This window comes from Euphorbia lathyris, chromosome 6 (genome assembly GCF_963576675.1).
Source record: "Euphorbia lathyris chromosome 6, ddEupLath1.1, whole genome shotgun sequence".
NCBI lineage: Eukaryota > Viridiplantae > Streptophyta > Magnoliopsida > Malpighiales > Euphorbiaceae > Euphorbia > Euphorbia lathyris.
The window spans coordinates 90,371,268-90,443,356 of NC_088915.1; the positions used below are offsets into that span (position 1 = coordinate 90,371,268).

At 35.6% G+C, this 72,089-nt stretch overlaps 2 protein-coding genes and 1 non-coding gene across 3 annotated transcripts in view; 1 reads left to right on the forward strand and 2 right to left on the reverse strand.

Annotated features, from left to right (window-relative positions):
* Positions 1–769, forward strand: part of LOC136233459 (probable LRR receptor-like serine/threonine-protein kinase At5g48740) — a 991-nt gene extending 222 nt beyond the window's left edge. Inside the window, exon 2 of the mRNA XM_066023127.1 lies at positions 39–769. Within this exon, the coding sequence (XP_065879199.1) occupies positions 39–496 (458 nt within the window). The 3' untranslated portion in view covers positions 497–769. The remainder of the gene's footprint in view (positions 1–38) is intronic.
* Positions 770–17,441: 16,672 nt separating this feature from the next.
* LOC136234505 (small nucleolar RNA snoR109) lies at positions 17,442–17,546 on the reverse strand. Its single transcript, XR_010691385.1, has one exon. It is a non-coding gene; the product is annotated as a small nucleolar RNA snoR109 (small nucleolar RNA).
* Positions 17,547–21,220: 3,674 nt separating this feature from the next.
* On the reverse strand, positions 21,221–30,202 carry LOC136233517 (terpene synthase 6, chloroplastic-like). The gene is made up of 10 exons (XM_066023193.1): positions 29,291–30,202; positions 27,534–27,654; positions 26,198–26,295; positions 25,070–25,275; positions 24,813–24,922; positions 24,163–24,261; positions 23,845–24,060; positions 23,292–23,433; positions 22,974–23,219; positions 21,221–21,879 (listed from the first exon to the last, which is right to left on the reverse strand). Exons 1-10 carry the CDS (start codon positions 30,114–30,116, stop codon positions 21,571–21,573), a joined length of 2,373 nt encoding a protein of 790 aa, XP_065879265.1. The 5' UTR covers positions 30,117–30,202; the 3' UTR covers positions 21,221–21,570.
* Positions 30,203–72,089: the final 41,887 nt, after the last annotated feature.

Consider the following 72,089-nt stretch of genomic DNA (forward strand, 5'->3'; position numbering starts at 1 on the left):
GCCAGATCTCAGCGCCAAATTATGTCATTTTGGCACAGCACAATTATGTGGGGAAGCTCCTGAGAATGAGGTCGGAGAGAAGAAGAAGAAGAAGAAGAAGAGCGTGTTGAATGAAATCAGAGAAATAAGCGAGGAAGACGGAGACGAATTACAAGGTAAAGAAGATAGATCGAAAGAATTGAAGAGATCTAATAGCGGAAGTATGCAATTCGAAGGCGTGAGAGGCTATATGTCGCCGGAATTTCAAGCCAGTGGAATCCCTACGCAGAAATCAGACGTGTATGCTTTCGGTGTGGTTATATTAGAATTATTGTCTGGTGAGGAGCCATTCAAATACAAATACAGTAAAAGCAGAGAAGATTTCACACGAACTTCATTAATAGCGACAGCAAAAGCGGTGATAGACGGTGGCGTTGTTGAGGATGGGGAAGGAAGAGAAGGACGAGATGGAAGGCTGAGGAGGTGGATAGATAGGAGCATGGTCGGAAAAGAGTAGGATCTCTGACCAGATTTCAGTCTCCTTAGCACCGAGATGATGAGTTGGAAAAAGTATTTGAAATGACAAAATTATCTTTCAGACTTTTTGACTTTGACTGCCACCTCAGTATTTTTAATACCGTTAAATAAAAATGTCTATGTTTGCTAACGGAATGAAATACATGGTATCACTTTGCAAACTTTTAAACCACATGGGTGGAGTTCGAAAATAGGCAAAACCACAAGGTTTATTTTTGTACTTTTCCCTAGTTTAAATTTAACCATAATACCAGAAAATGTAAAGTTGAGTGACATTTATATTACGTTTTAAAATTTAGTGGTAATACGAGAGTGAAACTGAGGAGGTGTCTACACCGCATAATCTTGTTTTACATTTGATTTTCTAAAGGGTTTTATTAATGTTTGATGTCTCTAGAGCCACTGAACACATGCATGATTAAATCTCGGATCCATGCTCACCTCGCCAATGATAATTTGTATGATTTTAAACACTCATGACTTCTCTAATCATAAGAAGACTCTCAGTAACAAATCACAAACATATGGCGGAATGTGAAATATATATATATATATATATATATATATATATAGTCTTGATCACATGCATCTTAATGAGCATGTAGAATCACCGTTAGATCTAGGCTTATAAGAATCCTAAGGTGGAGATTTAAATATTAATCTCAAATTCTATTATTGAATTACAAAAAACATGAAACCCTTTTTTTTGAACGAGTTGATATGTAATTGGTGTAAAATAAGGAATAAAAATATATGTGTTTTATAATAGTGTCTGAAATTTACCCAAATTATGAACGTTAGATGTAAAATTGCTTTTTGCTACAAATATTAGAAGTAAAATTGCATCATTTTAGACCTTAGATGTAAAATTACTCCTGACCCAAAACGCTATGGGTATTTTTACACCTTAACCCTATTAAATATAAATAAATATATAACTACATATATATTATTTTCATTCTCTTTCCTCTTCTCTTGTTCAAACACTTTTTATATATTGCGGGTTTGTCAATTCTTGGGCTATGGGTGCTCACCTCGCCCAAGTTCTGTCTCGTCCCAATTTCTATAAAAAAAAAAATACATATACTATTTTCATACATTTATTGATAATCGAAATAAAAAAGAAATATTTATGATTTTCAGTTTAAAAATATGAAAATATATACTAATTTTCTAGGATATTAATGGTTCAAAATTTTGTCCGAACTTCGTCAATAAATCTATCAAAATTTTGTCAACTACGTCAATAAATCCATTCTTTCTTCATCTCTTTTGTCGGAATCTAACATTGAAGAATCACAAAATTAGTGCTCTGATTCTGAAAACAACAACAATTTGCAGAACCTGCTTAGAAATGAAGACGAAGATGATGAACTCAGGAGGATAATTCAAGTTGCTTGTGAGATGATAGATGAAAAATCCTTAGAACAAGGCTTTAATAAACGCACATTGATGTCTCATTTACGCCACCACGGCTTTGATGTTGGTTAGTTTCTTTCTTCCTCATAATTCTAAGAATTCCATATACCTTGGTATTTGACACCGGAGTAGTCTCAAATGTATCAATTTGTGAGGGTGAATTTGTATGCATACATTATTATGTTTGAGGCTCATATTATACATATTCATGTTACACATCTTTGGAAATCGTGGTTGGCAAAATTCGGGAAGAATCCGCCAGGAGAATACGAATATATAGATGTGAATATTAATGAGAATTGCTTTATTATTGAAATTAATTTAGCAACTCAATTCGAAATAGCTCGTCCTACAACAGCTTACATAACATTACTCAATCATTTTCCTAAAATATTTGTTGGAAAGCCTGAAAAGTTGAAGCAAATAGTCAGATTAATGTGTAGTGAAGTAAGATTGTCGATGAAACAAATGAAATTGCATGTGCCGTCGTGGATGAAAAACGGATACATGGAGGCCAAGTGGTTTGTTCCTTATAAACGCACAATCAATGAAATATCAGTTAAAGTTAAAGCATTTTTTGATGCTGGAAAACGTTGGATTGGGATAGAGGCTTTCCATGTTAAGGGTTATAATTGTCGACGTGACTATTTGGTTGCTAAAGTTGGTTATTTGACAGCTGAACTTAATGGCGACGAAACGGATCTTAAATTATAGATAAATATTTATTAAATTGGTAGATATTTCCTTTGGATTTTGGATTTTGGATCCTTGGCTATTTTTTTTTTTTTAATACTTGTCAGTTTTAGTTTTATGTGTATTTTGATATTCGATTCGGTTTTACCAAGAAAATATACACAAACTGAACCGCACCGAATTAAAAATATTCTACATTTTATATATATATATATATGAGCATCAGTTTTAGCAGCGGCAGGTGGACTACTACACATATCTACTAAACAAAACCGCCGAGCAACTTCGTTAAATGTAACATCGAGGGAGCACTATTCCCGGTAGAGGCGTCGAGTGGTATAAGTGATGTACTTAGGAGCTCGGATGGTGCCGGAGACCTGTAAAATAACATTTTCTATTAACGAGCAAGGAATACAAATGGTATGGTTGGCTTGATAAAATTTTAAAATTGCTTTTCACTATAGAAGGGTGGAAAACACAAAGTTCGCCACCCAATTAGAAATCTAGCTACAATAAAACCTCTATATAGGAATACTCAATATAGGAATAACCTCTATTTTGTTATAAAAAAACTCAGTCCCAACTTGGTAATAACCTCTATTACCAACCTCTATTTTGTTATAAAAAAACTCAGTCCGAACTTGGTAATAACCTCTATTACCAAACTCTATTTAGTAATAACCTCCCAATTGTTATACAAATAGTCCGTCCCAAATGTATTCCTTTATAGAGCTTTTACTGTAACAGACTTTGATTCCTAATCATAATCTCACATTTTTTCAGCAACCGATCAACGATTAAAAAAAGCTAGAAACTAAACACGAGGTATAAGGTGCAATTTTACTTCTAATGTTCGCAGCTAAGAGCAATTTTACTAATAATGTTGATAAGTTGGGTCGATTTCAGACATTATTATAAAATACATATATTTCGTTTTTTACTCTCCACCAATCTATAGATTCCCTGAGGTAAATGTACTTAACCTCCCTTTCCGTCATTATGACCATTGTCCTATCCTGGTAAAGTCGGTTAAAGGCATTAGGCTTAAAGGAAACAGACCTTTCAGGTATCTTGTTGCTTGGGATTCTCATCCTGAGTTTAAGAACTTTGTCAAAGATAATTAGCTTCCTCACTCTGATGTTCTCCGTGCTGCTGAGGGGTTCAGGAGGAATGTGGAAGGGTGGAATAAAAACATCTTTGGCCACATTATCAGAAGGAAGAACAATCTGTTGAGAAGGATGGAAGGCACTCAACGTTGTTTGGAGATCCGTCCACAATCTTAACTGTCATCTCAGATCCCTTCAAAACGAGTTGGAGGCTGTTCTTAGACAGGAAGAGCTTCTTTGGTTCCAGAAATCTTGGAAGGCTTGGATTAAGGATGGGGATCGGAATACCAGGTTCTTCCACCTTTCTACGATTATCAGGAGACAGAGAAACATGATCGATGCAATTAAAGATTCCAATGGTGTTTGGATTTTTGAGGAAGAAGATATCCGGCGGGCTACCCTCGAGTTCTACAAAGACCTCTTTAAAGAGGATGTAGTGGACTTAATGGGTGCCCACTCTGGGATTTCCTTTCCTAGATTAGGGGAGGAAGTTATTAAGGAAGCTTTCCAGCCTGTTGACCTGAAAGAAATCGATCGGGCTTTCTCTAGTATCGGCTCCACTAAGGCTCCGGGGATCGATGGTATTCCTGCTAGTTTCTATCAGAAACACTGGGACGTTGTGAAAGAGGGTATTTACAACTTTGTGTTAGGTGTTTTTGGTGGTTCCACTAATATTAGGCTGGTTAATAAGACCCTCCTAGTTCTGATCCCGAAAGTTGATAAGCCTTCCTCATTTCTTCAGATGAGGCCTATCAGTCTTTACAATGTGCTTTATAAAGCTATCACTAAGATTGTGGCTAATAGAATCTGGCGTATCCTCCCGGATATTATTAGCCAGAATCAAGGGAGTTTTGTTCCAGGCAGGCAAATGATGGATAATGTCGTTATTGCCCAGGAGATGGTCCATTCCATGAAGATAAAGAAAGGTAGGAAATGGATTGTGGCTCTCAAGCTGGACTTAGAGAAAGCCTATGATCGATTGAACTTGAGCTTTCTTCTGGATAGTCTGCTCAAAGCTGGTATCCCTGAAAACTGGAGGAAGTTAATTGAGAACTGCATTTCTTCTCCTACTTTCCAGGTTATGATTAATGGAGATATGTCAGATGAGTTTTCCCCCTCCAGGGGAATTCGCCAAGGTGATCCGATGAGTCCCTTCCTGTTTGTTATTGCTATGGAAAGATTGTCTCACCTGATCCAGGAGGCGGTTAGCAAGGGTCTACTCCACCCCGTTTCCATCAATAAACATTGCCCTCCTATCACCCACTTATTCTTTGCTGATGATGTGATGCTTTTCGCTGAAGGATCAGAGGATCAAATTAGTATGGTGATGGATATCCTTAATTGCTTCTGTATCGCGTCTGGCCAGAAGATTAATATCCAGAAGTCTCGGATGCTTTGCTCTAAAAACATGAATATTAGCTTGAGCATAAGACTTAGCAATCTCTCCGTATTCCCCTTACTCAGTCCTTGGGTAAGTATCTTGGGGTTCCTCTTCTTAGTGACAGAGTCTCTAAAGCTTCTTTTAAAGATACTCTGCATAAAGCCAACGGTTTGTGTGCTAGTTGGAAAGCCAATTCCCTTTCGCTTGCCGATCGACTTACCTTAATCCAGTCTGTCAATTATGCGGCTCCAAACCATATTACGCAAGTCTGTAGGCTCCCTGAGCCGGTTCTCAAAGATCTTGATAAAATCAACCGGCGTTTCCTTTGGGGAGATTCTGGGAGTGGGAGGAAGGTTCACCTGGTTCCTTGGAAGGAGGTCTGCCAACCGAAGAGCAAGGGGGGCCTTGGCATCAGGCAAGCAAGAGATAACAACAAGGTCCTCTTGATGAAGCTTCTCTGGAGAATGTGGCAATGTCATTCCTCTCTTTGGGTTCGTCTTCTCTGTGGTAAGTATCGGAAAGATAAAGTTTTTGGTGGCCCTAAGGAGAAAGTTGTCAATTGTTCGGGTAAATTACATCAATAGTACCTGAAATTTGTCATAGTTCACACTTTGGTACATGAATTACATTTTATTTCAAAAATATACCTCAAGTAAGGGTGATTGGACAATTTAATACTTTTAACCGATCATTGACTAGTCAACGCGAATTTGACCATTTTCAATTAATGCGCTGGACCCACCATACATCTAAATAACCTAAAAAGACTAACTTACCCTTTAATAATTCCAAACTATTATGCATCTCTCTTTCTATCCATCTGATTTCTCTCTCTCTAATTTTATTTCTCTTTCTTCTCTATTCTAATCGAACTGAAAAAAGGACATCATCTTCGTGACCCTTCCGCTCCCCTTTCATCTTCTTCCTCACCGGTCTTCCACAAGGAAGAACCCTAACCATGGTGTTGCCGCAATCGGTGCATTCAGACCTCTCTCATGTCTCTGTTTCGAGTGATAATCTCTAGTTTGTTATTTGGGCAAGTCCGAAACCTTTAAGGGGTAAATGTTCACCATTGGCTTTCTCAAGGCCACCAAAGGACCGATCTATACATGCATGGCGTTTTGCCAAGATAAATCATCTTCCTTCGTTTTTTTCTTTTTTATCTTCTTTTTCCTGGGATTTGTCCTTACATGATATCAACTGGAAGGAGATGTTGTACTGTACACATACAAACAATTGTCTCATATTATTGAGATTAAATAAAACAAAAGGGTTTTTTTTTATATTTAATTATTTGATTCCTATATCTGATTCCTGTAAGACAAAATTTTCAAGCTTAAATTGTGTGATGGACATCTTTTCTATATTCGATTTAGTTTTTTTTTTAACTAATATTCGATTTAGTTAGGATTTATTTTTTTGTTTAAAAGAATTGAATTAAATTGAAATTGAGTTTTGTTTTAAATATAAGAAAATAAAAATATTGGAGTCTTTGCTTAGAGGGAAGTTGAACTGAATATGTATATCCAAAGACAAAAATTATAGTAGAGAAAAAAATTACAGGGAGAAGCAGAAGAGAGAGAAATCAGAGACAGAGACAAAAAAAAAAATTAGAGAGAGAAATAGAAGAGAGAGAAACAGAAGATAGAGAATGGACGAAATTATTCTAGAAAGAATAATAGAAATGGAAACTTAGGGATGGGAGAATGGACGAAATTATTCTAGAAAGAATAATAGAAATGGAAACTTAGGGATGGAAGGAGGGTAAAATTGTACTTACAATTGATATAAGTCCACATTTAAATTAAAAATTTGGTCAAACCATGACACATCATTTATCATCAGTTTTAATGGTTAACCTACTGTAGCAGGTCATAAATATTATATTGTCCAGTCATATAAAGTTTGAGTATATTTTTGAGACAAAATGTAATTTAGTTACCAAAGTGTGAATTAGGGTATAATTCAGGTACTATTGATGTAATTTACTCTCAATTGTTCCTTCCTCTGGAAAGGGCTCAACGCTGTGTTTGCGGAGTTCTGTATTGGAGTTGGCTTGGAGGTTGGAAATGGTCAGTCCATCAGTTTCTGGTATGATACTTGGATTGGTGACAAGTTGCTTATAGAAGTGTGTATTCCCCCCCCCCCCCCCCCCCCCCCCCTCCTAGTTACACCCGTTGCTGGAAAATTGCCGATGTGGTAAACTCTGAAGGTGACTGGATCTGGTCTAAATTTGATTCTTTCTTTACCCTGGATACTCTCCTGAAAATAAGAGGAATCAAAATTAGTAATCAAGAGGAAGATAAGGACAAGCACTGCTGGGCCATGACCGACAATGGCGCTTATTCTTGTAAATCGGCCTATGAAGCCTTTTTTTCCTAACAGGGATGAGCCTTCCTTAGAAATCTGAAAGTCTATCTGGGCCCTTAAAATCCCTTACCGTATTAGGAGTTTCCTGTGGCTTGGAGTCAAGAACAGGTTGCTCACTAACGCGGATAAACACAGAAGGCACTTGGCGGAATCAGGAGTTTGCAGTAGATGCAGTGGCCATGTTGAAACCTTGTGTCATGCTGTTAGGGACTGCCCCAAGAGTAGAGAGGTTTGGAGTAAGGTTCTTCCTACCCACCTTCTCCCTTCCTTTATGATTCATTCTGAGGTTGACTGATTCTTGGAGGGAGCTAGTGGGAAGTTATTAGCCGATATGGATCACGGTGACATTTTTTTCGCTATTATTTGTCACCAAATTTGGAAATGGAGGAATGAAGAGTTATTTGCTGAGAAGACTATCCTTATCCCCGACTTACTTGATTACTTCTCGAAAAAGCTCTCTGTTACTTTAACAAGCTTTGAAGGGGAGCCCCTTGTTAGCCCTTCCCGGGATAAAGTGGTCCATTTAGTTGGTTGGAGTAAACCTAAAGAAGGGGTTGTGAAGCTTAATACGGATGGCTCCTGCCTTAGCAATGGCAGAATTGCTGCTGGAGGAGTTCTTCGGGATGCTGGTGGCGCTTGGCTGGCTGGGTTTACCCACAACTTGGGGATGGGCTCCTCCTTTTCTGCGGAGCTCTGGGGTATTCTGTCAGGCATTAAACTAGCCATTCGCATGGATATTAAGAGGCTTTCGGTGGAGTCTGACAATTTGGTGGCAATAAACAGGATTTCTGACTGCCAGGCTTTTTGTCTTAGTAGCCAAAATCTTACCAAGGCTATTTTGAGGCTTCATCCTGCCTTTGAGGCTTTTAGTTTCTCCCATATTTACAGGGAGCAAAACCGCATGACGGACCGCTTGGCAGCTGCTGGGCATGGGGGGATGTTAGGTGTTTCTACCCTTTCTGTTCCTCGTTCTTTTCTTTTGTCCACTCTTCTTGAGGATAGGGTTGGGGTCAGCCTTCCTAGACTGATCCCGGGTTAGGTTTTTGTTTGTTTGTTTCTTTTCCTTTCCTACCAAAAAAAAATTGATTTTAAAAAAATATTTCATATATCTTTTATGATTTAATAATAAAATTAGAGACTAATATTTATACATTTATCGAAATATTTGAATTTTTTTTATCCAATTCTTAGAAAAGACTATATTTTTTAAAATTTTTAAAATACAAACACTGACAAGACAGTTTGATTAATAATTTCTTAAATTCACCCAACTTATGAATGTTATATGTAAAAAACGTCAAAGGCATTTTTACAACTTATCCATAAGTACTAATTTGACTATCTTGGGAGCTGCTCGGGACGGCATCACTATCATCATCAATCATACTTCCACCGTCCAAGATTTTTACTCGCATTACTTGTCATATTTTTCTCACTCTAAGACATTGATGCAATTTGAATACCATAAGGATTATAGCTAATCCATTATTCTTCTTACTTATTTGTAGATTGGATGACGAGTATCATGTCTTAGATTGAGAAAAATATAGCTAATACACTTTTCTTCTCTTTAATTAATATAAATAGTTCGTAAAAACTCATCAAATTTCGTAGCAAGCTCTTTGATTAGCTTAATTAATTCTGATTAATTTGGTAGTATTAACATAGTCAAAGAAGAATATCGGGGAATCAATTATCACCATTAACGTGGTTTTAAGGCTTTGTGGCATTGGAACTGATCAAACAATATTTATGCAAGAATTGTATCATTAAGAATTAAGAACTAGAAATAAATTAGTGGAAGAACGAATTCCTTACTTAGCTTTAGCGAGAGACACAAACATAAGTGGAACGGTGACTAGTGATCAACGTCGGAGACTCGAATAGATGGACGGATTGGAGAAGGATGACCAACCATTTTAGGGATTTGAGATGTGGGAGAAATTCAGATTTAGTTTCGGTTCAAAGAACATTTGAGAAATTCAGATTTAGTTTCGGTTCAAAGTATCGTCCTCTATTCGTCTACTCAACCCTACTAAGTGATATAACCGAACACTTAGATTTTCTCTACCACTGAGCACTAAAACTGAGTACTCAGCTTCACTCTCTCAACCTTTACAATTGATACAAGATTGCTCTTTCTAAACGAAGAACACTTTAGATGAATACAAATTCACTCTAGACTTTTACACAAAGATTGGATTTGGGTGTAAGAACTTGCTTTTTCTACTTAGACAGTTTCTCTTTTGGATTTTCACTCTTATGAAGATTTTCTATTCTGTTTGTACTTGCTTTTTCTTTTGTAATTCAGCCTAGGATCCAAGTGATGGACTTGTCCTTTTATAGCAGTTCTGAAGCTCCAAATGATTTGAATTCGGACATATCCGTTGAATTCAAACGGTCTTATTGCATCATTCAATTGGTCAGCATTCAGAACAGCATGCCAATCCTGTCGTCTGAATTTAGCAGGCGTCAGGCTTGCCAGTTTCGTCTTCTTGCACCATGTTTGTCTTCAAGCGCCAGGTTTGTCTTCTTGCTAAATGCCAGGTGATCCATGCGTCTCGAAAAGGTCCTTGGTCACATTTTCGAGGCTTCTGAATTGGTGCAGACCTTTGTCGGATTTTGTCTTTTAGTTAACGGATCATTGGTGATGTCCTGACGAACTACTCAGCATGACTTAATTGACATTGTCTTCGATCTTTATCACAGGCAGAGTAACATTCTACTCAGCTTCTTCGGTCAGCTTCATCTTTAAGCATTTGTTCTGAAGAAGACTTTTCTTCTATGATGCTTAGTTGTGTTCTACTCAGCTTCTGTGGCTCATGCTGACTTCGTTATGTCTTACTTTTTATTCCTGTTTTTACTTATTAATATAGTCAACATTGAACAATCAAATTAGTACAATTAAACCAAAGCACTTAAATTTAATTATCTTAATCATAGGATTAACTTAAATAATTTTGTCAAATCAAAATCATTTGGAAAAGTGTTTCAACACATGTTGTAGGGAGATTGAGCAAATTATGATGCATAGTTCAAAATGGAAAGTACTACACAAAAAAGATCAGATACAACAAATTAAGTCAAAATAATAGAATTCAGCAATTGGAGTAATAAAAAATGAACACGGAAATTCATTTTTGCAGATATAAATAGTCAACCTCATGACCAATGACCCCCAAAATTGCAGCATAATCTGCATTAGAAGCGGTTTCTGGAGATGCCAGAACGAGCTTAGAATTGAAAATCTGTTCACAAGCAATCCCAATACAAATTCAATAAAACAAAAGTTGATAATTCAATATTAATGAGGATAAACCAAGTGCAAGTGCTTGAACAACTAAGTAAAAAACCAATTAAAACCTTGCAAGTGCTTGAACATTTAAGTGTCAGTGCGATTTTTCATACAATTCTGAAGATACTATGTACCACTTTAATCGCATATAAACTGAACATGATTTAATCTCGTAAAGCCAAATCTAGGCCACCTACTCAACCATTCAAAACTCATGTGAAAAATGTTTCGAAGGCTAAAGAGCTGGGTACAGTAATTATTCCCTTTGTGAATAAACCATGAATGTTAAACATGTGAATTCAATTCCAATTTCTTAATTTTCATTTCGGAGTAAATTAAAACTAAAGTGAAGTGTCAGACCTAAGATTAAAGTGAAGTAAATAAGATGAGTTGATAACCTTAACTTCTGGACTCAAGTCCAGATCTGAACTAAGAAAACTCTTCTCAACGGATTCTCCCTCTTCACAATCTTGTCCCTCACTTCACCACCTCTAAGTTTTGATTTGTTAATTGGATTTGATTTCTCAGATGAAAGTAATCGAGATGGCTATTTCATGATATTGAAAAAGAAATCGACTTGATTAGGTTACTGAAGAACAAGAGAAATTGAAGAATAACATTTCCCAAAATCGATGATTGATCGAGATGGTCGGGAATCCATGCTCCATATGGATGAGAAGAAGAGTATGGAGGTACTTGTGAGAAGAGTTTTAGGTATCGATGGCTGGAATCGATTTTTTTTTAATTTAAGATAATTTTTTCTAAATTCAGGCCATGAATCAAAATTATACATTATGGGCTTTTCAGTTGTCAGCCTATGAAACACTTTATAAAATTGTCACTACAAAAGTGTTGGTCCCATTTTTTTTGTAGTGTGTCTACTATTCACAATAAATTTTACCGTACTCCCAAAGTAATATACTCCATTAATGAAAATATCACTACATAAGAAATGATTGATGCATTGAAAAAAGTGTATGCATATGGCATTAATTGATTCGTCGTATGTATTACATCCGAATATATTTCGCAGTCAATTTAGTGATATAGGCATTAGTTTTACTGAATATATACTTATTAAGTTATTGCATAGAATTATTATTCTATGCTATATAGTTTTTTTTTTTTAGAAATTCTTAGCTATATAGTTTTAATGGTTTAGAATTGGAACTCAATAGATAAGATGAGACTTTTATATAAAATGGATAAGTCCAATTTAATCTTAATATTTTTGGTGAAGTATAAATATAGTATAATTTAATTCTAATATTTTGGTGAAATATAAATATAATATAATATTAGTAAAATGTATAAAACGTGAACCTAAAACTGTCGCCAAAGCACTTGGTAATTTTATTGCGTCCTATGTGTCTGCTGACCCGAAAAACACCTAGTCAAATGTGCAAAGCTTCCTGAGAATTAAAGTTTGCATTGATATCAGAAAACCAATACAGAAAGAAAAGAAGGTAAGGAAGGCTGGGGGAGAATGGATGCTCTGTACTTTCAGGTACGAAAAAATCCCAACATTTTGCTTAATTTGTGGTCTGATTGGTCACCTGGACAGGCACTGCGATATGGTAATCAGATTATGGGCAGGCATTCCTAAGAGCACCGGTTCGAAAACAGAATCTGTTAGGAGGTGAAAAGTGGCTCAGAGAAGAAACAGTAGTAGGCAGCTCATCGAATACAAATGCTCAAGGGGACAGAACCATGGCATTGTCAGAAATCAGGCCTACGGTCCCTCATAGGCAAAATCTGCATCACTTTGCCAAAAACTTCGGAACTAGTATCTTCGATTCAGGTACGACTGGTACAGAGGCGAAGGAAAATATCCCACCTGACCAAGGATTGGAGTTTACTGATGACATGAAAAGGAGAAGGGGGGGAAGCGATGGTGAATTGTGTCAAGTAGACCGGAAAAGCACCTCAGAACATGCAAGTGGACAGTGTGACGCCTACAGCTGAGGGAATTAACTTGAATTCAACCTCTTCTTCAACTCAGGCAAAGGGGCAGCTTTACAAACATGCACGACTGAAACAACAATTAAGGCGAACCAAGAGGTTCTCCCACCATCATGATCATCCTCAACTGGAACTGCCAAGGGCTGGGCAACACCAAGGCATTTCCTATTCCCCGTCCCTATCAGTTCGGATACCCGTGGTTTTCAGATAATCGTCTTCCTGTTGCCACCCTATATAGACAATTGTACCTAATTAAATATAGTTTAGTTCTGCATCCAATCAACCGAGTTTTGACAAGCAAAATTAACTTTAGGCCCAATTCTGTCATGCTAAAAAGCTCATCTATATCTAGGATTAGAGATGATAATTATTTGGTTCGTATTGTGTCAATTTCGGAGTAATGTTAAAATAAGCCAATCCTAACCCAATTTAAAAAATTTAGAATCAAAATCGTGGTAATCTAATCACGATTAATATCGATTTCATATCGTGCTTTAACTATAACAAATTAATTTTTTAAAGATCAATTTGGGAGAAAAATTTGAGTTTTGATTGTAGGAGTTGATTGGGAGTTGATTATAGCTAAAATCTTCAACCTTCATGCAAATATGACTAAATTAAATATGATTAAGCTTACCATAAAAATTGTATGGTTATATTAAATATATTTGGCCTAACATAAAGAATGAGTTGAAAATGACATATTGGGAGGGTAATATTCAAAATAAATTAATAATTACTAATATTCAAAATTAACAACTTTCTATCTCTATATAAGGACTAGAGCTTTCTTGTTAGATTTTATATATTCTCCGTCTGCATTTGATAGACATCTCTTTTTTGCAATTCATTCAAGAAAACTATATAGTAGCTCAATGGATACTGAAATGATTGATACATATATGATTGATGTGGATATGGTTGAAGCTGACATGGATGACACTGTTATGATTGACATCGCCATGGATGACACTGTCATGATTGATATCGCCATGGATGACACTTTTATGATTGATATCGCCATCCATAACAGTGTCATCCATGGCGATATCAATCATAATAGTGTCATCTATAACAGTGTCATCCATGGCGATATCAATCATAACAGTGTCATCCATGGCGATGTCAATCATAACAGTGTCATCCATGCCAGCTTCAACCATATCCACATCAATCATATATGTATCAATCATTTCAGTATCCATGGAGCTACTATATAGTTTTCTTGAATGAATTGCAAAAAAGAGATGTCTATGAAATGCAGACGGGGAATATATAAAATCTAACAAGAAAGCTCTAGTCCTTATATAGAGATAGAAAGTTGTTAATTTTGAATATTAGTAATTATTAATTTATTTTGAATATTACCCTCCCAATATGTCATTTTCAACTCATTCTTTATGTTAGGCCAAATATATTTAATATAGCCATACAATTTTTATGGTAAGCTTAATCATATTTAATTTAGTCATATTTGCATGAAGGTCGAAGATTTTAGCTATAATTGGGACCTCAAATCTCCATTCCAAATGTCAATCAACTCCCAATCAACCCCAATCAACTCCTACAACCAAAACTCAATTTTTTTCTCCCAAATTGATCTTTAAAAAATTCATTTCTTATAATTAAAGCATGATATGAAATCTATATTAATCGTGATTAGATTACCACGATTTTGATTCTAAAATTTTTAAATTGGGTTAGGATTGGCTTATTTTAACATTACTCTGAAATTGACACAATACGAACCAAATAATTATCATCTCTAATCCTAGATATAGATGAGCTTTTTAGCATGACAGAATTGGGCCTAAAGTTAATTTTGCTTGTCAAAACCTGGTTGATTGGATGCAGAACTAAACTATATTTAATTAGGTAAAATTGTCTATGTAGGGTGGCAACAGGAAGACGATTATCTGAAAACCACGGGTATCCGAACGGATGGGGACGGGAAATATCTAAAATAAGTGGGAATGGGAACGTGATATATTTTTTCCCAGAATCCTAAATGAAGATGGGGATGAAAATTATTATTTTTTATTTTTGTTAATTTTTATGTTGTAAATTTTATTTGTTTAATTATAGTTAATTTTAGTTAAATTTTTATTTTGTTTAATTTATTTTAATTAAATTTTTATTTTGTTAATTTTAGCTAGGATTGAGCAGGCTCCACCAGTTAGGACTGATCTGGAGCAGATTATGGAGGAATGGAACCAGACAAATTGATTTGTTGTAATTTTTTAATATTTAGAATTCTTTAATTTGCTATATCTAATATTCTATTTAATTTGGTTTTCCTAATTAGAACATGAATTAAAAACTTCGTCTTAAATGAATCCTACTAAAAACATGATTATAATTTTAAACGTATAAATAATGGTTGTTTGCTTATTTATTTTGCATTGAGAGTTTTGGAACTTGCACTCTTGCGATATACATACGTTTGAGAGAAAATAAAATATTATTATCAAATTTAACATTTATATTAAATTTAATGCACTCTTGTGATAATAATATACATACCTTAACAATCTCGATATACATACCTTAACATTTTTTGAAAAATTTAACGCATTCCTTCCGAGTTCGTTTCATTCAATTAGCCTCCTAAATTTGCGCAAAATATAATCAATTGATCCATCGGTTGCAAAAAAAGATAAATTAAATACGGAAAATGTATTGCACATGTCTTAAAAAAAGAAAAACGACCAAGATCAGGAGTGTACGACTTTAATATTAGCAAAGATAAGTTTTATAGTTGAACAAGTAATAACTTCATTTTTACTCTATTTTTGAATTATGTAATAACATTCTAAGATGCATGCAATACATCTTCCGCATTTAACTTATAGTTTTTTACAAACAAATGATCAATTGATTATATTTTACGCAAGTTCAGTGTACTAACTAAACATTTTATGCAAGTTCAGGGGGCTATCAATACACTTTGAAAGTTCAGAGGGCAAATGATGTATTAAGCCATTAATACGTGAACATGATTTTGACTAAATTGATGCTTATGGTAATAAATAACCAGTTTTAAGACAAGGTGTCTTAAAATTAGTTATTTATTACCTTATCTTGGTTTAATTAGTTTATTAAATATTTTATTTGTGATGCTGACTTTGAAGCAGTAAGAAATATATATATATTTGTCATTAGGAAGTTATAAAATATTTACTAAACTCGTTAAATCAAGATAGGCTTTTTGTAGGAGGTTCTAGTGTCCTGGATACTCAAGGTAATAGACAATGAGTTTTAAGATATTGTATAAAACATCATACCTTAAAACTCGTTGTATATTACCTTGAGCATCCAAAACAGTGAAACCTTCCACAAAAAGATTATCTTAGTTTAATGAGCTTGATAAATATTCTATAAATTCCTTACTGCCAAATGTATATCTTTCTTTTGGATTCAAATTCTGAACATCACAAGCATTCCTATTAAATATTTTAGGCGTCTTTACATTAAATTTATAGGATATTAAAATTCTCAACAATTCCCTTAACTTGTTTAAAATATCTTAATAACCCTAAATTTATTTAAAATGTGATCAATTAATTATTTCTTGTCAAAGAAGTAAACTTCATTCAAAAAGTACGTTCGCATAATAGATTAAAACATTTTTAAAAGAAAATTCTTAGTTTCAAGTGTAAAAATTGACATCCCTAGAAATAGAATCACATACATCAATCATTACCATTTAACTGTTTCAAAGCACGTAAAACATACATTCCGTATATAATAGAATAATCTTAAGTTAAGGAGCCAATACATTTTAAACTAATCAAATGAGTTGATGAACAAATTCAAAGACACATAATGACTCAATTGTAAATCTAATTTGATCTTTAATCTTTTTTTTTTTTTTTTTGGGTTATAAAAGGTTAGACAATGTTACATCTATACACTTCCAAATTTTAACACAAGCCACAAATCTTAATTAAGATTTCAACGATTAGATAATAAAAGCTTAAATCACGCAAGTAAAAATTTAACTCTTTACCACTCAGACTAAAATTTAACGAAATAGATAATAAAAACTCAAACTGCACAAGTAAAAATTATCCTCTTTACCACTCGGACTAAATTTTAACAGAATAGATAATAAAAATTCTAGAACAATTAATCTTTTGAATTCTGAAAAATCGCAAAACTAAATCTTGACCGTTGTTTCACTCAAATGTTTTCCGCTTTGATCATCATAGTCACATATTAGACTCCTACCGGAAAAAATAGCAGGACACAAAGATGACAGTAAAAAGAGTTAATTTAGGAGAAAGGATTCTATAAAATGGCTAAATAAATCTTCTCGCCGTTCTCATCATCGTTATCATAAATAATAATTTGAAAGATTTCCGGCGGTTGGAAATTTAAAAATTCAGACTCAATATGTGTCTTTTACTCTAGGATTTACACATTGGCTGCTCTAAAATCAGAAATGATTTGAAATATGTTATAATTTTTGTAAATCGTTTAGTTACCTAATCTGAAATCTGACTCTGGAATAAAAGTTAAAAATTCAAAAAACAGCAGAATGAATTATAGTCACCAACAAGACACAGAGTAGGGAAAAAAGAAGGCAGAATGCCTAGAAGATGACCGTCGAAACACGTAACTGAAAGAATCTGATAAAATGGCTAAATAAATCTTTATTCTATTTCTATCTTCTCAGCAACAAAATCAAAAAATAAAAGAATATAAGAAGATCGGTAAGCAGATAAGTCGACGGCAGATCCAAAATAGATCTGAAACAACAACCGGCCAGTAAAATTCTCTGAAATCTATATATCTAGAGCCGCTTTGGCAACAAGATGAAGGCAACTAAGTTTAATGACTCCTCTTGGTACATATAGCTATCAAATCGAAACCATGAATATGATGCCTAAGACTGAATATAGAAATTGAACCACCTTAGGCGGCGGCAAAGACCTCTATATCAACGACAGATCCAAAATGGATCCGAAACACAACCAACTAGTAAACTTATCTTCGTATATCTAGCTGTAGAATCAACACCATAAATATGATCCCTAAGACAGAAAATAGAAATTGAATCACTATATGCTGCCGTGTAGGCCTCTATATCGACGACAGATCCAAAATGGATCTGAAATACAACCAAATAGTAAACTTATCTTGGTACATGTAGTTGTAGAATCAACACCATAAATATGATCCCTAAGACAGAAAATAGAAATTGAACCACCGTATGCGGCCGTAAACCTCTATATCAGAGGCAGATCCAAAATGCATCTGAAACACAACCGACTAGTAAACTTATCTTGGTACATGTAGCTGCAGAATCAAGACCATATATATGAGCCCTAAGACGGAAAATAGAAATTGAACCACCATATGCGGCGGCATAGACCTCTATACTGACGACAGATCCAAAATTGATCTGAAACACAACCAAATTGTAAAATTATCTTGGTACATGTAGCTAAAGATTCAACACCATAAATATGATCCCTAAGACTGAAAATAGAAATTGAACAACCGTATGCAACGAGCAAAGATCTCTATATCGAGGTCTGAAACACAACCAACACCATAAATATGATCACTGCTACTGAAAATAGAAATTGAACAACCGTATGCGGCCGCGTAAACCTCTATATCTACTACAGATCAAAATGGATCTGAAACACAACCAAACTTATCTGAATGGATGTAGCTATAGCTGCTTTGGCAATAAGATGAAGGCAACCAAGTTTAATGCCTTCTCTCTGTAAATGTAGCTATGGAATCAACACTATAAATATGATCCTTAAGACAGAAAATAAAAAGATTCAACCACCATATACGGCGGCGGAGACCACTAAATCACATGACCTAGAAAATGAGGATCGACTCTCTGTTTTCAGCCTAATAATAGCTGGCTTTTATAGCATTGTAATCTTAGTCCATATTAAAGTTGGGCTTTGTTTGGAAATCTCAGCCCATTTCTTTTTTCTTATACGCATGGATGTGTTTCCTTTTTAACAAATGGTTAATGAACTATGGCAAAAAGCATTCTCAGTCCCTAATGTTACTTTTGATTTATTAAACTCTTGATCATTATTAATCATTTATTTTTGGCTTAATACATTTTTGGGATAATGTACAAAAATATCAGTAACATTTATATGCAGGAGCAGTTTTATCTTTAACGTCTAAAATTGTGCAATTTTATCCTAACGTTGATAGCTAAGAGCAATTTTACTCCTTAAAATTGAGACATTATTATAACACACATATATTTTGTTATTCTGCACCAATTGTATACAGTTCGTTGAAAAAAAGATTTGATCTTTTCTATGATTTAATAATAGAATTGAAGATTAAAATTTATAAATTCGGTGAAATATTTTGAATTTTTTATCCAACTCGTACAATAGCAGTATATTTTTTAATTTATTTTTTAAAAAATTAACGTTTAATCATATGTTTATGATCTGTTACTAACGAATGATAAAATGACTCACATGTGAAGTTTAGATGACAAGATTAATGACCGAAAAGGCATTTTGATGAATTATTTCTCAAATTGACTCAACTTGATAATGTTGGGGGTAAAATTGTTGTTGACTGCAAAAGTTAAAGGTAAATTTGCACCATTTTAAACGATAAGGGTATTTTTGCACATTATCCCTACATTTTTAATCATGTATACTTCGGGAAAAAAAAGTGACATTCTGAAATGTACTTATTAGACCTCTAAACTTTCTTAAACTTATATATTATTTGTTTAAAGCATGGTTCTCAAAATCAGACATGTCAAAGAACCGGAAAAGACAATGGGTCAATGGTTAGAGGTTTAACCGGAGTCTAACCGGAGTTCAACTGGTGTTTAAGGACAAGGCGAAGACATAAGGGGCCAGGCCTCTTCGGCCGCTAGAACCACTCCTATTATGGATGGTTTCATCCTTCGGTCATTTGAACTGTCTCTATTATGGATGGTTTTGACTCCTTGTTTTTTTATAAATTGAGGTTCGGAGTGGTTAATTAACTCATTGAGCTTATATTTAATTACAAAATCTAATTTGATTAATATATGATAGGCAATAAATTTTCCTGAGTATATATATATATATGAACTAGAGAAAGCTTTAACGGAAAAATAATAATAATGTCTAAGAATTAGAGCATCCACAATGGTTGGGTAATAACCACTGTGACTTAAGAAGAATAAGTAACAAGGTTTAGTAACAGTCCATCAGAAGAAAAGAGTTTTTTAAAATTTTGTGGAATAAAAATAAAATTATTAATTATAAATAGATGTCAAAACTGTAATTTGCTGCGTATTGAATAACATATTTACCAACTCTAGCAACATAAAAAAAGCAACCACAAATGGCTCTATAAGCGCCAGATATGGAGCGTGTAATCCACGCGCCAAATCTAGCGCCTATAGAGCCATGTGTGGCTGCCACACCTTGTGTTTTTGGATTTTTGGGATATTATATTTCTTTGTTACTACAATCTGTAACGAAAAAAATATAATTATAATTGTTGTACTGGTTTGTTATAACAAAAAAAAAAATCCTCTCATTAGAGTTGGTCTTATACATCTATCGTCTTAGCAAAGCTCAATTCAACTGCCAATGTGATTATGCTTACATTTTAAGTGCGATTTAGTTCATAAAATAGATTAGGAATAGAGCAGATATTCCTTGAAAATTCTCATGAGAAATAATTATTCTGTAAAATAGAAAAGAAATTCTAAAATAAATAGAGAAATAGAAATTATTAATTATCATTTGATTCATTATTTTTTAATGAAATATATATTTCACAATTGAAGGAATATAGATTTATAATTTAAGTAGAATTATCTATTATCTATTCCATGTCTAATGTTGTTTTTACGAACTTAGCCTTTCATTTTCCATATGCGTTGTTTGAGTTAAAAAGACTAAATACATTTTTACTATTTTTCTATTTTCCACGTATTGATTTCATTTTTCGCATTTTTACTGTATTTTTTTTTTTGTATTTTTCATGTTATTTGCATTTTGACCGTTTTTCACATTTTTCCCTTTTCGCTTTTTTTACCGTTTTTCATATTCTCTATTTTCCGCACTTTTAGTGTTTTGAATATTTTTTATGTTTTTCATGTTTTTCCGTTTTTTATTTTTCACATTTTTTTATTGATTTTTTTTTTATCATTTTTCATGTTTTTATTGTTGTTACCTTTTTCATGTGTTTTTTTTCTTTTTCTCGCTTTTACCCTTTCTGTTTTGCAATTTTCATGGGTTTTTTTGTGAGTTTATTGCATTTTCTTAAATAATATATATTAAATATTAGAATAAGTAATATTAATAATTAAAATTTTAAAATCAATACAAAATTATATTCGAGGGTTGTCTTTTAAACTACAAAACTAATTATTTTATATTGCAGGAGAATCCACCCTTTTGTGCTTGTTTCTCTCTACCTTTAGTGAAGTTGAAAAGTAATTTCCATATATATATATTTGCGACTTTGTAATAGTTAAACTGCAATTCTTTTTATTGTTTAAAACTTCAAATAAATTGATCATTGATCAATCTTTACATATCAGTATCATAAAGGGTTTTCAAGTAATTAAACATCAAAATAAGAAAGACAAATGAAAAAAATTGGTTATGTGTATTTTGATAACAAGATAGTAAGTAGCTGAGTACGTTTGAGTTGAATTAATAAATGAGATCAATGATCAATAAGTTGGGAAGATGATCAGTTGATCGATAATGGCGTCAACTGCACTAACCATCTTACTCGGAGAAGAGTAGACATCTTTAGTCATGAAGAAAATATGAGAGTCTTTGCAACTTCTTGGTATCAAATGAGATCACTGATCAATAAGTCGGGAAAATAATTGGTTGATCGATAATGGCGTCAACTGCACTGACCATCTTGCTCGGAGAAGAGTAGGCATCATCAGTCATGTAGAAAAGATGCAATACTTTGCTCATTGTCCAAAACAAGTCTTTACAACTTCTTGGTATCAAACTATCCTTTTTATCTATTACCATTCTCAGCAACTCTCTTCTATGACTCTCTATAAGTCTCGATACATGTACTTGTGCCTCTTCTTCAGTCGTCGATCCTCGACTAAGTGCTACTTGTAATGACACACTGTTTAGTTTTCCTTGTGCGCCTTCTCTCTGCACATCCACAATAAACACATTGTTAGATTTTTATTGGTTAAGTCTTGTGAACTGAGATTATAATAGAATTTCTTTGTTTTACGTATTTTAATGGATACTTGATCATTTGTGAGTATCTCAATCATATAAGAATATAATTGTAATATAATGTAAATACAAAGGGTATTTTAGTCTTTATTTTGTTAAGAATTTGTTGTACATATGTTAGGTAGTTAGACAATTTTAGGTTGGGATACCATTGACCGATCCAAAAGATTTTTGTCATGCTTATTTACTTGACTAATGGCAGACTGGATATCACGTATTCAGTGAATGCTTTGAGTTAATTTTTGGCAAAACCTACTAACGTTCACTTATAAGCAGCCATAAGGGTTTTATTGTATATCAAATGACATCCAGGTAAAGGATTATTATACTATTCCAAATCTGAATTGGCTTTAAAAGCTTTCTCAGATGCTGATTGGGCAACATATGTTGATAGTATAAGGTTTATTACTAGTTTTTGTGTCTTTTTAGGATAATAACTAGTGTCATGGAAAATCAAGAAACAAGAGCAACACTTTCAAGATCTTCCATGGAAGTTGAGTACATGTCTATGGCTTCTTAAATTCAATGGCTCTTATACATCTGACAATCATTATCGATCAATCATAGGCAACATATTCCTTTGTTATATGACAACAAATCGACCATTTATCTTACCAACAACTCTACATGTCATGAAAGGAGCAAACACATAAAGTTAGATTGTCATTTTATTAGAGAAAATTTCAAAGCATGACTAATTCATTCGCTAGAAGTCTCAATAACAAATCAGTTAGCTGATATTCTTACTAAAACTCTTCCAACAAAAACTTTTCAATAATTTATTAGCAATTTTGGAGTTTTAACTATATGTAGCCTGAAGGGAGGTAATAAGAATATAATCGTGACATAGTTTAAATGCAAAGGGTATTCTAATCTTTAGGCTATTATGGATCCATTGTATATATGTTAGGTATCTAGAAAATTTTAGATAACTTTTTCATCTTCTCTTTCTACATAAGTTCAGTGAACCAGGATTATAATAGAATTGATGATGATTTACATACCTTAACAGACACTTGATCATTTGTGAGTCTCCCGATCATACTCATGTGCATGAATAGGTTATTGTATTCTTGAGTTTGTACAAATTTTTCCGACAACTGATGCCCCATGAAGTAAAGTGGGATTTGAACCACCGGTCCCAACGCGAACGAGACGTATCCGTTTGTTAAATATTCATACATGGTTGGAATTGTTTTGTTTTCTGCCCATTCTGCCTCCATCAACATACTCCTCAACAATGTGATCCACTGTTCATCAATGTTATTTGTTCAACATTTTAGCTCGTAGTAATATTTAATTTAAAAATAAAAATGACTTACAATATCAATTAAGTGACTTTTGACGCATCTCCCTTGTTGTATTTGAGCTTTGGCTGCAGTTTCATTGATTGTGCCATAGATTGCATTGAAGAGTATTTCAACGTCTTTGGACTTGAATCCAACAGTTGAGTGATCGTCCCATCTGCATATATAGTCAATATTTGTTTCAAAAGTTAAAAAAAAATTACGAACTAATTTATTAAAAGAGACAAAAACTACTAATCATATATTAAGGAATTTGAAACAATATGATGATTTCCAAATGTGTTTATTGCTTATAGCATATTATTTACATATGCAGAAATGAGATTTTCAAAATTAAAATTATTTAAATCATATTTCTGATAAATCATGTCATAAAAAAAAGATTAAATATATTAACTTTATTATCTATTAAACATGATTTACTTCAAGATATTGATTATAAGAATCTAATTAGTGATTTTGATTCAAAAATGAAAGAAAAACTATTTTTACTTGATTTTCTATAATTAATCCTAAAAAATATTGTATTTTTCATTTATTGATTGAGCACTTTTCTAATTATATATACCTCTCAACCAAATCTATTAGATTTAGTAGTTCTTCCATGGAACCAGCAAAGTCAAAGAAATCATCAACAACTGTGGTGAGAACTGAATTTTGAGCCCAGGCGGCTCGAGCGTCTGTCAGATGAGGTTGGAAAATATCAGAGGCAATGGCGAAATACGCATATCGAATCTTCTGTCTCGCAAATTTCAAACTGTTTATCTCGTATTTTTTCACCCATCTGCATTTTCGATATAGAAAATAATAATATCAATAATCAAAATTATTTATTCTATGAGATTATTTACATTTTATGCCAAATAAGAGATTAAAGATTAAGTACCCCTCTAACTGCTCAAGTTCTTTTTGATGTATGGCTTGAACAAAATTGAAATCTTTAGATGAATATGCCACAAGATCTTTGTTATCAATGCCCAAAAACCTACAAAACAACAAGGTTTAGTATGTTGTTTTAACTATTTGAATTCAAGCTCTGGCGGAGTATTATTTCACGCTGATTGTCCGGTTAAAAATAATGTTCGTAATAGTGCTCCGTAAACTAGGGTGAAATCGGACAAAGATTATATGATTTTAAATTTACAAAGAAGTCGGATAAAGATTATTTGACTTCTTCACATAACATGTAACCAGAGCAATAATTCTCGGGTTACAGTTTTGTCCGACTTCGTTGTTGGAAGTCGTTCCAAAAGCAGCACGATTCTCTGTGCTTCTTTTGCTGGGACAAAACCGTAACTTGAGCATTATTGTTCGAGTTACGTACGATGTGAAAAAGTCGGACAATCTTTATCTAATTTATTTGCAATTTTAGAATCGAATATCTTTATTCGATTTTACCCTAATTTACAAAGCACTATTACAAGCATTATTTCTATCTGGACAATCAACGTGAATTAATGCTCTAATGAAGCATCATTGAGCGCATTTATTCTAACTATTTAATAATAATCTATTAATGGAAAAATCAAATTTAACCTATAAGATGCTTTATGGGGTTGATTATTATCAATGTTGTAATTGTCAATGTAGTTTTTGCTCTCAATTCGTTCCAAGCTTGCATACGGATGTTTGAGGGCATAATCCACCTGAAATGGAAACAGACACAAGGAATGTTATTTTTAAAATACAATGTTCATAAAATAGCATTCAAACGAAAATAGACATGGACAGAAAACAAACACGGACACAAACATGAAACGAGGAACGCTATTAATGAGAAGTTTTGTAATTACCTCTGCTTGGAGACTCGGTTCTTGAATTGACCCGTTTGACAATGCCTGGTGAAGATGAGAAGCTGTCCATTGTTGAATTCTATCAAGAATATGTTCAATTTGGAAGATTGAAGTCTGTGAAGCTTTGTATAACTCAAGAATAGACTTGGTGTCGTTATTGTACGAATGCAACAAATGTTCTTTGCTGTCATAATCACTTAATACATCTACAGGAGTTTTAAAAAATAAAATAAATCATTCAAGCCATATTATATTCGAATAAATGCTCAGAATAATGCTTCGTTAGAGCATTATTTCACGTTGATTGTGCTATTAGAAACAATGCTCATGATAATGTTCTGTAAACTAGTGTGAAATCGGATAAATATTATCCAATTTACAAAATTGCAAAGAAGTCAAACAAAAATTGTCCAACTTTTCATATCTTACTTAACCCGATCAATAGTGCTCGTGCTACTGTTTTGTGCGATATCTAACAAGTAAGTCGGACAAAGAAGTCTGACTTCTTGTTGCCCGGTTAAACACAATTGCACATGTCGTTCTTTGCTAATTATGGCAAAGTCGGACGGTTTTCATCTGATTTCATAATTGTAAAGAAATTGACCGAAAATTTTCTGATTTCTTCACCACCTACATAACTCGAGCAACAAAGCTTGGGTCACGTTTTTGTCGTTCTTTCCACAAGGAAATCGGACAATCTTTGTTTGATTTCTCATTACTACGGAAAAAGATTGTCCAACTTCCTTATTGGAAGTCATTTCAAAAGCAGCATGGTTCTCTATGTTGCTTTTAGGTGGGAGTTCTTCCCACAAGGAGGTCGGACAATCTTTGTTCGACTCCCTTGGAAGTCGAATAAAGAATGTTTGACTTCCTTGTGGGAAGAACGATAAAAACGTGACCCGAGCATTGTTACTCGGGTTATGTAGGTGGTGAAGAAATTGGACGATTTTCGTTCAATTTCTTTACAATTCAGAAATCGGATGAAAATCGTCCGACTTCGTTGTGATTAGCGGAGCACTACACATGAAATTATGTTTAACCGAACAACTAAAATAGCATTTATTCCATATATTCCACATGAAATAGAAAAGAAATTTCTTAAATCTCGTAGAGTTTTAAAAAATAAACCTGAAGAAACTTGATAACCATTTAGTCGAAGGAGACGAAAAGTCATGGCACAACATGCAGTATTCAAAAATATTTCGTCACTTCCCTGAATCCAAGACCTGTTCATCAAAACACAATATAAATGAGAAATTAGATTCCAAATGCTCTGTATGAAAAAATAATTGTGCATGTTATTTTGAAAAATTCTATTAACATTCCAACGTGCTTAAAATGTGGTGATTCTTTGAAAAGTACTTATCAGTTTTCTGAATTTCTTAATTTTATCAAAAAATTTATTTACACGGCCACGTTGATTTTAAGAGGTTAATAGATTATTTTAAATAAATTTATAGAATAAATTAAATATTTTAAAAATATAGGACCAATTGACTTTTTTGAATAAATATAGGAGTTAAGGATATATTAAGCCTACATAATGAAATTATGCTTAATACACCTTTGTAATTGTCTACAAGTAGTGAGACAAAACAAAAGTCAACTTCCTGTTTACTTTGAAATTCTTTTTGTTAACCGTCAAATTGCAAAAATAACCAATTAACCTTTGAAACATATTTGTTAGTCGCTTGAAGTTTTTGTTAAGAGTAATTAATTTATTAGTTTTTATATTTTGATAAAACACACTGTTTAGTCCCTGTATTTTTAAAAACACATAGTAAGGTCTCTAACCTTTTTCTCAGTGAACTGTTTAGTCCTTCTATCTGTTTGTTAGATTTTTTACCGTTTATGACTTCGGAAATGACTAAATTACCCTTTACTATTTACCTTCAAACTTTTAAAGAGGAAATCCAATTTAGAAGAATAAGCTATTTGTATGGAGAACAAGAAAAAGAAAAGACCTGCTTACGAATTTGAACGATTAAGAAGTAAATTAAGAAGAAGAACACTCAAAATTGATTTCAGATGCATTAGAGTTTAAAGGAAAGGAAAAGAAGAACGCAAATCCAAATTGACTAACAAAATCTTCATGAGAGTCTAACGGCAGAGATTAAACAGTTCACCGAGAAAAACATTAGTGATTAAACAGTTTATCGAGAAAAATGTTAGAAACTTTATCATGTGTTTTTTAAAATACAGAAACTAAACAGTGTGTTTTGTCAAAATATAGAGACTAATAAATTAACTACCCTTTTATTAAAGAGGTTTATTGTCTCCTAAACTTCTTTAAAGTGTATAAATTTCAATTTTTCTAAAATTTCTCATTACCTGACCATATAGATATGAATTTTAAGCGATTAATAGGTCACTTTAATAAAAGTATAAGGGAACAATTAATTTTTTAGACAAATATAAAGGACTAGAAATGTATTAAGCCATGAAATTAAGATGATATATTTACCTATATACATCATCTAAAACGGTGTCGCTTTCTTCCTTGAAGTGCCTATCAATTCCAAGTTTTTTCAAGTTGTCAAGCATAGACACCCGACTGTAGATATCCATTGGATACAGGGATGGAACTGAAAAGAAACAAAAAAAATGAAAAAAAATCAACAAAGACGTAAAGTTGTACATAGTAAATAAATAAACCTTACGTGTATGCTTGTGATTTTTATGTAATCAGAAGACGTTTGAGATTTAGTGGCGAATCCAGAATTTAAAAGAGGGTAAAATTCTACGTAAAAAAATTTTAGACAAAAAATGTAAAATTATTCAATTTTTTATGACAAAAAATATAAAATTGTTCAATTTTTGGTGACAAAAAATGTAAAATCGTTCAATTGTTATGCATTATTTTCATGATTTTTCTTTATAAAAAACGTAAATTATAATGTTTCCGACTCGTAATCATCCATTTCCGGGATTCTCGGGTTGTTACGCATCAAATATCCCTAACGTTTTGGTTCAGGTGCAATTTTAACCTTAACATCTAAAATGGTGCAATTTTACCCCTAACGTTTGTAGCCAAAAGCAATTTTATCCCTAACGTTGATAAATTGGATCAATTTCAGACACTATTATAAAATACAGTCATTTTTTCTTTATTTTGCACTAATTGCATATCAATTTTGTAATTTTGCACCAATTTTACCCCTAACGTTGATAAATTGGATAAATTTCAGACATTATTATTCACGACCGAGAAGACAGTTTGATGAATTATTTCTCAAATTGACCCAATTTATCAACGTTAGGGTAAAATTGCATTTGGCTTCCAACATTAGGGATAAAATTGTACCATTTTAGACGTTAGGGATAAAATTGCTCCTGATCCAAAACATTAGGGATATTTTTGCATTTTAATCCTTATTTTTGGACTAAATTTTTTTATTTTTTTTAATTGGGGTGGGGGGAGGGGGTGGAATGCCCCTTTGACCCCCTTTCATTTCTGAAGTTGTTAACGGTCATTTTTACGGTATCAATCTAAAAAATGCTCATTTTTAACAAAACAATTATCGTAGTTATCTTTTGGTCGTTAACAAAAAACCTTAAGCATACATTTAATAATTCGTGTAATCACATGTTTTGTTTAAGGATTATAGCCATATTTGGATATTGTGGTACCTAAAATCTTATCTTTTTACCTCTATGATATCATTTGCTAACATTTGCCCGTAAGATATTCCTATATGTGACATTTAACCAATTTTTTTTACGAAAAATTAACTGATTTGTTAATTTTTACCACATGATATAAATTTTGACACGTGACATGTATACATGACAAATGTTTTTTTTTTCTTCATATAGACTTAATACGTGGATAATTAAGGAATCAATTTTTTTCTTATTTATCCGCATATTAAAAATAAGAAAAAAAGTTTTTAGTAAGGAATCAATTGTTTTTAGTACTTTAAAAAGTTTACCCATTTCTGCATTGAAAATAAATCACGTGCTGTATCGAAAAAATAAAAGGAAAATGGAAAATTAATTGAGAAATACGTGGGATCTCTATGGAGTCGTATCAGAACACTAACGGGATCCTCACGGGGCAGGAATATCTATCCCGTTCATGTCCCCTTTCCACTAGCGGCCGCCAAAACAATCCCCATTCCAATTGGGGATTCCACGTTCTTGTCGGGACAAATCCCGACAGGGACGGGAATCCCTGTCCCGTTTAAATAAGTAAAGACCATTGAAAAAAATATCGCGTACCTGCAGAATCGAATTTTTCGACTAACGAATTCAAGTAATCGAAGCATTTTTCATCACGAAGCTGAAGAAAAGCAGCAGCAGTAGTAGAAGGTGAATTAAAAAGAGAACCATTACTTCTCTGATACTTAATAATCTCATTCCAATGATGTTCATAAGATCCTCCAATCAATCCTTCCGCAACACAAGCAACGTCTTTTAAATTGTTCGATTGTATCTTCAAATCTCGTTCGCGACACATTTTGCGAACCAAACACGAATCCATAGGGATATTTAACCCCAAATTAACTCCGGCGTACTCAACCATACCAGCAAACACGATATCAAACCCGAACGGAGAATTCTGATGGTGATCAGCGACAGCCCAGAGGTTATTAGCGATGAAATCTAGACCTTTATCGACGAGTTGTGGAGCCGTACTCCAAGTTTTAAGAGCAAGGATTGCAGCTAATGTTGAAGTAAGTGACTCTTTGATTAGTAACGGATGCGTTGGATTAAACGCCCATGATCCGTCCGGATGTTGATTCTCTAAAAGCCAGTTTAGAGATTTCGGGAATTGAGGAACAACGTCGTTTGTTTTCGACGGTATCATTGCGACCCAGGCCGTGTCGTATGATGAAATTGGTAGCGGTAGCGGGAGTTCCACGTTTAACGCCTCTTTCAATCGTGTTGTGATTGGGTTTTTTTCTGCTATAGATATAGTGTTTGGTTTATTGTACTGCCGAGCAGACAGGCCCGTGCTGCTGCGGCTGCCGCTAACCGACAGGCCCGGGCTGCTGCTGCTGCATTCTTTGGCGATATTGGGAGGGGTTGAGCAGGACAGCAACATTTTTTTGGGGGGAATTTTGATTTGGGGGAAAGAAAGAGAGAGAAGATAAAAAAAACTTAGTGTTATGTAATTAATGGTGTGACATTAATATATATATGGGCACTTCGTGTATATATATATATATATATATAGTATTAAAACTATATAATAAAAAAATGAAGTGTCATATGGCTGCTAAAGTTCAAGTCCGACTGACAGTCATGGCTGCCTGCGCATTTTATTAATATATTTAAAGAGGTTTGATGGGATGAAATTACGAGGAACTTTATTTTTTGTTTTTTAATATGAAAATGTCTAGATTCCTTGCATACGAAAACAACTAAGTACAATAAAAAACGGAAAGGATATAAAATCTACAATAGAACGAAACGACTATAAAAAAACATAAATAGTCATTAAATGTATAAAACACATAAAAAAAACAATAACATGTGTACTTAATTGAAATTTAAAATTCACACAAAAACAATTGCAATCAAATCTTCATCATTTAGGCCCTTCTGAATATTCAGATCTGAGTCATTTATTTTGTTGCAATCACGTAGATATATTGATCCACGTATAAAATAAATCGCTTCCGCTTTTACTGAATAGCATAATAATAGAGAGCAGATACAATTCAAATGAATACAGGAGTTTTTATATTAAGCACCGGGTCTTTCATGTCACTCGAAGGACCCTCAATTCACAGTTGGACACATGTATTCTGATCCCACGTAATAATTAAAATAGTGGGGCCCTCTTATAATATACGTAGGTCCATGTTACACGTGTCAAAATATGTATGGAAGGTCTTCCATTCGACATGGAAAACCGAGTGCTTCTAATAATTTGCCCGAATACAGAGATCCAATAAACTATATAAACATTGACTAAAAAGAAAATACAGTAAATGTAACCTGGTGAGAGGAGGATGAAGAAACTTCCTTCTTCCTCCTCAAAGTAGATCCACAAAAGAGATAAAAGCTTGAACACCTTCACAGAAAAACGTAACATAATTATCTAAATAATCACTCAACTTCAATTAATGTTTTAATAAAATGATTGTTGACGACCTTAAAATCCAAAAAATCCAAAAATTGGTGATAATAATCACTCAAATTACCCCTAGTTATATACATAAAAAAATTTATCTTTTAATTTTAAATTTAATCTAATTAATTTTAATGAAGTTTTTGAACTACATATACACCGAAATTAATATACTTGAAAAAATATATTATTAATTTTCTTAAATTGTAATTAATTTTTTCTTCATTTTTTTAATATAATATTTTTAAACGAACATTAAGGAATTTTATAATGATAGTCTTACTCCTATTTTAATAATTTTTGAAATATTTTTCATTCATTTTTTTAGTCAATAAATTTTACGTTATTAAATTAAAGTTCTATAAATATATAAAAATTAATAAATCAATTAATTTATATTGGAGATTGTGATTAGGTAGGAAAAAAGAAAAAAATATAAAATAGAAAAAATAGATATTTTATTATTAAAACATAAAGTAAAGGGTAATTTTGGTATTTTAAAATTTATTTAATATAATTTGACCATTGACTCAAGCATAAGGACTAAGGAGTTCACAAAAACAAAAACTGAAGGACTATATAATTATTTTTAAAAACATAGGGACTAAGTAGCGTATTAAGTAAAAGCACAAGCACCTTATAACTATTTACCTTATTATAAAAGACCATACTATTTTAATTATTACATAGTGTCACAATACACGTATCCAAATGCAAATTGGGGATCCTCTGAGTTACATGGAAGACCCGGTGTTTAATATAAGAACTCCCTATTATAAATAGTTTTGATGATTTCGAATCTCTGACCATCCCAAATCTTTATACGTTTATTTTTTAATTACTGTACTCGTCCTATTACCTTAACGAGTATAGTTTTTTCATCCCATATCCGTCCCATTTAATTCACAAGTACCCTTACCCGTTAAGAATCAGTACATAAAACAAAAAATATTATAAATTTAATAAATCATTCATCTAAAATTTGAATAAATTGAACCTTAATCAATAAGAATAAAGTACTTTAATGGTATCACTCAATTGTTGAAGAACACAAGGTCGGGGTTTGAATATCACATCTTGCATCTAAAGGATAATAATATTATTTAATATATAAAATATTTATGACGGATAACAGGTTCCGGATACCTTAGGTGGTATTCTCATATCCATCACGGGTAATGGTTTTGATCTCATACCTGTTTCATACCCTTTTGTGCAGGGTACAGATAGTCCTATTAGGATCAGGTAGTGTCGAATACTAGGGATGGCAATAGGTAGGGTACCCGCGGGTAATGTCAATCCTAAACCCTTAACTTTTTATTTTTTAATTATTCGTACCCATCCCATTACCCTAACGGGTATGCTTTTTGCATCTCATACCCGTCCCATTTAATTCGCAGGTACCCGCGGGTACTCTTACCCGTTAAGAATCAATAAATAAAACAAAAAATATTATAAATTTAACGAAGTATAAATTTAATAAATCATCTATTTAAAAATTGAACAAATTGAACATTAATTAATAAGAATAAATTAGCTCAGTGGTATCACTCAATGATTGAAAAACAAAAAGTTGAGGTTCAAATCTCACGTCTTACATCTAAAAAACAATGATATTTATTAATATATAAAAAATTATGATGGGTAAATGGTACCCTGGGGGGTATTCCCATATCTGTCACATTATCCTAACATGTAATAGTTTTGATCTCATACCCGTCTCATACCCTTTTATACAGGGTACGTGTAGTCTCATTAGGATCGGGTAGTGCCGGATACCCACAGGTACAGTACCTATTGCCATCCTTACCGAATACTCGTAAGTACAATACCTGTTGTCATCCCTAATCCAAACTACTCCTATTAGTATTATGAATAGTTTCAAATCGTATTTTCAATAAATTAAGTTAGAGATGGTTAATTATGGTCTATTTGGTTCAGCTGCTAACCGATAGTTGTTAATTGATGTAGTGAGTTGTTTTCTGCTATTGTTATGGTATTGTTATTATTTTAATTATTATTAGTGTTTTGTAAAATAATAAAATGACCAAGATTCTAATATTAAAGAAGACAGGTTTTATACTTGAGCAAGTAAGAACTTCATTTTAATATATTTTATGAATTATGTAATAATATTCTAAGACACGTGCAATTCAACTTCTACATTTAACCTACTTTCATTTTGCAACCGAGTGATCAATTGATTACATTTTACGAAAGTTTAAAGGATTAACTGAATATTTTATATAAATTGAGGAGGCTATTAAAAGACTTTGAAAATTCGGAACGCAGTCAATTTTTTTTTTGATAAATTCAAGGGGGGCAAATGATGTATCAAGTCTTTATTAATTTTTTTTTATAAAAATAATAATTAATTAATACCATGTGTTCTAATAAAACGGTACAATGTTCCTCTATATTTGACTTTTTGTTTTTTTAAGGTTGGATTTTTTGAAAAAACGTATATAAAAATTTTCAAAATGTGAAAAGAACCATTTAATTATTTGTTTTTCCTTTTTAAATTCAGCTTAATTTATTTCTTTTTTTTTAAATATACTTTATTTCTTTTTAATATATGACATTTTCGATTTTGACTCTCTGTTCTATTTTTCTCAGAATTTACGCACAATGCGTTTTATATTAAAGAGAAAGAAAATTTTCTACTCTATCCGGATGTGATTCGAACCAATGACGTCCCTAGTCATAGGTATAGGTATGACCAGTGGCGAAGCCAGGATTTGAGACTTGGGGGACTAATTTTAGTTACGTAGTTTGTGGTAATTTTTTAAACTCCAGCCCGTCGGGGTTGGAAAATTTCTTTTAGCATCCAACATGATAAAACTGCTTCATTTTGCCCAAAGTGAAAAGCGTGAACATATTTAATTTTCTATATGTTCAATGTTGATTTCCTAAACTAAAACACCTAAATTTTTATAGTTTTTGTGTGTTGAATGTAAAAAAATTAAAACTTCTAAGCCTAAAAAAAGTAGAAATATTTAATGTTTCATAAATCTAACATTAATTTCTTAAAAATTACATTTGGAAAAAAAACTTTAAAAGAGTTGTAGGAAAAAAATCAATTAGGATAAATAAAAGCGAAAAAATGAGACTGGAGAGTGCAAATATCCCACATGTACAGGGAAGGAAACAGAGTCGCTGACCGTCTAGCTAGCCTAGCTGACCAAAATTTTCTTGGCTGTCATATTTTATCTAGATGTCCTCAGGCTGTTAATGATATAATTATCGATGACATAGCGAGCGTCTCTTTCCCAAGAGTATGTAATGTGTAATGGTGTTTTTAGACCGTTTTGGCCTCCTTTTTAATAATAAAATAAATAGAAAGTCAAATTACAAAAAAATGGTCTTTGTCGTTTCTATTTGTCAAGAAAATAGATTGTGGACAATTAGATAAGGTGTTTATGGGGTGGGTAAATTACACTAATGATCACTGAACTTTATACCATTAAATTAAAAGGCTGTTGCATTTTCAACAATTTCTTAATTTGACGTTAAGTTGAAATTTGAGAATAGAGAGTTAAAAATCAGCTCCAAGAGCCTCCTCTTAATGGCTCCTCAAATCATTAAGGCGCGTTTTTTTTACTAAATTGAACTGAACTGAATTCTATATAATCTTTTAAAAATAGCAATAATTAAAATAAAAAATTTATAAAAATAATAATGATTCTAATAATAATAATGAAAAAATAATTATAATTATAATAAGTAATGATAAATTACTAAACTGAATTAAATGCTATTGAACTGAATTGAACTGATTAATACTGAAATTAAATAATAAAGAACATGGCCTAAAAGTCTCTCTATCTTTTATATTAATAGAGAACCCCTCTTCACTTCTTAGTGTCTCTTAATTTATTTTTTTTACTAATACTTTATTATTGAGGAGTCTCTTTCATCTCTATATTGGTAAATATAACCATAATTAATAATTTTAATAATAAAATAATAAATAAAGAGTGAATATGATGAGTATTCTCGGAGATGGTAAATGTCGTTGTAAACAACTTTAATTCTTATAATATTTTCATTTTGAGGTTGTTAACAGTAATTTTGAGGAGGTAATTAAAATTGAGTGGTCACCGGTGTTAAAAATTATAAAGTTTTTAAAAATTGAAGTTCTATTAACTATAATGTTAAAATTGGTAAAGTTCAGTGGTCATAGGTGTAATTTACCCTACACAGTTATGGCCAGTAGCTTAAAATAATACACAGTATTGTTTCTATATAATAAAAAAATAAAATCTCAATTGGCTGCTTAGTTGAAGCGTGACAGTTAAGGCTGCCTTTGGCACTGTGCGGTGACGTTTCAAAGATTAAATAAAAAACAAATTTATATTAATATTTTAAAGAGATTTGATTTGATTTGTTGAAATTATAAATGGAATAAGCAATTAATAAATTATCTTGCACTACCTCTACTATGAATGTGGTATGTTTGGCCATACCCTTGAGGGTTGTCCTAAGAGGAGGAAGGACGTGGAGGAGTTGGTGCAACCTATCATAGGCGAAGCTGAGAAGAGTCAAGGGGAAGTAAGGAGCTTTGGCCCATGGATGCTTGCCAAGAGGCCAGTGAGAAGGAAGCCACGGGTTAATGTTAATGCTAATCATTCACCAGATATCAGTACGAAGATGACTACTCTCCAGATTGCTCCTGAGATCAAGGTCAGACCCCCGGATATTAAGAAGGGGATTGAGACTCGAGTGGACTCAGCTTCGGGTTCCGGGTCAAGGTTCGGTGTTTTGTCTATGGAGGAAGATCAAGACTCGGATCCTTCTGATAAGCAGATTGATTTAAGCATGCCTGGTCTGGAGTCGGTAGAGCATGCCTCTAGTCTGGGTAATTCTATTAATCCTCTCTTTGTCTCTAATGCTTCTGCTAAAGGCAAAGAGATTCCCCAGTCTATCCTGTCAGCTGGGAAGGGTTTGAGTAGGGAGGCGAGTACTCTACATCCTCCTGTTGATGCTCCTATTAGTAAGACTATAGGAGTGAGTAAGTTAAACATGAAGAATCCCAAAGGGAAACCTAAAAAGAACCTTCATGGTTTGAATTCTTTGGATAAAAGGGGTCCTTCTGGGACCGCCTCTAGGCTCTCCGGAGCCCCAAACAAATACCTGATCTAGGGTTTGGGCCTGCGTCTGTAGTCTCCCCCTCTGATGGACTTCTTCGTTTGGAATGTTAGAGGTGCGGCGAGCAAGGCTACCCGCATTCATGTCAATGATCTCATTAAACAGTTTAACCCTTCCTGCTTTGTCCTTCTTGAGACCAAGGTTAGTGGAGCCAAAGCAGATGAGGTGGTTAGAAAGTTTAAGAATTGGAATTGCGTCAGGTCGGAGGCTACTGGCCGGGCAGGGGGGATTTGGCTCTTTTGGAAGCCAGGTCAAGTCAATATTGATATTGTTACTATGGACAGTCAATTCATCCATAGTAAGGTGTGTTACCCGGGTAATAAACCCTTCTTTATTACCTTCGTCTATGCTGATCCTGTTTCGACTAACCGAAGAAGGCTGTGGGAGATCCTTCATTCTTTTAGCTCTAACATGGTGGAGGCGTGGTTGGTTGTCGGGGATTTTAATGAGATTGCCCTCTTGAGTGATCAGAGAGGAGGGGGTAATCATTATGTGAACCGGTGTCTTAATCATAAGCAAAGTATGGATATGTGCGGGCTTTCGGACCTGGGTGCTGCTGGCCACAATTTACCTGGAAAAGGAATAGTGTGTTTGTTAGGTTGGATAAGGTGTACGCTAATGTTGCAGCGATTTATAGGTTTCCTGAGGTCAAGGTACTTAATCTCCCTTTCCGTCACTCAGACCATTGTCCTATCCTCATTAATTTGGTCAAAGGAAATCGGCTGAAAGGTAATAGACCTTTTAGGTATCTAGTGGCTTGGGAGTCTCACCCCGAGTTTAAGGATTTCGTTAAAAGAAATTGGCATCCCCACTCTGATGTTCTCCTCGCTACTGAGGAATTCAGGAGGAATGTGGCTGTTTGGAATAAAAATACTTTTGGTCATATTATCAGGAGGAAGAACAAACTCTTGAGGAGAATGGAAGGTGTTCAGCGTTGCTTGGAGGTTCGTTTTGATCATAGCCTGAAGGGTCACCTAAGAGCTCTTCAGAACGAGTTGGAAGCTGTGCTTAGACAGGAAGAGCTTCTGTGGTTCCAGAAATCTAGGAAGGCTTGGATTCAAGACGGGGACCGGAATACCAGGTTTTTCCACCTCTCAACGATCATTAGGAGACAGCGAAATAGGATCGAGGCTATTAAAGACGCCAGTGGTGAGTGGATTTTTGAGGAGGAGGACATTCGGCGCCTTGCCCTTGATTTCTACAAGGACATGTTCAGAGAGGAAGCTGTGGACCTAGAGAGTGCCCACTCTGGCATTTCCTTTCCTCGTTTGGGGGAGGATGCTATTAATAATGCTTTCCATCCCATTGAGCTTAAAGAGATTGATCTGGCCTTCTCCAGCATCGGTTCCACTAAGGCTCCTGGTATTGATGGTATCCCCGCTAGTTTCTATCATAAACACTGGGACACTGTTAAAGAGGGTATATACAGCTTTGTGTTAGGTGTCTTTGGTGGTTCAAACGATATCAGTTTGGTTAATAAAATCCTCATTGTCTTGATTCCTAAGGTTGCCAAGCCTTCTTCCTTTCTCCAGATGAGACCCATCAGTCTTTGTAATGTCTTGTATAAAGCTATTACTAAGATTGTGGCTAATAGAATCCGGAAGATCCTTCCGGATATTATCAGCCAAAATCAAGGGAGCTTTGTTCCTGGAAGACAATTGATGGATAACGTTGTTATTGCCCAGGAGGTTGTCCATTCTATGAAGATTAAGAAAGGCAAGAAATGGATCGTGGCTCTCAAGCTGGATCTGGAGAAAGCCTATGATAGGTTGAACTGGAGCTTTCTTCTGGATAGTTTAGCCAAAGCTGGTATCCCAGAGAACTGGAGGAATTTGATTGGAAAGTATATCTCCTCTCCTGTTTTCCAGGTTATGATCAATGGGGATATGTCGGATGAGTTCTCTCCATCCAGGGGTATTCGTCAAGGGGATCCTATGAGCCCCTTCCTTTTTGTTATTGCCATGGAAAGATTGTCTCACCTGATCCAAGAGGCGGTGAGCAAAGGGACTCTCCACCCTGTTTCCATCAACAGACATTGCCCCCCTGTAACCCATTTACTCTTTGCTGATGATGTCATGCTTTTTGTGGAGGGTAATGAGGAACAAATTAAGGCTGTGATGGATATCCTCGACTGCTTTTGTGAGGCTTCTGGCCAGAAGATTAACATCCATAAATCCCGTATGCTTTGTTCCAAGAATATGGATAATAGCTTGTGTAGAAGACTGAGTGATATGTCTGACATTCCCCTGACTCAATCGTTTGGGAAATAACTTGGGGTCCCTCTTCATAGTGACAGGGTGACCAAAGCCTCTTTTAAAGACATTTTGGACAAATCTAACGGTTTGTGTGCTAGCTGGAAAGCTAATTCTCTTTCCCTTGCAGGTCGCCTTACTTTAATCCAGTCTATCAACTGCGCTGCTCCAAATCACATCATGCAAGCCTGTAAGCTCCCTGAGCCGGTCCTCAACGATCTTGATAAAATTAATCGGCGTTTTCTGTGGGGAGAGTCTGGGGATGGGAGGAAGATTCACCTGGTCCCTTGGAAGGAAGCCTGCCAGCCTAAGAGCAGGGGGGGTCTTGGTATAAGGAAAACTAAGGACAATAATAAAGTCCTGTTAATGAAGCTTCTTTGGAGAATGTGGCAATCCCCCTCCTCCCTTTGGGTTCGTCTTCTGTGCGGCAAGTATAGGAAAGATAGAATCTTTGGTGGCCCGAAGGAGAGGGTTGTCAGCTGTTCCTTCCTCTGGAAAGGGCTTAGTGCTGTTTTTGCTGAGTTCTGTATGGGGATTGGCTTGGAGGTGGGTAATGGGAGATCCATTAGTTTCTGGTATGACACCTGGATTGGTGACAAACCGTTGATTGAGGTGTGCATCGCCCCTCCGCCGAATGATCTCCTCTCCTGGAGAATTGCTGATGTGGTGGACTCGGAGGGAGACTGGATCTGGTCTAAGTTCGACTCCTTTCTTAGCCTGGAGACCCTCCTTAATATTAGAGGTGTGAAGATTAGTAATCAGGAGGAGGATAAGGACAGACACTGCTGGGCCTTGACTAATAATGGTTCTTATTCTTGCAAATCGGCCTATGAAGCTTTTACCCCTAATAGGGCTGATCCTCCTTTGGAAATTTGGAAGTCCATTTGGGCCCTCAAAGTCCCCTACCGCATTAGGAGTTTCCTATGGCTGGGAGTCAAAGACAGGCTCCTCACGAATGCAGATAGACACAAAAGGCACTTGGCTGTATCTGGTGCCTGTAGCAGATGCAGCGGCCATGTGGAAACCTTGTGCCATGCTTTGAGGGATTGCCCGAATAGTAGAAAGGTTTGGGAAGGGGTCCTTCCTCACCACATCCTTCCTTCCTTTATGGGGTTCTCTGATATTGACTGGTTCTCTGAAGGCGTTAATGGGAATTTGTTGGCCAGTATGGAGCACGGGGCTATTCTCTTCGCTATTATTTGTCACCAAATGTGGAAATGGAGGAATGAAGAGTTATTTGCTGAGAAGACTGTCTTTATTCCTGACCTCCGGTTTTACTTCTCGAAAAAACTCTCTGTTATTACAAAGAGTTTTGAAGGAGAGCCCCTGGTTCACCCCTCCCCGATTAAAGAGGTCCAGTTAGTTGGTTGGAGGAAGCCCAGGGGAGGGGTTGTCAAGTTGAATACGGATGGCTCCTGCCTTAGTAATGGCAGAATTGCTGCTGGTGGAGTTCTTCGGGATGCTGGTGGCGCCTGGCTGGCTGGGTTTACCCATAACTTAGGTACGGGCTCCTCCTTTACTGCAGAGCTCTGGGGGATCTTGTCTGGCATTAAACTCGCCATTCGCATGGGTGTTAAAAGACTTTCGGTGGAGTCTGACAATTTGGAGGCTATCAACAGGATTTCGGATAGACATGCTGTTTGTCTTAAGAGTCAGAATCTCATTAAAGCCATCTTGAGGCTTCGTCCTGCTTTCGATTCTCTTACCTTCTCCCATATTTATAGGGAGCAAAACCGCGTGGCGGATCGCTTGGCAGCTGCTGGGCATGGGGGGATGTTAGGTGTTTCTACCCTTTCCGTTCCTCCTTCTTTTCTGTTACCTTCTCTTCTTGAGGATAGGATTGGGGTCAGTCTTCCTAGACTGATCCCGGGTTAGGTTTTTGTTTGTTTGTTTTTTTTTCTTCCCTTCTTACCAAAAAAAAAATAAATTATCTTGCACCCACTATATTATATTATATATTTATATTAGAACTAATACACAAATAACCCCCTGAACTAGTCTAAATGTTGCAACTCCCCTTCCAACTTTCAATTGTAACAATTTACCCCTCAAACTTGTCCAATTGTAACAACTTACCCCTTAAACTTGTCAAATTATAAAACACAACCCCAATTGAAGAAACACGTGAAATACAAAATCTGTAATGCTCGTGAAGTATGATAATCAGATCTTTGGCGTGATATGAATCTGGGAAAACTTTTTTACGGTTGCTTCAAATACGGGGTAAAAAAAAATTCCCAATTTGGGGTTATGTTTTACAATTGGACAAGTTTAAGGGGTAAGTTGTTACAATTGAAAGTTGAGGGGGGCAGTTGCAACATTTGGACAAGTTCAGGAGGTAATTGTGTATTAGGCCTTTATATTATATTATATGGCATTTAATATAGACCCGGCAAAGCGACACACGATCCGATGACATGACACGAACATGACATGCTTTTTTAGTGTTCGTGTTTAGGGTTTTATGACACGACACGAAAGTTGACACGATACGAAATGACACGTTAATTTTCGTGTCATTTTCGTGTCAACCCAAAAACACGAAACTGACACGGATATTGAAAATTATTGTTATATTCTCTCGTGTTTTTTATATCACTTTATTAATACAGATAATAAAATTATAATAATTAATTGCAAATATTGATTTGAATTTCCTAAATTGTTATAAACACATTACATGACTCTCTAACATGATATTATCGAACTTTTCGATAATTATTGTTAACATACTAATCTAAAAATGATATAAAATGTTTAAAAACGGTACCACATCTTCTTATACTTTTAAGAGTTATTATTAATATATATGCATAACAAAATTACATGTAACCCGAAAACACGACACGAAATCGACACTAACCCGAACAGGTTAATACGACTTTGACACGAAAGTTTTTGGGTTGGGTTTGGGTTTACTCTTTTTTGACACGAACCCGAAATGACACAATACGAACACGAATCGAACACGATAATTGACAGGTATAATTTAATATTCATATATATAGTTCAGGGTAAATTACATATGTGGTGTACAACCTTTACCCCAAATCACACTTTGGTGTAAAACCAAAATTTTATCACACTAAACAGTACATGCTTCAGGTGACCTCCCACTAAAGTGTACAGCCGATTTTTATGACCGGTCAACGCTGGTCAACTATGTCACGTCAGCATTTTTCATTGTAAAATTAGAAAAAGTGGGACGCACTCTTTATGGAATGACTAATATAATCTCATTCCTTATAAAATTACTAAAATACCCTCATCTTCTTCCTTCAACCTCTCTCTCCATTTCTCTCTCTACATCTTCTCTCTCACTCCTCTCTCTCTCCACCATTTATATGCATTTCTTTTAAACTAGTTTCTTCTCTGCCTTCTTTAATGGAATTGATTTGGACTAGAGCTTATTGTTCTTATTGTTATTCCATTGCTGCAATATAAAATTATAAACCTCTCCACCATTTTTATGTTCCCAAATTAAAATGCATTGCAGGTGCTTGCTTTTTTGTTTATGAGAATAATGCTTCTAAATTATGTGGATTCTTAGGACGCAGGGAATTCCAGAAGAAATTGAGTATTTTTGGTTCAATGATGACCTGTGAAACCACAAGAGTAATTTTAGTGATCACATTTGCATAGGAGAAAACTCTGCAAATGGTATTAACCAAAAGAAAAGGCAAAACTTTCAAAACTCTCTCTCTTTCTATATACATATGAACTTCCAAAAAATCAGCTAATGACGATCAAAAATCAAAAAAATCCCCAAACAGAGAACAAAATAAAGGCATAAAAAGCAAAAGCTAAAAGGAATCTAATCTAAGTGAAAATTAAGATGAATGACTAAATTAACAAAATCTAATTAATGAACGAAATTGCAGATGTATGTTAACTAACAGTAAGAAAATCAACTAAAACTGAAAATTAAGAAGAAGAAACATCGGGTTGAGTCGAAGAAGAATGTAAATGGAAGCTTAACTGTTTGATGAAATGATGAGCAGAGAAGAAGAGAGAGAGAAAGAGAGAAGTGAAGAGAACAGAACAGAAGAAAGAAAGCAACCGTAACAAAAACATGTCAAAACAAAAAAAATAAAAAATATAAAAACACATTAAAGTAGAGAGAGGAATGAGAGGGAGGGGTTGAAGGAGGAAGATAAAGTTATTTTAGTAATTTTATAAGGAATGAGGTTATATTAGTCCTTCATAAAGAGAGCGGTCCCACTTTTTCTAATTCTACAATGAAAAATGTTGATGTGGCATAGTTGACCAGCGTTGACCGGTCATAAAAACCGGCTGCACACTTTAGTGGGAGGTCACCTGTAGCTTGTACAGTTTAATGTGACAAAATTTTGGTTGTATACCAAAGTGTGATTTGAGGTAAAGGTTGTACACCACATATATAATTTACCCATATAATTCATTTTAAAAAATAAAAAAATATTCATATATAGTTTATAAAAGAAGCCATCACTAATTATTTTCTGCAACGTGATTCTTGCTATCACTCCAACAAGTCTACCGACTGTTGGAACAATTTTATAAATAAATGTAAGACTTTCTATACATATTTGATGTCGGAGATTAATATAAGATATATGATTGGACCTTAACTATCAGTTCGAATTTTTAGTTCAATCGGTTCCATGACATGGTATCAAAGTCTCTAGGATCAAACGGTCGAGGTTCGAGTCCCGGCAACCTCATTAATTTGTGGAATTAAAAACACAAAGCGGGATGAACATGTGTTGTGCACGCTGCAAGCCCAAAGGGCATTTGCGAGTGGAAGTGTGTCGGAGTTTAATATAAGAGATATATGATTGAGCCTTCGGAGATTAATATAAGATATATGATTGAGCCTTAACTATCAGCTCGAGCTTTTAATTCAATCGGTTCCATGACATTTGACATGTTTTGTCACATCCGTGTCCCTAATTTTAGTTATTATACCCTAATATTAGGTTTTATTATATTTATTTATTGATTAGAGATTTAATAGGGTATTATGGATATAGTTTGGAGGCTAATTTCATGTTTTAAGTGTAAAATTAAATGTTTAGGGTAAGTTTTAAAAGAAGTTAAAGTTTAGAGGGACCAAAAGGGAGATTGTCCCTTATTGGGAACACAAATCTCACAATTCAATATATGAATTTCGTGCATAGTGATCAAGTGCACATTTTATTAGCAAACTCATCTTCATCTTCTCATCTTCTCCATCTTTCTTCTTCAAACACCCAAAATCACCAAGGGTTGATCATACCATGATATCTAGAGATTGCACCGTCGGATCGAGCTGATTTTTTTACAGTAGCTTCTAGACATCCTAATACACATTGTGGTCGGTGTGATTTTGATTTGGAGATTCCTACATGAGGTTCGACCTAGGCATATTAGAGAGGCAGATTTGAGGCTTAATGTGCTTATTCTCTCAATTAGTGCTAAAGTAAGTAATTATCAACTACCCTTTTGAGTTTTTATGTATATATACGTATATACAACTCTATATTTTCTAGAAAATCAAATTTTTGTGGTGATTTTTTACATGCATTTGATTAATTGGAGTTTCTATGGATTAGTTTTTAACATGAGCTTAAAGTTAAGTTCAAGTAATTATATATGTATTTGCATGTCAATTTCAGCCTATAATATATGTTAATGTATATATGATTTGGGTTTTGTTTTGATGAACTTGGTATATTTGATTAATATTTGTGTAAGATTTGATATTTTGAAGAGTAAATGAGTGGTTTTCTATAAGTTTATCTCTTAAAGTTTATTTTAGTTTTAATTAAAATTTGTTAAAGTAGTAATTTTGATGAATTTTTGATTTATTGAAATAAAGTATTTATATATGATGATTTATATGCTTATTTTAAGAGATTGAAGTTAGTGTTGATAAATATATTTTAAATTATTTATTGTTGATTTTAGCTAATAATGATTTATGACTTAATATTCTGAAGAATGAAATTGAAGGAAAGTACTTGAAAATTTTATGATGTTGATTTATATATTTCTGATTTTAATTATATTAAATGAGTAATTGATTTTAAATGATTTTGTATTTTGAGCAATTTTTAGAGAATATTTGAATAATTGTGGCTCTTTTGCGGAAGCCAAATGGTTATGGTTGTGAAAAGAGATTTGAGTATATTATAATTTTATGACATAAGATTTTTAGTATCCATCAAGGGTAATCCGGATAGGTGGTTTAATTAAAGTCCGTATTTAGTGAGAAATACGGCCTGTGTACACAGTTGAAAGACCTATCGGGTATGGCAAAGAAGTGTTGAGTAAGACCACGCGGGTTAGGCAAAATTATGAGATATCTCGATTCTATTATATTGCGGGGATTGATACATACGGGGATTATCTCTCGGATGGATACGGTTTATAAAATATTTAACGATATATGATATGAGGTATTTATTGAGATATAGTTTATGAAGTATCTTATTAAGATACAGTTGATGAAGTATTTATTGAAATACGGTTTATGAAGTATTTATTGATGTACAGTTGATTTCAGTAAATGGTTAATTGCAATTTATTCATTTTATATAATTGAGATTTTAAGCAAATAAATATATATAGCTATTTTGGACATGAGTTTTATATTAATTGTTTTAGTACAGTGATTTATGTTTTGACTATGTGTGGTATTTTGGGAAATGATAGCAATCTTGATATTTTAAATTGCATATTTGGTTAAAGGTACTATTTTGAGTATTTTATCATGGTTTAATCCATAAAAAGGTTCATTTTGAAGAATATGAATTTTAAATGATGCATTTTGAAAATTAAACTATAAATATAGTTATTTTGAGTATAAATACTTTACGTAGTTGATAATTGCTTACTGAGATTTTTGTCTCACCGTTTTAAATGTTTTAATGTTTTTAGGTAAAAGTACATGATCTAGAGAAGATTACCGACTGATTAGGCGAAGATTGAAAGTTATTGCTTATTGTTACAATTATCATTAGAACTTTAGTGTTTCAATTGTAATATAATGGAGTTGGTAAATATATTGAGGTTCTTAAATGACTAATGTAGTAAGGATATTGATTTATTTAGAATATACCTTTATGAGGAATGCCTAGAAAAGTGATATTTATGATATTTAGATAGTTTCGAGACTATTAAGTGTTGATTGTGGTTTTTCTAGTTCGCGCCCGATGCCGATTGGGGTCGTTCCGGATCGGGTGTGACATGTTTAATATGGATCTATAAGAGGTTCTATTATTTCAATTATTATATGGAGTCATAATATAGTATTCAAATGTAAATTAGGGGTTCTTCGAATGACATGGAAAACCCGATGTTTAATATAAAAACTCTCTATTATAAATAGTTTTGATGATTTCGGACTGACCATCCCAATTTTTTATCCGTTTATTTTTTAATTATTGTGCCCGTCCTATACGGGTATAGTTTTTTCATCTCACACCCGTCTCATTTAATTCACAAGTGTCATACCAGTTAAGAATTAATACATAAACAAACAATATTATAAATTTAATAAATCATTCATCTCAAAGTTGAAAAAATTGAACCTTAATCAATAAGAATAAAGTATCTTAATTGTATCACTTAATGGTTGAAGAACAAAATATCAGGGTTTGAATCCTACATCTTACATCTAAAAAATAGTATTATTATTTAATATATAAAAGTGATAACAGTGGGATATTATCATGAGGATCAAAAGAGATATTCGCCTCAAAGTATGCCACGTGGCAAAAGAAAGCAGGCGAATCTCTAAGGATCAGCTCTGGGAGATCCGCTGGCGTATCTCTAAAGGCGGATCTCTCCCTTCTCCTTGATAACGGCTGGCCGCCGGCTCGGCCATAAAGGATCATTAAATGAATCTTTAATTAACTTACCCGCCAGGTTAAGAGTAACTTGAAACCGTCATTAAATGAGCATTAATGGAGACTTTCTGGTTACCTAGGAGTTACGAACTTCTCAACTATATAAAGCTTATTACCCTAAGCTACAAAGGTACTGAGATTCCTGTTCACTCTCTAAGCTTTGTCAATACAGTTATTCTCTATATTCACTACTAACTTTGGCATCGGAGTTTTCCCCATCGAACCCAACGACGCCCCCCACAGGGACGAGCTCCGATCAAGAATTTCTCACTAGTTATCAATTGGTGCGGTGAAGGTGGAATCCTTTATCAAATAAAGGGTTTTTTCGTTCACATTGAAACATCATGACCGATGGAGGACAAAATCCCTCCTCTGGGATTGAATCACCGATAATCACACCATCTAGTGCTGGTCGCACTTACACAACGGCTCCTATAACAAATATTGACAGAAACATGCCCACTGCTTCTTTCATCGATATGTGTGCACTGGATATCGAAGCACGATATGGGCTTGAGATCGGGAATCGCCTTCGAGCATTCATGACTCTTCCTCCTCGTTGGAGCACGGTATCTACGTCAGCTGTTTCATCTTTTCCTCCAATAAATTTTGGCCTGGAACCAGGGGCCCATAGCTCTTCATTCCTTCAGGCTCACAACAGCGATTCTGTAATAACCACCACGGCATCGGGTGGCGAACGACCAATTAACCGGGAGTTATTCCCTGGTGAGGGAAGTTGGAGGAATGATCCGCCCGTATCGGGAGGATTGGAAATTCCAAGGTTTAATCTTGAGGGGCCAACTATACCTAGACGCCCTAGGACAAATTCGTCTCTTGGCGGATTTAAGGAGCCAGTTCGCAAAAAGCATAGAAAGAATAAAGATAATCGAGCAAGGTCTCCTTCGCGCAGGCGAACAAGATCACCACGCCGTGGCAGATCACCTCCCTCTACTGGTCGTAGAAGGAGCAAAAGGCCAGAAAAAACATCTCATGCAAGTGGACCGCCGCCACTTCCACCTTCAGGAACTGTTGGACACACCTTGCCTGGAGGTCAGCGAGGCGGAAATGATCCAACTCCCCCAAATAGAGGAAGTGGTGGAGGAGATGGTGGAGGGAGAGGAGGAGGTAGACGTGGTAATGTAGGAAGACATTCGCCATCAGATCCATCGCCTGATTCAAGTTCTTCCTCATCCTCTTCTTCTCCAAGCAGATCGCCACGAAGAGGTCGTCCCAGGACGGATCCAGAGAATTTTGATGATAGAGTAAGGGCCCTAGTGCTCCAAATGAATGAAGAAAATGCTAGGCATAATCCGTTCGCCAATAGGGATTCGCCTTTTGCAGCTTGGATCGAGGCAGAAGAAACTGAAAGGGCTTTCAAGATTCCTAATCTCGCAATATACACAGGTAAAGATAATCCAAAGGCTCATGTTCGAAAATATCGAATCCTTGCCAGGCTCAATAGAGCCACTGAGCCCGTGCTCTGCAAAATGTTTGTCACTACCTTGGGAGGCCCAGCTTACTTGTGGTTACAATCTTTACCCCCGGGCTCGATAAACAGCTTCGATCAACTAAGCAGAGAGTTTTGTGCGAAATTTGCGGGTTGCATTCCTGCGGTAGTAAAATCTGGAAAGCTTTTTGAATTAAAACAGAAGGCGAATGAATCCCTCCGGGACTATGTGGACACTTTCAACCAATTGTGCATACAAATTATTGATGTAGATATCTCCGTAGCTGTGGAGTGTTTTGTGAGAAACACTACTTGTAAAAGTTTGCAAGAGGATCTCATCCGAAAAAAGCCCACCAGCATGGCAGAGTTAATGGAGCGTTGTAAAGACTTTATAGAAGTAGATGACATTCGCCGAGGCTCACCATCATCACCAAAGAAGGACAGAGGCGAACCTCGTCCTCGGGACCGAGACAAAGACAGACGTCAGGATTCTTCCTCTCGAAACAAGCGAAGGGATTCCAAGAACAAATCAACATTTATTACCTCATTTACACCTCTCAATGCTTCTAAAAGTGAAGTTCTTATGTGGATTGAGAACAGCCAGCACAAGCGGAGCATTTCATACCCCGAGCCAAAAGGGGGGGAGTACACCAATAAAGGTAAAAATCCCAAAAATTATTGCAAGTATCACAGGAAGAATGGCCATGATACAGATGCTTGCTGGGAGTTGGCTCGAGAAATCGAACGACTCATTGAAAGAGGTAAATTGGATCGGTTCATCCAAGCAGAAGGAAAAGATGATGATAGATCCAAGGAGGATCCAAAGAAGAAAGGAAAGGGTACCATCAATGTCATAGCAGGCGGACCTGGTTACCAGCCAGCACTCAAGAAGGCAAAGACGATCGCCCTTGACAGGACATCATTGAATCGCCCTTTCTCAGACGTAGGTCCTGGGGTTCCACCCCATGCCGATGCACTAGTTGTCACTATGATGGTGGAAGGTTGGGAAATGAAGAGGGTAATGATTGATACGGGAAGTTCATGTAATGTCATTACCCGAGGAGCATTCGCCAAACTCAACATTGATCCTGTCCAGGTAGAGCCGACTGTGATCGATATCTTGGGAGTAACATGCCATACTATTCAGACAAAGGGCCAGGTTACTTTGGATTGCGAACTTACTGACAATGACCAGGTATGGAGAGGAGATCTGGAGTTCTCAGTCTTAGATGGACAATTGGCTTACAATATTATCCTTGGGCGACCATTTATCTCTGAGGTCGCGGCTCTTATCTCCATTCGTCATTTAACACTTTACATTCCCACGGTCAAGGGAGGTGTGATGGTCAAAGGTTGTCAGAAGGTGGCTCAAGCAACATATTCAGCATCTTTAATGATCCGCCCTCAATCTAATGAAGAAGATGAAGAGGAGCGTGTCACAATGGCCTTGGGTGAGACCGAAATGTATCTCATGGCAGAAGAGAAGCAGGTGCGAATAGCCAAAGGGCTACGAGGCAAGGTCAGAGATGCAATCACGAAAGTACTTGTGAGGCCGAAAATGTCTTCGCATGGAAGGATGAAATCCTACCTGGAATTAGCCCGGACGTGATCACTCATAAACTCAACATCGACAGAGATGCAGTTCCAGTGGCTCAGAAATGAAGAAATCATGGTCCGGAAAGACAGAAGGTGATAGAAGAAGAGATCGCCAAGCTCTAGAAAGCGGACGCCATAGAAGAGGTACTTTACACCCAATGGCTGGCGAACGTTGTACTTATGAAAAAAGCTGGCGGATCTTACCGCATGTGCATTGACTTTACTGACCTCAATAAAGCTTGCCCCAAGGATAATTATCCTTTGCCATGCATAGACATGCTCATGGATGGAACCGCGGGTCACGCGATGTATTCCTTTACTGATGTGAAGTCGAGCTATCATCAAATCCCTATGGAGCCCTCAGATAGGATCAAGACCTCGTTCGTGACGCATCAAGCTACTTATTGCTTTAAAGTTATGCCCTTCGGGCTCAAGAATGCAGGTGCAACCTATCAGAGGATGATGAACAAGATATTCGCAGACAATAAAAGCGGTAATTATTCTGTCTATGTAGATGATATGATCATTAAAAGTACAACTGTAGAAAGGCATGCAGAGGATATAAAAGAAGTACTGGACGTACTTCGGCGCCACAACATCAAGTTGAATCCAGAGAAATGTACTTTCGGGGCAACATATGGGAAATTTTTAGGATTCATGATCAGCGAAAAGGGAGTTAGCCCAAATCCTGACAAGATCAAAGCAGTCCTAGAAATGCAAGCACCCCAGAATATCAGAGAAGTGCAACGTCTTAATGGATGTATCATAGCCTTGGGCAGGTTTATTTCTTGCTCAGCTCGTAAATGCCAGCCTTTTTTCAAAGTCATCAAGAAGCAAAAACCATTCGAATGGAATGAAGATTGTCAGAATGCTTTCGAGGGAATCAAAAAGTTCCTCACAGAGCCACCCATGATGAGTCGGCCATTGAAAGGGGAAGATCTATACATGTATGTATCGGTCACAGAAAAAGCTGTATGCACGATCATGATACGAGAAGAAGATGGCCAGCAATCCCCGATTTATTATGTGAGCAAAGTCTTGAAAGACGCCGAGACCCGGTACTCAAAACTGGATAAGATGGCACTGGCTGTTGTAACCACGGAAATTCACCTTAGGCCATATTTTCAGGCGCATACTGTCATAGTTCGGACCAATATACCGATGCGAAAAGTATTGCAGAAGCCGGACACTTCAGGAAGATTGATGGAGTGGGCGATTCGCTTGGGTGAATTTGATGTAAGATATGAGAGCAGGTCATCTTTGAAAAGTCAGGTCCTGGCGGACTTCGTGAATGAATTCACTGACGAAGGGAAATCCTATTCTAAACCTCCATTAGAAGAATGGTCAATGTTTACTGATGGAGCTTCCTCGGCGGACGGTGCAGGGGTGGGGGTAGTGATCAAAGGCCCCCACTACATAAGGTTACGGTACACAGCAAAGTTAAATTTCCTTGCCACTAATAATGCAGCTGAGTATGAAGCTCTGATACTGGGATTGCGTCTACTTCAAGAAATCACCCCAGAGCGGATCGTGATCTATAGTGATTCAAAGCTAATGGTCAACCAAGTAATCAAGAATTACGAGGTGAAAGACGAGGTTCTGGCCAAATATGTAGCAGAAGTCAAAAAATTGCTAGATCACCTTGAAGCTAAAGAAACTAAATGGGAGTTAATTCACATACCAAGGGAATCCAATACAGAAGCCGATCATCTGGCTAAAATGGCCTCCTGCGAGGAAAAATGGGCGGATCCGGATTGTCTCTTTGAAGTAAAGATGACTCCAGCTTTTGTCTCTGAGGAAATGTCCCTACTCACAACAGTGGGCGATGATTGGAGGACGGTCATCCGCCAATATCTGCTAGATGGAACATTACCTGAAGACAAAGAAGAGGCGCGAAGGATAGTCAGGAGAGCAGCTTACTTCTCCTTGATCAACGATGGTCTTTACAGAAAATCCTTTAGTCATCCTTGGCTAAAATGTATTCTACCAGAAGAAGGGCAGCAGATCCTCAGGGAGTTACACGAGGGATCTTGTGGGTCACATGAAGCTTCTGCCACCATCTTGAAAAAATCAAGGTTAGCAGGTTTTTACTGGCCTACAGCTGAACTGGATGCCCAAAGTTTGGTAGAATCTTGTCACAATTGTCAGATTCATGCAAATGAGTCACACACCGCAAAACATATTCAAAGACCAATCCTCGAGGGACGACCATTCGCCCTCTGGGGAATAGACCTCGTCGGTCCGTTTCCCCCGACTCACCGACAAAAGAGATATGTAGTAGTGGCAATAGATCACTTCACCAAATGGGTAGAGGCCGAGGCTATTTCCTCCATTACGGCGGAACAGATGGTAGAATTTGTTAAAGACAACATCGTGGGGAGATATGGCGTTCCACATACCATCATCACTAATAACGGAACACAGTTCAACTGTGGCAAATTTAAAGCCTTCTGTGAAGGGTTGGGTATCCTGAACAGGTTCGCCTCCGTCTATTATCCTCAATCCAATGGAATGACCGAAGTTACCAATCGGACGATCGTGAAGGGGATAAAGAAGAGGTTGGGAGAGCATGACAAGCGGTGGGCGGATCAGCTTACAAGCGTTTTGTGGGCTTATCGCACCACCCCAAGAACAGCTACTGGAGAAACGCCATTCGCCCTTTCCCATGGAGTTGAGGCCGTAATCCCCGTGGAAATACAAGTCCCCAGTGATCGAGTGGCCTTTTATTGTGAAAGGAACAATGACAAACGGCTAAGGGAGAGCCTAGATCAAGTTGAGGATCGCAGGGATCAATCCTATGTACGCATGGCAGCCTATAAACAGCGGATTGCAGCTTACCATGATAGAAAGGAAAAACTTGTGGATCTAAAGGTAGGAGATCTTGTACTTCGCAAAGCTGATAAAATCCAATCTAGGGAAGGTAAAGGCAAGCTGGGACTCAACTGGACAGGTCCATACCAAATAGTGGACAAGATCGGACCGGCCACATTCAAAATACAAGATATGGAGCGCAATACATTACCACGCACGTGGAATCTCCAAAACCTCCGCAAATACTTTGTCAAGAAATGAAGTATGTCAATGGTCTTGAGCACTCTTTTTCCTTTAACAAGCTTTTTTCCCATGTGGTTTTTCTTGTTAAAGGTTTTAACGAGGCTCATTTATAAGGACCTGTTCACTGTAATAAGGTGTCTCTCCCATTAATAAATGTTATCAGTTTTATTATCTATGTTCTTTTTATAGTTTACTGCTGCAATATCAATATTTCAGTATTAAAAAGAAGGGGGGCATCCAACACTCCCCACAAACAATTCGCCACTCGGCGGATCTTGATCACCGATAGAGTTAAAACGATCCTTGGACGCAAGGTCTTACACTCCCTTATCCTTCCCTGAGAAGGATTCGCAAAGTCCTACGGGCGGATCATTTCACCTCAAAGATAGGTGGCGAATTGAACCCCTGGGCAACTTTACTTCCTCTAAGAAGGAATAGAACAGCTTTAAAACCTTCACAAAGGTTCATATCATGGAGTATGGTTGGCCACCTACTCCTAACATAAATCCTAAACATGCTTCAAACATACATACTTCTTTACGCAAGTGTAAGGAAAATAAGTATAACGCAATATGGGAAGTTAAACCAAAATTGTACTTATAAGGTTTTTACAAAGTTCTAACAAAACCTAAATAATAATAGGGGCATCCCCTTCTGCGCTTCCTTCGTCCCCGATGCTCGCTTGATGATCCTTCTTCTCCATAGTCACAGATCCGCCATCAGGAGATACCTCATTCTCCCCTTTTGGTTCTGAATCAGCCTTAGACGGCATCTCTTGGGGATCATCCACCACAACTATGGTAGAAGGTTTGGTTTCCTGCAGGTTTCCCTTCATCCATCTTCGTACATAGTTGCGGAGGTACTCATTGGCATCGGGCATCTTCTTGAACCTCGCCACATCTTCTGGATCGGGGACGGCGAACTCAGGATCTGTGAAATCAATTCCAGGATGGGCTAAGGAGAAGTACGCCATAAGCATCTCTCCATAAAAGAATGCTTGTTCGCCCGCCGTGTATTCAGCCTCCCCGAGAGCATCTTCGTGGCTTTTAGCATCAGAAGCTATCTTTGCCTTTAAACTTTGTATCTCCTCATCACGGAGAACTAAAGCGGCTGTGGCGGAAGCTAGGTTTGCGTTGGCGGTAGCAATTGTGGAATTCGCATTCGCTATCTCTTTCTCTAACTTTTCAATAGTTGCCCTATCCGCCACATTCTGAAGGATCCCATTCTCCAAAGTACGCAAGCGGGCATATAGCTGTAAAAGACAAAAGGATTTAGTCCAAGGGTGAAACGGAAATAAAGAAATCATCACTACCCATATTCTTTTAATACTCACCGAGAGAAGCTCCGACTTTCCCTTATGGACATGGATTGATCCAGGGATTTGATCGTAATCCCTTTGTACCTCTCCAACCTGTCCTAAAGCCTCGTCCAGGTCATTCATGAGAGATTCATTCTCAAAAGATCCCTGGGCCCCAAACTTGGCGGACCAATATCCCCCAATATCGGGCTTCGCCATCTGCGCAAGCAGAAAAAGTTATACGCCGCTTTAAAATCAAATGAGCAGGAAACAAAATCAAGAGACGAATTACCTGAACCATTTTCTCAGTAGGTTTGGCGGACCTAATCGCGTCCGCCATTATCTTGGTACTACCAACAGTATTGGGCCGCCTCTTCTTCAACGGCGGATCCACAACTGTCTCTATAGGGCGCTTGCCCGTGTCAGGTTGAGGGTTAGCCGCTTGACTTTTCTTGCGTGCTTCATCTTCTAGAAATTTCATGCGCGTCTCTGCAAGAGTGTGATTTGCCTTAGATACACCCCTGCCAAGGAAGACATCAAAATAATTAAGACTCTCGAAGTAACAGAAAGGTACCTTGATCAAACTGAGTAATTTTCGAATAAACAAATTGATCCCCTTCGCGGCGGATCAATGGAATGTCACTCATCATGAAGGCTAAGGCATCTGCATAGGTCCATGCATCTGCCTTGATCTGCTTCATGAGATCCGCCACCATCTCATCAATGTCTAGCAAGATTCGCATGTCGCCTGCCATATGTAGAGGTCGAGAGTTCCAAACTGAGGGGAAACCTAACGGTTCGCCATCCTTTATCTTTACATAAAAGAAACTCTCATCCCAGCAATGCACGTTGGACATTTTATCGTAAAAGGGTGAGTAGACACCAAATTTGACGAAAGTAAGATAGGATTCTGATTTCCTCTTAGAAGGTTTATGAAAGACTCGGAAAATACGGCCTGTATAGACAACGCCTAAATTTGAGGCAAGATAGCAATCCAAGGCCATGTCAAGCCAACCATTAGGATGTAGCTGGCTGACGGCAATGTCGAAATATGAGAGGATGTCCGCCAACATTTAGGAAGAGGAAGGCGAAACCCTCTCTCCACATGACTACTAAATATGGTGAGAAAGCCAGTAGGCGGATTAGAGGGTCGTTGATGGGGAGCGGCGAGTTGGGTTTCATAATTTTTTATCCATGGAAAGCGATTCGCCAGATTCGCCAAATCCGCGGCACTCATGCAAGACGGAGTGGATTCCGCTCGAGGCTTCTTTTTTCTAACAGGGAAAGAAGAAGTGGCCATTGAACCCAGAAATCGATTGCGAGTCCTGGCCGGAGTGGTACTTGAGGAAGAAAAGAAAAAAGAGGGATTTCTGGTAGAACGAGTTGGGTAGTAGTTACACGCCGAGTTATTGAACTCAGCTAAATCGGAATCGATCGCGTCTACGGAAGATTGAGAGTTTTCCGATGAAGAAGTTGTCCAACTAAAATCCACTTCAACCCTAAAGGGAGATGTCGAATTAAAAAGTTCTGAAGTCGACCCAGAAGACGAAGATGAACTTCTAAACATTCAAAGATAAAAGAAAATGCACTTACATTGAGATGCGGAAACTTGGGTATGGTCTCTGAAAAGATTTCTGGAAAAAAGCTTCGAAGACAAGGAGATGAAGAAATAAAGAAAGAAAGAGAAATGCGAAGAAGAAGAAGGGTTTTTGAAACAGCCTCGAACAGTGTGTCCTTACACGTGTCGGTCATCGAGCGGCATTGAACAGAGTGCACATTAATGAGGAGGCATATGCCGGCGCGCAGAAGTCCGAAAGCCCTAAAGGACTTTAAAGACATTTTAGGGGGGCTTCTGATAACAGCGGGATATTATCATGAGGACCAAAAGAGATATTCACCTCAAAGTATGCCACGTGGCAAAAGAAAGCATGCGAATCTCTAAGGATCAGCTCTGGGAGATCCGCTGGCGTATCTCTAAAGGCGGATCTCTCCCTTCTCCTTGATAACGACTGGCTGCTGGCTCGGCCATAAAGGATCATTAAATGAATCTTTAATTAACTTACCCGCCAGGTTAAGAGTAACTTGTAACCGTCATTAAATGAGCATTAATGGAGACTTTCTGGTTACCTAGGAGTTACGAACTTCTCAACTATATAAAGCTTATTACCCTAAGCTACCAAGGTACTGAGATTCCTGTTCACTCTCTAAGCTTTGTCAATACAGTTATTCTCTATATTCACTACTAACTTTGGCATCGGAGTTTTCCCCGTCGAACCCAACGACGCCCCCCACAGGGACCGACCATCCCAATTTTTTATCCGTTTATTTTTTAATTATTGTACCCGTCCTATTACTCTAACGGGTATAGTTTTTTCATCTCATACCCGTCTCATTTAATTCACAAGTGTCATACCAGTTAAGAATTAATACATAAACAAACAATATTATAAATTTAATAAATCATTCATCTCAAAGTTGAACAAATTGAACCTTAATCAATAAGAATAAAGTATCTTAATTGTATCACTTAATGGTTGAAGAACAAAATATCAGGGTTTGAATCCTACATCTTACATCTAAAAAATAGTATTATTATTTAATATATAAAAGATTTACGACGGGTAACGGGTACTGGGTATCCTAGAGGGTATTCTTTGTTGGAAAAATTTGAATAAAATTATATATTAATTTTAATACCAACAAACACCTCCTTTCATGAACAGTCATGTCCTTCGTGAACAGTCGTGTCTGTCCGTGTACAGTTGTCTTCGTTCGTGAAAAGATATATCCTTTTGAGTTCTATTTATATAGAATGGATTGTCAAATTCACAGTGAGTTGAAAGTGTTTTGAAAAAAACTGTTGAAAAAAACTCTATGTCTGTTCATAGCGTCTTATTTTCCTATTCCGGAGATAACTAGGCTACACACGGTTTAAGTTCGCTTGCGTAATCTATTGTATCCTGGGAGACGATCGTTAATAGCGACGCCATCGTCTTAAGGAAACTGCTAATACAGGTCTCAGATTTGTCTATCTCTTTCTTTTTAATTTATAGTTTCACTGTTTACATGTTTTTCTGTGTTCGATTTGTTTTTTGGTTAATCACATCTAACATTTTTAAGACAGACGTAATTGTTTGTCTAACATTCTCATACCCGTCACAGATAATGATTTTGATCACATACCCGTTCCATAAATCTATTGTACAGGGTACAGATAGTCCCACTAGGATCAGGTAGTGCAAGATACTAGGGATGACAACGGATAGGGCACCCGCGGGTAATGTCAATGTCAATGCCAATCCCAAACTCTTGCCTTTTTATTTTTTAATTATCCGTACCCGTCTGATTACCCTAACAGGTATATTTTGTGTATATCATACCTGTCCCATTTAATTCGCAGGTACCCGCGGATACCCTTACCCGTTAAGAATAAACAAATAAAACAAAAAATATTACAAATTTAACAAAGTATAAATTTAATAAATCATCTATCTAAAAATTGAACAAATTGAACCTTAATTAATAAGAATAAATTAGTTTAGAGGTATCACTCAATGATTGAAAAACAAAAGGTTGAGGTTCTCATATCTTAGATCTAAAAAACAATGATATTTATTAATATAAAAAAAAAATTATGATGGGTAACAGGTACCTTGAGGGAATTCACATATCCGTTCCATTACCCTAACGGGTAATGGTTTTGATTCCATACCCGTTTCATATCCTTTTATACAAAGTACATGTAGTCTCATTAGGATCGGATAGTGCCGGGTACTCACAGATACAGTACGGGTTGTCATCCCTACTGAATATCCATAGTACAATACTCGTTGCCATCCCTAATCCAAACTACTACTATTAGTATTATGAATAGTTTCAAATAATATTTTCAATAACTTAAAGTTAGAGATGGTTAATTATGGTCTATTTGGTTTAGCTGCTAACCGATAGTTGTTAACTGGTGTAGTCAATTGTTTTCTGCTATTGTTATGTGTTTGTTATTAGTTTAATTATTATTAGTATGTCGTAAAATAATAAAACGACCAAAATCGAGTTATGTTGTTCTAATGTTAAAGAATACAAGTTTTATAGTTAAATAAGTAAGAACTTCATTTTAATATATCTTATGAATTATGTAATAATATTGTAAGCCCCGTGCAATTCAACTTCTACATTTAACTTACTTTTTTTTTACAACCGAGTAATCAATTGATAACGTTTTACGCAAATTTAAGGTTAACTGAATATTTTATACAAGTTAAGAAGGTTATTAGGAAATATTGAAAGGCTTAATGCTTCTCCAGCCCCTTAACTTGTCCAAATTGGTCATTTTACCCCTCCAACTCATCGAATGTCCTATTTACCCTCTTAACTCCATAAAAATGATATTTCTCACCCCCTTAACTTGTCCAAATTTGTCATTTTACCCCTTCTCAACTCATCGAATATCCTATTTACCCCCTTAACTCTATAAAAGTGATATTTCTTACTACTTATACCCTCTTAACTCCATAAAAATAGTATTTCTTATCCCTTTATAGTAGTCAAAAAAGTTGAAAAGAGAAAGAATGAATAAAAAATACAAATAACAAGAACATTAATAACAAGTTAAATACATTATATGTAAGGATAATATATCGAAATAGGCCTATGATTTTTGAAAAAGTATCAATTTAGGTTCCACTTACAAAATAGTATAAATATAGGTTTAACGTTTACATTTTTTTTTATCAATTTAGGCTTCGATAGCGGATCGTAAGGGATGAAAAATACCACTTTTATGGAGTTAAGGGAGTAAATAGAATATTCTCTAAGTTGGGGGGATAAATGGACAAGTTGAGGGGGTGAGAAATACCACTTTTATGGAGTTAATGGGGTAAATAGAACATTTTGATAAGTTGAGGGGACAAAATGACCAATTTGAACAAGTTAATGGGGCTGGGAAGCATTAGCCTTTTTTTCAATGTTTTGAAAACCGGACCAGACCGGCCGGTCGAACCGGTCGAACCGGTCGAACCGCGAACTAATCAAGTGTCCGGTCCGGTTTTAGCTATACAGGTTGAACTATATTAAACCGCATCAAACCGGGGTTGAACCGCGAACTGTTGTTGAACCAGTGAACCGGATTGACCCTGATTTTTTACCATTTTTTGAAAAACATATTGAATTAAGGAAAAAATTTAAAAATTAGGTAGAGAACAACCTCTTTAATAATTGGTGTTAATTAATTTAATTTTAATCGTAATATTATGTTAAACTATGGGTTTGATTTTAGATGTGTGAATTTTTAATTAATGCGTTAAATTAAGAATTGGTTACCGATGTGTGAATTTTTATATTATCTTTATGAATTTTTAATTTTTAATTAATATGTTAACTTAAGAATGGTTTATTATATGTATGAAATTTTTAATTTTAGGTTGAATGAAACATCATTTTATTTTTTATATATATATTTATTTATTTTTTTATCCGGTTGAATCATTCCAGTTGAACCGATTGAACCTATTGAACCTTGAACTAGTTATCTCATCGGTTCAACGTCCGGTCCGGTTTTTAAAACATTGTTTTTTTTTCTTTTGATAAATTCATTGGGCAAATAATGTATTAAGCCTTTATTAATTTTTTTATAAAAATAATAATTAATTAATACCATGTGTTCTAATAAAACGGTACAATGTTCCCAATTTGACCCATAATCTATTTGATTATTTGGTTCTGAATCTATTTAAAATTTTATTATTTGGTCTATAATTTATTATTTGGTCACATTTGACCCATAATCTATCCCAATTGGTGAAATTTCACCAAGTTTGTATGAATACTTAATGAAATCGTTATTTCATTGACAAGTAACGATATTTTGACACTTAAACTTGATAAGTGATATTTCTTAAAGTTATTCCCTCCCCCACCCCACCCCCCCCCCCCCCCCCACCCCCCAAAAAAATTAGTCCAAAAAGAAGGGTTAAAATGTAAAAATACCCCTAACGTTTTAGGTTAGGAGCAATTTTACTTCTAACGTTTAAAATTGTGCAATTTTATTCCTAATATTGGAAGCCAAGACCAGTTTTAGTTACGTAGTTTGTGCTAATTTTTTAAAGGAAATTTTTTTAGCATCCAGTATGATAAAGTTGCTTCATTTTGTCCAAAATGAAATGTCTGAACATATTTAATTTTCTATATGTTCAATGTTGATTTCCTATCACCTAAATTTTTTGTAGTTTTTGTGTGTTGAATGTAAAAAAATAAAACTTCTAAGCCTAAAAGAAATAGAAATATTTAATGTTTCATAAATCTAACATTAATTTCTTAAAAATTACACTTGGAAAAAAAAACTTTAAAAGAGTTGTAGGGAAAAAAATCAATTAGAATAAATAAAACCGAAAAAATGAGAATCAATGGATTTAAACCCATGACTTTTTACAACAAAACAAGCCTCTTAATCAACTCAACCATCTTAATATTCTATTATAAAACTACAAACACGCGTTAATATATTAAAATTAGGAGGGCTATGAACTACCAAACACATTTTATTATTATTATTATTATTACTTTTTGATATTATCAAACCTCATACTCCTCAAAAGGTTTAAAGAAATTTTGCAATTTCATTTGATTTCTTGTATTTTTATGTTCATAACATTTTATGTTCTTTTAATTATTGTATTCCAATAGTTGTTTTTTAAATTAATATTGCTAACTGTTGGGGTGTAATTTTAAAAATTATATTTTATTTAACCTTATAAATAGAATGAGTTAATACACATATTTGTCCTTATATTTTTTCGAAAAAACAAATATGCCCTTATATCAAATAAACCCACTAAAATCTCTCTATATTTTCCACAGACCTACAGATATGCCCTAAACTAACAGAAATGTGATTTGGCACAAACAACGTGCCACGTGTGACGCCACATCCCTCCATGTCAGTTGTCAACACATTAAAAAAATCCTACGTGGCAACTCAACTCTATAAAAGATAAAAAAAATTCTCATTTTACTGTACAATTTAGCGATTTTGGGTTAGAACATCTTCTTCGTTGTCGATTTGAATGGGAAAGGGTTAGAGCATGTGTTCTTGAAAGACAAATGGTGGGCATCTTCTTCCCCCTCTTATTGTTTATTTTCTTCAATGCTTTCTACGGTGATGCCACTGCGGTTTCTAATGGTTCTGCGCTTCAACTCACTAACTCGGTGAATTCTAGTTTTGGGCGAGTCATGTACAAGAACCCAATCAAACTCGCTCGAGGTAATAATGAGAACCCTGTGAATTTGGATTTCCTTTTCAACTTACTTGTCGTTTTCGATGACACCAGAAAATGGAGATGGGTTGGCGAAATACAGCAAAAGGAGAAAAAATATTCTCTTTTATAGGGTTGAGTTGACACGTATGATTTTTTTTAATGTGTTGGCAACTGATGTGGAGGGATGTGGCATCACACGTGGCATGCTGTTTGTGCCAAATCATATTTCTGTTAGTTTAGGGTATATCTGTAGGTTTGTGGAAAATATAAGGAGATTTTAGTGGGTTTGTTTGTTATAAGGGCATATTTGTTTTTCCGAAAAAACATAAGAGCAGATATGTATATTAACCCTAAATAGGATTAATAAAAGGATAAATTTCAAATAAAACTCACGTGGTTTCACTAATTTTCAGATAAAGGACTGTGATTTACATTTTGTCAAAATGAGGATTGAGGTTTCACAGTTGGATTAATGCTATTAAAACCATATTTAACGACCTGAAAATGAAAATTTTCAAGAATTAAAGTTGTTCAATGTCATATTTTTTATAGAACTACATTTTCGATTTTCGAAAATCATATTTTTTAGAACTTTCTCTCTCTTTACCAAACATCATCTAAATAATCTCAAAATAAAAAAGTTGAACAATTAAAGTTGTTTAGAATATTAGTAGTTCTTAAAATATGTCATTTTTGAAATCTTCATGGGTGATTTTAATAGTATCAATCGAAAAAGTCCTTATTTTGTTAAAGTTAGAAAACCTCAATCCTCGTTTTGATAAAAAAGTAAACCACAATCCTTTATCTGAAAATTAGTAGAATCACATGGGTTTTATTTGAAAGTTACCCTTAATAAAATTATGATTTATTGATTTCCAAAGTCATTATATATTCTTTTAATTATTGTATTTCAGTTTCGTTGTCTTTTTAAATTAATATTGCTAATTATTGGGGGATAATTTTAAAAATTACATTTTATTTAACTTCATAAATGGTATTAATAAAATTATGATTTATTGATCCTAGAGTCATAGGAACAATAAAGAGAGTTTTTAGCAATGTTGTTAGAACCGGACTGGACTGGCCGTTCGAACCGGCTGGACCGGGAACCAGATTGCTATCCAATTTGGGTGGGTGTGGGTTTATGAATTTGCAAACCCGTTTAAAATTGGTGTCAACCCGCGAACCGGCGGTCGGATTGACTGCGCCTTTTTAATTATATAAAAAAAAACAGGAGAAAACTAATTAAAAATAAACTGTTCCAATTTCAAAATCTTACTGCAGCCTTCGAAGATAAAAGGCTTAAGGTGCAAAAATACCCCTAACGTTTTGCGTCAGGAGCAATTTTACCCCTAATGTCTAAAATGGTGCAATTTTGCCCCTAACGTTTGTAGCCAAGAGCAATTTTACCCCTAATGTTAGTAATTTGGGTCAATTTCAGACACTATTATAAAACACACATATTTTCATTTATTATTTTGCACCAATTGCATATCAATTCATTCTAAAAATGGATTTCATGTTTTTTGTAATTTAATAATGGAATTAGAGATTAATATTTATAAATTCGGTGAATTTTTTGAATTTTTTTTGTCTAATTCGTACAAAAGACATTATATTTTTTATTATTATTTTTTATTTTTTTTTCACATCCCAACATATGTTTATGATTTGTTACTGATAAAATGACGCACATGTGAAGTGTAGATGATAAGATTCATGACCGAGAAAACAATTTGATGAATTATTTCTGAAATTGACCCAATTTATCAACGTTAGGGGTAAAATTGTTCTTGGCTATAAACGTTAGGGGTAAAATTGCACCATTTTGGACGTTAGAGATAAAATTGCTCCTGGCCCAAAACGTTAGGGGTATTTTTGCACCTTAACCCAAGATAAAAAAAAATAAAACATTTATTGATATGTTTTGATGATATTGTTAATATGTTTTGATGAATTTATGGATATGTTTTGATGATATTGGTTGATGAATTTACGCCACTAGTTATTTTTTCGAATTATGATGCTGTTGTTATTGAAGTGCAACACATCAGAGAATGATTTTTTTTTTAATTATTACATTATCCGGTTCGACCATTCCGAGTCATTTGGTTGAACCAAGTGACTCCTGACCCAATTATAAATCCGGTTTGATATTCGATCCGATTATATGAAAACATTGGTTTTTAGGAGAGTTGGAGGAAGAACAAGTCAATTATTGCATATATTTAAGGGCAAAGTACGAAAAAAATGCTTGCGGTTTACCTTATTTGTAAATAGAGGTCCGTGGTTTAAAAGTTTGCAAATAGAGTGATGTGGTATGCTTTTTTTACAAAACAAGGTATTTAAAATTAAATTTTATGTAATCGATGATAATAAGAACATTTTTTAATTTTTTTTCATTTACATTTATATATTAACAAAACATAGATCCTAAAATCAAATTGTAACCGTGTAAAATGAACTTAAATATCAATTTAATTCATAAACTGTCAGATTAGTAAAAACGTAAAATTCCACCATACTATTTATTGTTTCGATGTAGAAAGTTATTTTTTTTCGGGGTTATGTTTGTTGATATGTAAGTATAATTTTTGTTAAGATAAAAATGTCTTTGTTTGTAATTAGAACTTAAATGTATAATTGTAATACTTTGTTTTGTAAATAAAATATACCATAGACATTTATTTGTGAATTTTTAAACCACATGCCTCTGTTTGTAAATTGGACAAACCACAAGTATTTTTTACGTACTTTTCCCTATATTTAAGCATCACGTTTCTTTTAGAAACTTATTTATTCACAGTACTTTTAGTTTGGATCCTGCTGAGCTATATTAGAATCATAGTTCCTTAGTTCGCTATGAGTTCAAGGACTATTTATGGTGTGGTGAAGCTCTTATCTTAGTGGTTTAGAGCTTACCGATGCCTTGGGAGGTTATGGGTTCGAATCACATCCGGATCTGGTGGAGATTTTTCTTTCTTCTTTAATTTAAGCGCATTGCGCAATTTTTTTGTAATGAAAAAAAGGACTATTTATGGAGCCAAAAGAAGGCAGTATTGAAAGAGATGCATACATTTTTCTAATAGCTTTACACGGAGTTGCAACAAACATGTCTGTTCAGAAATTAATCTTCTCAGTCCCTCGTATCTTTGTATTTCCTATTTCCTCTCTCGAACCTTCTTCTTCCTCAAATCTTCAAGCTTTCTCATTTTCACACTTCCATCTTGTTAATCCAATTTTCGATTCAAATTCCAACAATTTCTACGAGAATTCTGAAGTTATGAAATTTATTATTATTTCCAAGTTCGCAATTCACTCAAATTCAAGTTCGTTCTTATTTAATTGCAATTTCTCCATGAAATTGTCAAATTACATTCATAATTTCCAACTTTTAGTTATTTTCATTCTTCTAATCAAAACATCTTAACATAAATAAAAATAAAATATTTCAATTTCTTGAGTTAATTCACTTTTAGTTGCCATTGTAAGGTTATGGATATTTAGATGATTTTTTTCAATCCTTGATCTTCTTTCACAATCATTTGGTTAAAACTTAGTTTAATCAAGGCCTAATATACAAATAGCCCCTGAACTTGTTCAAATATTGCAACTGTCCCCTCCAACTTTCAATTGTAACAACTTACCTCTTAAACTTGTCCAATTGTAAAACATAACCCCAAATTGGGAATTTTTTTACCCCGTACTTGAAGCAAACGTAAAAAAATTTCTCCGGATTCGTATCACGCCAAAGATCTGATTATCACACTCCACGAGCATTGCATTTTTTGTATTTCACGTGTGTTTCTTCAACTGCAGTCCATGTCAGCAATTTGGGGTTATGTTTTACAATTGAACAAGTTTGAGGGGTTATGTTTTACAATTAGACAAGTTCGAGGGGTAAGTTGTTACAATTGAAAGTTCGGGAGGCAGTTGCAATATTTGGACAAGTTCAGGGGTTATTTGTGTATTAGGCCTTTAATTAATAACTTTTAATTTTGAGAATCCGTTTCCCTGACATGCTCGCAAAAATCCACAAAATTCAAAGTTAAAAAATTAGCCGCTGATTTTTCATAAAAATTCGTTGCTAACGAAATTATTTATTGTTTCAATCTATAAATAGCTTGAAAACACAATAAAACTGTAGCTTTTTTTTTTTGTAAACTACAAACTCATATTAATCACCCGCAATAATATCCTTACAAAGCATAGAATTTAACTACTCAGGAGCCACTAAAGAACTAAAAGGGTTAGCATTGGAATGAGAGTGACGGGCCATTAGATCAGCCGTCTCATTCGCTAATATTGTGGAACAAACGTCACAGAACAATCCAGACGTGATTGAAATCCAGAACGTATATCTTCCATGACGCACCCGAACTTCGTCAAATCTCGATGTTTAGAGTCGAATGCATCAACTACCACCTTCGAATCACATTCAAATGTAATGTTTGACATACTGGAGTGAGAACACCCAATGCATAATGCCTCTCAATGCTAAAGCTTTCGCAAGTTTCGCAGAGATAATGCCGCTTGATATTGAACTATAACCCGCCAGAAACTCTCCTTCACGCCCTCGTAATACTGCACCAGCCCCGAAAACCGTAGCGTCTATATTGCACTTAACCTCACCATCGCTCAGTTTACACCATCGGCCAGCTGGTCTGCGGATTCCAACAACAAGTCGACTCTCCTAGGTTGTTGTCGCAACTCTTACCAATCCACCAGAAAACAGAACGCACCAGCCACCGCTTCCCCCGACACCTGTGCGATCCCGTCCAAAGCAGCCGATTCTGTTGCTGCTAGATGGACCATAAAACCGTTGTTTTCTCGACTTGTTGTCACCATGTCTAGCCGCACCATGACCTCTAATGTCCAGTCTTCGATCCAATCCCACTAGGATCCTGACTTCAGTAAGTTAGCCGCGTCCCAACACTCCGCAGCATACTGACAGTCAGCAAACACGTGCCAACCATGTTCAACATCCCCATCACACAATAAATAGGTGATTGGGATGCTAAATTTTTTATTAATGTCGCATATTGGTTAATTAGTATAGTAAAGGCAAATTATATATAGGAGCATAGCTAGAAAAATGAATTATATATGATCAAACATTCAAGATATATAATAAATAAGTATATTAAATTGCAAATACAAAATAATATATTAGGTGGGTCAACAATTTTAATTTTAAATTTCATATATATATATATATATATATATATATATATTTGTAATTTCAATTCGAGAAAGTATCCTCGCTGTTGTTATTAAAGATTAATTATCTTAGACCTGTCCATGAGCCTTAGTATCCGCTCTCTATCCCTTGGATCAGACTTGGATAATAAAAATTGATCATAGGCCCAGCTCGGTCTAGGCTTGCTAGAGCCCATCTATTATTTTGAGTGGTTTGGGATTGATAAAAATAGCACGGACCGGTCCAGTCCGATCCGTCTATTCATATTAATTATTAATTTATATATTAAATATTTAATTTTAAGTATTAATTTTAATTTTTATAATTAAAAATTATGTATATATTTTTAGGTGGGTTTATATGGGTTGGGCTTGAGATTTGATTTTTATGCCCGAACCCGCTTAAATTAATAGTGGACTAGACTGAGCTTAGACTGAGTATTTTTATATGAAAGCCCGGTAGGTCTAGGCCAGCCCGATCCATGGACATGTCTAGTTGTAAGGAGTCTTTGTTTCATAGAATAGAAAAAATATTATTGGAAAATTCATATTCCACAATTTGAATCATTATTTTTTCATAGAATAGCCAGGGCGATCCTGAAATTTTAGAGGTATGGGGGCGAAATACCAAATGAGGGCCCTAACAAAAAAAGTACAAGTAATAAATAAAGTGTGAAATTCAATTGTGTGAAAAAAAAAATTCTTCAAAATGATACTTATTTTATTATACTTAACAAACAATCTAAAAAAAACATTTCATATGAAAGAAAAATATTTTATATCACTTTAATTATCCAGTTTCCTATACAAAACAATGTCTATGAGTATTTTTAGATGTAAAATCACTAATAATATTGTGTACATTAGTATGCTCTAAAACACTCCTCTCAATACATAAAATGGCTAGAGTATTTAACCTACATACGACAATCTCAAATAACTTTTCAATAATTTTAACATTTCAATGAAAGACCAAGCTTGGAAAATTGATGATTAAATTTCGATTAAGATATCATATGCATGAAGAAAAAAAAGCATGATAAATAGAAAATTGAAAAACTAAATCCCAAAATCACTTCTCTTTGTGGGCTTTAGCGGGTAAGTTCTTGAAATTTGAAGATTTTGATGGGTTATCACAAATCGCATCTGAAGACCAAAGTGAATCAGAATTTTATGAATTTCTCAAAGACAAAAAAAAGTTTATTGGCAATGGCAAGTTTCACCGTTACAGTGGTGATTGGAGAATAAAATTGATTATATAGTTGATGAATTTAAGATGAAGATTAACAAAAATATTATCGCTTAATCGTTGGGATTGATGGGTAATTAAGGAAAAGAACAGTTTGAGAATTTTGAAAGACTCAAATTGAAAATTGATATTTTACACCCGTTTATGGCTTAATTTTTTTTGTAGGGAAAAGAAAGTAAAGACAAAACAAACACCACAACAAATTAACCCGGGATTAGCCTAGGAAAGCTAACCCCCACAATATCTTCAGAAAGCAAAGATAACAGGAAATCAAGAGGAGAAAAGAAAATAGAGATGCCCAAAGCCCTCTCACAGCCCTCAGCAGCAAGCCGATATGCCACCCGATTCTACTCCATGAAAACATAGCAAAAGTTGATATAATCGAAAGAGGAGCAAATCCTTCTAATTGCTTTAAATAAATTCTGGCTCCCTAAACACATAGCCCTTCTATCAGAAATCATCTTGATTGCTTCGAGATTGTCTGACTCCACTAGTAGCCTCCTAATCCACAGATCATCTGCCACCCTAAGCCTAGGAAAGATACCCTAGAGCTCAGCAATAAAAGAAGAGCCCAAACCCAGATTCTGAGCAAAACCTGACAACCAAGCACCTCCTGCATCTCTTAATCATGGATTAACTTAAATAATTTTATCAAATCAAAATCATGTGGAAAGGTGTTTCAACAAACTCCCCCATTTTGATGTTGGCAAAAATATTTAATTATGGAACTCAGCATCGACGTTCCCCATGATTGTTTTGTCTTTTATTCTTCTGAAGTTACTCCCCCGTAAGGGTTGCATCTATTGACTCAATTTGACTCTAAACCTTCTAAGATTTAATTGAGTGAAATTAAGACATGCCTTTACTGACTTAGTTCAATTATAGACCTTCCAAGATCTAATTCAGATGAACCTAGGTCAGCTTTCAAAAGATGGTCAATATTTGGAACATATAGTTGTTTACTCAGTGTTGCACATAGATATCAGCGTTATCATATAGGTATTAGAGTTATGTGTGCTGAGTAAATTTTTACTTGTATTTTTCTTATGTTCACATTTTTAATTTGTTGTTCAATGGATAGCTAAGTATGACAGATCAGCATATAACAGGTAAGCATCACATATAGATAAGCCAGTTTGAATAAAAAGGATGCTTATATAGATAGTCAGCAACAAAATAGGACATGCCACACATGAAGTTACAAGTCTAAGACAATTTCTAATCTATTTCTTAATGTTGACTTGAATTTGGTGAGATTTGCCTTTTCTCTTGGTAGGTCTTTGTTGCTGACTTGGATTTCTTGGGTCAGCAGAAGTTGAACCATGCTTCTGCTGAGTTCCGGTGGCAAGCTGAGTTATCTCCCCCATTCTCTGCTGAGTTCCAGCAGCGCGTTCTTTCTTCCCCGTTTTGCCAGCATTGGGATTGGGAGGAGGAGGAAAGAAGATTCCCTATTGAGCAGCACGAGATAATTTGGATGAGTACATTTGAAGTTGACTCGTACTTTCCCGAAGACCGTCGAAGACAGCCATGCCATCGGCCATAGTCGAAGCGGGGATCTTAATGTTGGCACTAAGCGTGCTTAAGAGATACTCTTGAAATTTCTCGATCCAAGTGATAGATTCTGTCATTCTGGCATATGATTGATGAAACATCCTGAGCAGGGCAGTGTCATATTGTTGACGTTAAACGTTGGTATGCCGAACCTGCTTAAGGGTAGATTGAGTGCACTGCAGAATCTCATTTGTCTTCACAAAGTCAGTGTCCATTTCTTGTTTATTCAGATTGAGTAGGCGAATGGCTTCACCTATCTGTTCGATGGAACATTGGGAGGAGGAGGAGATAAGCTCACGAGCTCCGGTCAGCTCAGTGGTCAGCTGGGAAAAATGTTGAGTAACCTCAGCAGAGGTTGCATAGATTGGGTTCACAGCTGATAAGGCGTTGAGTTGACCTTGGATGGCGTTCATATGAGTTACCATCATCAGCTGGAGTTCAGCCAGCTTTATTATTGACTCTTGCCTGGGTTGTTGAGATTGAAAGGATGTCATGACACTCATCAAGTCTTTGAGACCCTTGATTTCTGTGAGAAGCTGAGTGACAGACGAAATTTGTGTTGGCTCAACATGAACAAACCCAGCAGCATCAGCCTGAGTTTGATGAATGTCCTGAAGTAGAGCTTGGGCTGAGTCGATAATCTTTCTTCCAGACTCAGACGCATGCAGGTAAGCATAGGATTCATCAATGTGTTGCGCAAAGGCTGGAGTCTTATCAGCACCAGATGGAGGAGGTGTTTGATGCTGAGAGGTAGAGGTGCTAGCTTGGTCAGCAGCTGCACTTTTATCCAGGTCAGCAGCAGGAGCTGACTGGTTTTCATTCTGCCTAGTTGGAGTGGGAAGAGGTGGATCAGCAGAGATGTTGACCTGCTCAGAGTCAATCTGAAGCTGAGTATTTGCAGAAGGTGGAGGCAGTTCAGAGTTGACTTGAGCAAGATTTTCCTTTGCTAACTCTTTGTCTTGAGCAGCAGGAACTTCGAGCACTTGCTCAGTGGGGAGTTGAGCAGAAGTGTCGGCAGAGATAGAACCCTTATGAATGGTGGGGTCGGCTTGTTCCTCAATTTGAGAAACAGAGGCTTGATTTTCCTTGAATTTCTTCGGAGTTGGCTCAGTGACAGTTGAGAAGAATTGGAACTGTAGCTTGGTAAGGTCAGTGATGAGATCTCTGAGTGGGGAGTCATCCATCAGATCAATGAGATTTGGCTTTTGAGCCTTGCGCTTAAAACGCTTATCTGAACCTTCCTTAGAGGATTTAGTTGGTGGAGAGGGATCAGCACGAATAGACTCAAGGGATTCAGAAGAGAGGTTGAGGTCAGTGTCAAGGCCTTCCACCACCTTGTCCATCACTGGTGACTTCGCACGATGCTCACTTGGTCAGTATCAACTTGTTCATTTTGCTTAGCATCACCCAACTTATCAGCTTGAGACTGTCCCTCAGCATTTCCCAGTTCGTCCTCCTGGTCAGTAGGAGTCTTCTCAAGGTCAATTTCTTAACTCCGCACAAAGTGTGATTCTGGAGTGACCACGAAGTCAAGTGGGTTAGCTTCGATCGGCGTCAACCCAGAGTTTTTCTTCCTCTTTAGAGGCATTTCAGGGGTTTCCTCACTTTCTTCCTCAGGCTCAACTTGCCTTTGCTGTTCACCTTGAGCTTGCTCAGTAGCAGCTTTCTTTGCACTCGAGATTATTCTCAGCTTCCTCGGAGCTGTGTTGACATCCTTAGCGGATTGGTCAGCTTTCCGCTTCTTGTCATGTCTAGTTCGGTCAGCACGTTCCTTCTCAACCATTACCTTCTTCCCTTTCTTGGTTGGCATATCTTGTACTTCTTCAATCATATTATCCCCTTCTTCATTTTCTTCTGCACCTTTTCCTTTTTTGGACTTAATGGGTTGATTATAGGCTAACCCGAACAGTAGTGCCGCTGTGATTTTCGTACCCCAAATCTCAATTTCTTCGACCATGTTTACTTGGTACTCCTGAAGAATTCTTGTGATGATGGAGCCCATCCTGAGTTTCCCAGTACTCCGTTGGAATGCGCCGATAAGAAAGACGGGCATGTTGAGCGGTTGGTAGGTCAGCATGTGCCAGATGAAGCACTGCTCGAAGTTAGACGGTGATGAGGAGGAGTTGACCTTGGGGAATATGAAGTTAGTCAAGATGTAATGAGCCATTTTCTGAGGTTGACCCATGCAGGTGCTGGCTATTTCCCCTTTGTGATTCGTTGGTTTGCAGAACTCAACATGATAGTCGACTTTCGAGTAATCATTTGTGGTTCTGAGTTCTGAACCTTTGGTCTTTAGCTTTAGCAGAGTTCCGAGATAGGACGGAGTGATGGTGATGTCCTTGCCTTTGACCTTGGTCACTAAGTGGTCAGCATTGTCCTCGTCAACCCTGAGATTTGCGTAAAATTCTCTTACCAACTGCGGGTAAGTGATACCGGGGAGAGAGAATAGCTCGGTCCAGCCATTCTTGGATATCCACTCGCAAAAGGTTTTTTCAGCCGTTACAAAACTTGGGGAGAACCAACGGCAGCGGAGTACCTCACAGTTCTTCACGCTGTTGTATACAGGAATGAATACCTTCTCCTTAGGTTGTTTGTTCTTCTTCTTTTTCTGTTTCTTGGACGGAGTTGCTTGGTCAACTTGAGGGTTTTTACTCGGAGTGTTGACCTTAGATTAGTCATGTTGACCATCCCCTTGAGACTCAGTTGAAGTCTCCTCATAGACCTGCTCAGCAGGAGACGGTGGGTTTTCATCGGAGCGATTATCATCGTAATCGGCACCGGAGATGTTTTGAGAATCGTCAGACATGATTCTTTGAGAGAATTTGAGAGGATTTGGGATTTTAGAGAGAGAGAGTTTGAGTGACAAGGATTTCAGATGTAAAGAGTGATTAGTGGGAAATAATCCACTATTTATAGAGGTGCTGAGTTGATCTGATAAGTCGGAATGGCGGTTTGACAACGAGATGATCAATCGACAGTTATCCTGGAATTTATGACACATTCGGTGCATGTGTTTTCTAATTA

Bases quoted from the DNA above. Each gene is read 5' to 3' on its own strand.
- LOC136233517 (XM_066023193.1), bottom strand. From the start codon at position 30,116: ATGTTGCTGTCCTGCTCAACCCCTCCCAATATCGCCAAAGAATGCAGC. The intron at 24,923-25,069 runs GTAATTACAAAA...TTTCCATTTCAG, and splicing joins AACCGAGTCTCCAAGCAGAG to GTGGATTATGCCCTCAAACA. The intron at 23,220-23,291 runs GTAAGTCATTTT...ATTGATGAACAG, and splicing joins AAAGTCACTTAATTGATATT to TGGATCACATTGTTGAGGAG.